The sequence below is a fragment of the Nelumbo nucifera genome, chromosome 2 (genome assembly GCF_055504915.1).
Source record: "Nelumbo nucifera cultivar China Antique chromosome 2, China Antique-T2T, whole genome shotgun sequence".
Classification (NCBI taxonomy): Eukaryota; Viridiplantae; Streptophyta; class Magnoliopsida; order Proteales; family Nelumbonaceae; genus Nelumbo; species Nelumbo nucifera.
Window position 1 is genome coordinate 29,525,751 of NC_142650.1, and position 71,918 is coordinate 29,597,668.

Sequence of the window (71,918 nt, forward strand, 5' to 3'; positions counted from 1 at the left end):
CTGATTTATAAATAATTTATTTACTTTTATTAAATAAATAAATGCTTATATAATAATATTATTATTATTATTATTATTAAATGATTAAATAAAAGTTGAGATGGAGAATAGTAGGAGAGAGAATTAGGTGAGAAAGAAGATGGATGACATTTTATTTTATAGGATTGCATAATCGTAAATAATTATGTGGCACTTCTATAATTTTTGAATGTGAGAGTCAATTACATTTGAATGTTTGTGTTATATGTGGCAGTCCTATAATTTTCGAATAACATAGAAGCAATTACATAATGCAGTAAAGGGAGTAAATTTGTCATATATGTGTCACTCTTATAATTTTCCAATCCCATATAATTACTTGCATTGGAATGTTTGTCTTATATGTGGCAATCCTATAATTTTTGAATATCATAGAGGCAATTACATAGTGAGGTAAATAGAGTAAATTTGTCTTAGATGTGACACTTACCGTAATTTTCAAATACCTTAAAATCTATATAATGAAGTTTGTCTTAATGTGGCATTTTTATAATTTTTTGAGGTCATTTTCACACATTTCATGGTCTTTGTATGTGGGATATGGATTCTTGGAAGGAGAACGCAAGACCATACACCTATTTTATTGTTAGGATATATAAATATCTTTAGAAGTATAGATGCATTTCCCTAATGTATCTAAGTGTAGTACCCATACATTTGCACAGTATCCTTGACTACAAGATAAGTTCAGTTCATCGATGGAATCAGTAAATCATTTATTGACTTGCTTAGATTCACATGTCGCCATGGAATATGCAAAATATGGGTTGGTTTGCCAAACAAGTACAAGAACACAAAATGGGCTAAAATGACCCATGTGAAAGCTACAAAAATATTCCTCAGCCGAGGCATTTGATAACAAGAACATGCAATCAATTCTCGGTTTCTCACAGAATAGTGATAGATACCAAGTTGACCCAGTGGACCGACCTCAGATCTGCTTCGTGTAACCAACCGCCCAACAAAAAAAAAAAAAAAAAAAAGCCTCAAAACTCCTCTCCCCCCTTTTCAGAGGTACTCTTGCATCCTTGCCGTGTACGTGCATGTTTTATTATTAGGCAGTGGCAAGATTTTTGTGCGCCATGATCACAGCAGATGCCATCTCGATCCAATGGGTAAATAATACTCAGAGAACCTCAAACCACCCTGAATTCTAGTTTGGGTTGTCAAATGTATCACATACAAAAATACAGATGGAGCACCTGAGTCAAAAGAGCAAATAGCCGCCCACCTGCTATATTTCATCAAAGAACTTCCATCAGAAACTTTACAAGGGGAATGCAGCACTCTCAAGCGTATTTGTCGAGCATGACTACACACAGGTAGCAGCATTCAGACACTATGTTGGTAAATTCTGTTCATGGAAAGGATTAATGCAGCTTCACTGTATTTCGCACGGATAAAGCCCATGAGAAAGAAGCGTAGCATCATATACAGATGTTACAACTTGCTAATATGTATATACACAACCTGAAAGGCTAAAACCAAATGAAAGAGAACAATATAGCTTACCCAAAAAAGATAGACGGAACTAGAAATTTTCTATGGGAACTTGTCATCATAATATCCTCCTGATCTGACAATGACCTGTTTGGTGTATGCTCGGTGCCGCCTCTCTCTAGCGTAAACCACCCAGAATATCAAAGAGAGCATCACAGCAACTGAGACCATGACCAAGCCAACATAGATCCATTCACTGTATCGTGACAGACCAGGACAGTGATTTGTGGTTATGGATTGGAATGTGTCACGTACAAAGCCACAATCTACCAGATGAACTAAGAATGGACCATAATGGTTCAGCCCAAAGCTCACATTCACTGCTGCTGCCATCTGGTTGTAGTACTCTGGGGTAATACGGCCTACTGTGGTACAAATCCCATCTGATGAAACCTGACACTCATAATTCTTCCACACCTGCAAGAAAAAGAGAAGAATCATATATATATTTTTCAAGTTGGTTCTTGTGCTTAAAACTGTTGGTTCTTTTGATTTACCTGTGTGGCATTGTTGAGATCCACTTCCCCAGTGGCGCATTGCCGATCAGTGAAGTCAGGAAGAAATGGGTTGCAGAGAAGAGGCATCAGTGGACCAGATTGATTGAAATAAAGAGGTCTGAGGTTGGGCGAGAAGTTGACATTAGAGATACTGGTGATGACAGCGTTGATCATGTTCACCAGTTGGATTGTAACTTCCTTGGTTCTAATCAAGGTTTCATTGGCAGTTGCTTCATCCACACAAGGAAGAATATCATCAAGGGCTGTATGGGCAGTTGGGTGTGTCACCCACTCGGCCATTGCAACACATGTGTCTCCAGCCACACTAGAACATAACATTGAGGATAAGTGGATTTTCCAGTTAGAAGCAACCAAAAGGCACAACATAACCAACATAATTTCAAAACTGCACAATCAAGTATTATAAATACCTCAAAGTTTATTATTTAATGACATAGGCCCAAAGCCTAGCCTGGGCTGGGCTATATACTCCATATCTTAGGTTCTAAGCCCAAACTACTTTTGTTGTGTGTGGGTGTCTATTTAGACGAGGGGGGTGCTCCAAAGGTTAAGTCTGTGTGCAATCCACCCCTCCCTATCCTATACCCCAAAGAGCTGCAACCATTAACTCATATTCATAACTTCAATCCTGGTAAAAGAAGTTAATCTGATGAATGCTAAGGACTTTGTCAAATTGCCACATTAGTAAGGTGCTTTGGCTACTACAAATAGTAATCTTGATTTTTACAACGAATAGCAAATTTCTAGAACATTAAAATTTAACCCTACAAGTCTACAACTACTTAATGGCTTTTCTTCAATGTAGCTCCTACTTCACCACCACCCTTTTTGCACATCAGCCCTTATTTTCCACAAGTTATCAGTCTTAATGTTAAACCTTAAAAGACTATAAGTATTCTGATTGACAAAGCTTCCCACAAGGTTTAAAATCCCGATACACCTATTTAAATGTTTTTTAAGTATTGCTTTTAATAATTAGAACATATAATAATATTTCCAATACTCAATTTTTAAAGAATTAAGAAAGTACAAGGGTCAAAGTACTGACACACCCCTTCTGCTATATCGGAGTGTAGACATATTTTGAACCTTGGTTTCCCATGAAATGTACCAAATTCCTTCCAAACGCCCACTAACTAATGAAATACAAGTTCACCTTATCTTGTTGCAAAATGTTATTTTTATTGGCCATTCTAACATCGTAGCTTTTTCCTCTTCCCTAATATCACCTTATCTTGTGAATGTTCATTCACAAGAAAACCATCTTTTTTCCTACTACTTAGTTAAAAAATCTGCCTGCTCCAAATAACTTAATCATATCCAATGTTTATCTTTAGACGAAGAAGGTAACACTGAACTAGGAGCCTTTTCCTTTTTTTTTTTTCCTTTTTTTATAGTCCATGAATGGAGCACTTAAACCAATCCTTCATCCATCCAAAACATTGCTACCCTTAGAGACATATGAATAGAAATCCTTGTAGTGTTCTTGTAAATCTAAAAGCTTGTTATCAAATCAGCTGAATTATTAAGAGAGAGAAAGTTTACTTGTAAAGCCTCTTTCCTATCTCCTTGAAAAATGTTTCATAGACCTTTGTTCCTTTTCTAAATAAACTTGATCCACCACACTAGCATATCCTCCAAACATTGTTAGTTGTAGACAGACCTTCTTTTTCTCTAACATTGGTTTTAAGTGGACATGTCCTTGAAACTAAATAGTAACAACCAATAAGTTCTATACATTGCAAGGAACAGAGGAACTCCCATCCTGATCCTTAAGTAAGGCTGCAACTTGGGCCAGGTTGGTCCTAACCTAACCCGAAAAAGTTGGGTTGGGTTGGGTCGGGTTGATGTTCAGGTTAGGGTTAGGATTGAAATTCATGAACTCGACTTTATAGTACATGTCATATATAAATATATGTTATATGTAATATTACATTCACTGATTTGTTTAGATGCATGATATTTGCATAGCCCCCACCACATAGTATCATGTATTTCTTTTAAGATAATCACTTCACTTAATCCTAATCAGAAAGACTAAAACCTTAATAACATTATTTTGTGTTTTTATGAAAATTTTATTCTTCATCTCCTCTATGTTGTTTTCCGTCCAAAAAAGATTTATCGTAAGCCATAACCCATAAATAATAATAAACTATAGTCATTTCTAACACTTGTTTTTTCTGAATTTTGTACCAAAAGAACAAAAAAAAAAAAAAAACATCAACAAACAAATACTAATGAAACATAGGATTAATATATGTAGTGGAAGTTGAGTTAAGATCTAAAATCGAGAAATTCTATAAGGTTTTAAGGGATGGGAAGAAGGTTGGGTTGGGTTGGGTTAGGGTTGAAGGAATTTAGTTAGGGTTAGGGTTAGGATTGGGTTGATTGGGTTGCAGATCGGGTTGGGTTAGGGTTAGGGTTGGGGTTTAGAACTTAGGGTTGGGCTAGGGTTGGCCTCAACCCAACCTAACCCAGCCCAACTTGCAGCCCTATCCTTAAGCATCCCACAGAGTGGGAAAGTCCAGCACTGGATAAGTGCTTTCATATTCTAAAAAGATACAAAAGTAGGTAGAATTTTATTCATACATTTCAATGACTAACCTTTACTTAATCAAAAGAACATGAGGCTAGTGTCTAAGTTTTAAAATGAACTTTATTTGATTTTTTTTTCTTTTTTGAATTTGATACATCCGTTCCACCCTTCTTGTACTTCGGTGAAAGATATTCTTAGAGAAACAGATAAATCATGACGAGCAATCTTGATACTCAGGCAGCAACAAAATTGTCAATGGAAAACTCAAGTAGAGTATGGATATTAAATGTTTATAGGCTGGATATAGATGATAATTGACAAAGCTACAGCCTGTGGGATGGTATTTCAGAGTATGAGATCAGAAGCTGGTTTTTCAATTGTGAAAGATCAAAGGTTGTCACATTTTAGGGTCCATTTGGTCGCAGTTGGAATCGGAATCAAAACCACAATCCATTGGAATCAGAATCGGAATGGTCTATTCCTCCCACCTGTTTGGTTGAGATGAGAATTGGAACCCGAATCAGAATCAGATGGAATGGATTCTCATTGCCAAGGGAGGGGGAGGGAATGGCCTTTCCCTCAAATGGGGGAATGCCATTCCTCCAGCAATGGGAATGGATTCCAATTCCACCCAACCAAACAGTTGGAATTGGAATGGTTCCAGTTCCAATTGCAGACCCCTATTCCCGTGAACCAAATGGACCCTTAGATATCACTCTCTATGAAACAGATCCTATGCCAATGAAAACTAAAAAGCAAAGCAGCAAATGACAATACTAAATGTGATGATTTTTTCTTCCTCTTCTCTATTTAAACGTCACTCCCTTGAAACTTTCAAATTGATCTTCTGCACACAATAAAGGCAATGAAAGTTGCACTATATATATTATGTGCCATCAAAAACTGATTCTGCAAGTCTGTTGTACTTGCTGGTAAAGATTAATTTTTTTTTTTTTTTAACAGCATTGCTGGTAAAGGTTCTTATAGAACTCCTTGAAAAAAAAAACAAAAATATCAGTATTCAACCACAGCTGTTTTTACTTTTTGTTAAGAAGATAAAAACTAAAGGACCACATAAAGGAGATTGCTGCACAAGATGCAGAACACTTTTGATTAAAAAAAGCCTTGTCTGAAGATTAGTATATGGGGCCAGATACATGAATCCTGTTTCATGAAACCACTTTTTTTTATGAATTTCACCCAACCCACTCTATCAAGGGCAATATCCGCTATTAAACATTAAAACACCTAAACCCACTCTGTCAAGGGCAATATTTTTCTCAACACTAAAAGAAAAATAAGAACTTATTGAAAATATAACAAGAATTCACCCAGATATAAATGGACTAGTTATTGAAAATGTAATATGACAGAACTTACTTGTGAAGAAGAAGAAATGTTCCAGACAAAATAAATGTGGCTGTAACAAGAATCCACCCAATGACCACCAAGCTGCACAAATTAAACATACAATATCTAGTAAGATACTTGATGCTCATATGCTTTCAAGTTCAAAGAAAAGGAAAATCAAGTCTATGAAGTTCTCTCTTACACGGATACAAGACATTGCATGCCGAGAATAGAAAACACTGCAACCAATAATCAAAATCATGAGACCACAAGTGAAAATATATCATATAATTGGAAAGATGTAGCATAATTCAGAATAATGGACAAGACCATCATACTTACAGAAACCAAGAAATGCCAAGAGAAGCATTACAGCAGAGAGTATGATAAGAACCAGTCTCCTGCAAGAGATAATAAGACATCAACTCAGCCAAAAGAACAAGTCGCATGGTCATTAATTGCATTTGGGAAAGAAAGAAGATACAAAGCCGCTTGATTACACGGTATCCAAGACATTCTGTATCCTATAAGAATTATCCAGCGTCTTCTCTTCAAGAGTGGCAGAAGCAAAATTGACCTTTGTTCCAACATCATCAATCTTGGTCTGAATATCAGAAGGTAGGAAAGCCTGATTCACTCCAATCTTCTTTGCATCAGAAAGATAATCTGATACATTTCTAAGATCATTTGCAATGGTATTTGCCAGATTCACAACATAATCCAGTGTATTTGTTGTACTGCTGTGAAATTTACTCTGCCCTGTGTACAGAATAATGCATCCAAGGCTGAAACCATGAAAAACATCATTGATGAATCACACAGGATCAACTAAAACATATATAATATTAAAAAAAGGAAACAACCAACAGTTAAGGAGACTTACATTGCAGCTATGGTGAAGAGAATAAGAAAAATAAGAGAGCAAGCATAGGCTGCTTGAGAATAACCATAAGGCCTTCGATGACAACAGCAAAAATATAAAAACATGAGCAATAAGCAGAGCCCGAAGACCACGAACCAGATTGCAGCAATGGCAAACAGGGGAGCTGCAGTAAAACCTACAGACTAAATTGGAAAAGAATTTTAGGAAGAGAAACAAAAAAGGCCGAAACCCAACTTCAAAACCAATAAATCGCTGCTGAGATAATTCATCCAGGATTAAAGAAACCCATGATTAGTCAGATGCAAACACAATCCCAAAATTCACAACCCGTTAAAGTAACCAGAAAACATAATAGAGAATTGTTTCAAATTTCCACAAACTGATGAGCCAACACAAGCAAGCCAAAGCCAGAGGAAGAAAAATTATTTGGGATTCTTAAAAGCCACAGCCCACAACAAACAAGCAAAACCCAGATGAGGTAAACGTTTGAGAATTCGAGAAACTCACAGCCCAATAATGTTCTTCACTGATATTCCATCCACCGGTATAATGCCTGTAACCATCAAGAGGGTCTGTCCTGTAAGTTCTCTCTTTAGCTAATACAAGAGACGAAATGTTGGCATTTGTCTCCTCGACAACGGGCCTCGTCCACCATGAAACCAACCCACCATATTCCTCATTCATCACCCCTACACGAGAAGAAAGAAAGAAAAACTTTTAATCCAAAACAAACAAGCTTCGTTCTAAGAAAGAAAAATGTACTCCAAAAATCAACCACCTTGCAGAGAAAGAGAATGGGAAAAGAGAAAATGTACCTGTTATGGGTGTCGTTTGGAGATGGTGAAGCTGAGAAACCCCATGAGAAAACGAGAAGAAGGTAGAAAATATGACGAGAAAGGCAGGAAGGAGAAGGAAAGCCTGTGATCTGAAGCGTAACATTTTGGTTGTCGTTCCTCCTTGTTCCTTCTTCCGTCTCTGGTTTTGTTCAGACAAACAGCTCGGAGACTCTCCTCGGAAAGCTCGGTTGTAACAGAGGAAAAAGATCGATAAATACTTGGGAGACAGGGGGGTGGTAGGAATCTCTTTGCATTCAAATTGGGCTGCCTGCCGAGTTTTCATTAACGGTTAAAAATAAAAGAGGAAAAGAGAAAGGACATTGATCTTTCACTTTCTTTGGTATTAGCAATTGTCTTTTACGAAAATACCCCTTGAATTTGAAACGACAAAAACCGTAGAATTCCACATAATGACATGAATACCCTTACCAAGTACTAATGATGACACACTCACGATGGGAATCTATACCTGTCATTATTATTGTTGTTCGATTTTCCGGCATTTCCGTCAGGCTGGTACGGTGTCCAACAATCGGTAGAGATCACATCTCCGCCACATAGCACATCCCCGCCGTGTATTGAGAATATTTCTCGATGATGACATCATCGAAATTAGTGTTATCATCGGGAAATGCTCACAATACACGGCGGAGATGTGCTGTGGCCTGTGGAGGTGTTGTGAGCGGCTCCTGGTGGGGCGGAGATGTGACCTCCAATCGGAAACTCGCAAAAAGTTTTGGCCTTGCTTTTGAAAACATTCTTGCGAATGTCACTTTATCAGGAAAGTTTCATGGGGTAAAATAGTAATTGCCCCTATTTACTTTGACTAAAAAAAGATAGATATGGGCGTAAATGGGTGAACTTACGTTGCTCCCAACAGCCAAAGTTTTCCGGTAACTTGAGAATTATGGTTCCAGATTTTGTTGACGTGGCAGCTGTTTTAGATGTTGTTTGGCACCCATGGCTTTTTCCTCAGCTAAATGCCAGTTGAGGGACATAAAAGCGTTTATTACAAAATCGTAGAAAATGATGTTTAGTTGGGTCGTTTAATTGATAAATGTGTCTCTCCATTTATATGAGTCATTTATCAGAAAAATGGCAAAAATGATGCATTTTCGTTTTCAATGGAGTTTTCTTTAACTATTTAACTTATATGGTGCCTATTGGTGTTGAGGTGTTAAAAATTATTTAAAACAGATTTTATCTTAATTTTCGACACAAAATCGTACAAAAATTTGTTAAACAAACACCATTGATACCAAACATATTCTATTTTTAAAAATAAAATCATATAGACTGTTTTTTTTTTTTTTTTGGTTTTAAATATCAAGCTTTTCTAGACAAGTACCTCCCAAATTACAGGTTAAACCAATAAATTAAAGATGACCCAGTTTAGTTTTCTCATTTTATATCGGATCCAGGTCTTGAAAAATGGCAACAGTACTAATTTACAATGGCATCTCCTTAGACCTCAAATAAATAGCTAAAAAAGTTTTTTTCCATATCATATTTTTCCTTTATCAAATGTGAACCCAATAAATAAAACATGGATAAGCATAAAACGCATTTCTTATTCTTTTGATAAAATAATAGAATTCTTTTCATAAATATTTTTATGTTAGCTTTTGCTTCTTCTTTTTTTCAATCAAAAGTAAGCTTTAGTTGAAATGTGAAAGTCATCCAAACGACTCCTTGCAGGTAGAGTTAGAATATATATTGAAATTGGATTTGAAATGGAAAGGATTCGAACTCCGGGACCCATCACATTCACAGCACTTTATGTGGACCAGCCAAAATGATTTGGCTATCCACTCAAAGGGGTACGAGTGTACGACAGACCTCGTAATTATAAAACGTGGACTTATTTTTTGGGGCACTGCGTAAGGGTAGTTTCGTCACAAAAATAATGCTCGAATCCATTTTGCCGGGTGATTGGTTGGCTGACGAAAGCAGTGATGGGCAGTTTGGTCAACTAAAAGATAAGAGGGATATATCTAATATCTAATATTAAATATTTTATAGGGAGAGAGCGGGAGACGCCGAGACGGCCGACGGGAGAGGGAGAGAATCAGAGAAGAAGAGGAAGCGAGCGAGATTCGTGTGGACCGAGGTAAAATTTAGCCTTCCATAAAACCCGAAATCACGGCCTTTCACCTTGGCTAGGTTTGTGGGTCCATCTTAAAAAGTCAATTCATCAAATTTAAGGTGGAGTCACACATCAATACCTCGAGGACTCTGATTAACGGCCTACGCTAACGGGTGTACTGTGAATTTCCATTACGTGTCAGACAAATGAAGCTCGTCCCCATAATAATAATAGTTACAGTACTTTCCTTATTTATTATGTAGGGCCCATCTCTTTTCAAATTTGGAGAAACAATCACTGCCCAGTTGGCCTCTTCAATAACAAGCAAACGTGTATAGTTAGTGATTATAACTTGTAAATGAGCATGCTTGGACGGGCCCTAACTAATAACTATGCATTCATTTCTTTACAAAATTTTACAGATAATCCACACTTGCCTTGAGCACTCAAATAAACTAAATTCAGTTCAATCATACATATATAGGAGAGGGATCCGTGCGATTTCTGGCATTTGTTAAACGAAAGTTAAACAATCTATATCTATATTATTTTAAAAAGCATAAATAGCCTTAAAAATATTTTTGGAATTTTTTAAGGATAAAATTTATTTTTTAATATTTAAATTTATTGATAAAAATTTGAGCGCAAGTAGGGCAATTGGTTCTTGATATTAAATGAGTTTAAAAGAGGTAATTTAAAGATATTTAATGCATTCGATCTCTCTCATTAAATCTAACATTTAAGTTATTAACTTACATTTATGTTCATTGAATGATATATTTAACTCATTTTTGTTTCTTTTCATCATCAAGTTCTATTAATTAAACTCATACTTAATAAATTAATAATTCCAATAACATAAAAGCTTATACTTTTAAAATCTACCTAGCAAAAATAGAGTTTTCATCTAGGTGGTGAGAAATTAAATCATTTTGGGTCAAATGGGTTAAAATCCATGTTGCCACGATTAACTAATTAAATTAAAAAATAGATAAAATGAAAAAAAAATAGAAACTGGAAAAAAATTGGAAACATTTTTTAACATACATATTAAACAATAATAAGTATGATAAATAAGAAATACTTTTATTAAACTCTTGTAATTTAAGATATATTTTTCTCATCATTAAACTCTTGTAATTTAATCCATAATATTAATTTTAATAGTATAAAAATAAATATTTTGGAAAGTAATTTAAAAATAAAACCATTTTCTTCCCTCCTAGTGGTGGGTAAGCAATTCAACCAGTATTCTATTGTATGCCCTTACAAATTAACCTACATTTAAAATATGGAGTGGTGTCATTTCAAGTGGGTACCCCAACTGTCAGTACAGTTGGGTCCCACAAACAGTATTCTAAAGATATATGGTTTATGATTGGTTTGAAAGGATTACAAGCAAAATGAAAATCTTTATGCTTAGGAGTTTGGTTGGGATAGTGCTTTTGAATATGCTTTTGGGTACAAATACAATGTTGCTAATTGATCCTTGCATGTTTATTTGGTTCGATTGTTGAGTTGGAGAGGACTCCATTCACGTTCAGTATTTACCAGTCAAATGATGGAAATGAGTAGAAAATATTTCTTTCTCCATGTGCTCTACTTGGATCTCCAGCATGTAAGGAAGTCCCTTTAATGAGAGTGTTAAGGTGTTCAGCCCAGCCCGCTCCAAAGGTTTAATGGGTCAGGGATTTGCGTTGCCCCAGCCCAACATGGCCCATTTACAAAAAATACATACACAAACAGAAAAATGCTTCACCAAGGGCAAGCATGCCCTGGTTCATTATTCTCATTGAGGAAACATAATTACAAAGATGAAAGAGGAAAGAGATAAGGGAAAATGGGACTTTCTATTTAGAAAGAAAGTTTTTTTTTTTCTAATTGGCCTTATCAGGCTTCAAAAATATATATATATATATATATAGTCGATAGGGTGCAAAATGAATCCGATTTGAAGAATTTATACTGCATTTTCGGGATTTTAGGCTTTTAGACCAAGCTATTAAAATTTTAACAATTTTCCAATCCGAAGTCGATGAAATTCGCCAAAATTATACCCTAATAACTGGGAGCTTTGGAGATAATACATATAGTGCTTAACCATCTTCTTTGTTTTGGGGGTTTTGGAAGAGTCTGCTACATATGAATGGTCCTTGTACTCGTTGAACCAGGAGATCTAAGCACATATATTCTCTGCATGAAGCAAATGCTGCCAATGGGAGGAAGGTGTTCTCCAGGACAAAGAAAAAGATGGAAATTTATAATTCCTCTTTAATATTATTATAATTTACTAATAGTATTCGTTAAATCATTGATAAAGGTAGTAGGCTTAGGACCACAACATTATTTTTTTTGACTAATATTAGAAAATAATGGACTTTTTTTAACTATTATTTATCTCCATTGCAAAAGCTGCTGACCCAATTTTACTCAATTATAATATCTAATTTTTGGTACTAAATAATTATTATACAAATTAAATATCTAAACAATTTCTGTGTTGAGAAAAAAATAGTAGTAAATAATGAGGAAAAAACAAGAACTGTATACATGGCCGTTATGACTGTAATAATGGAAAATAGTGTATAAGCTTCCTACCTTTATAACTGTCTTTATTTATTTATTTTGCTGAGGTCTTTGTCTTTATTTAAAACCTACCATTTTTTTCTTACAAAACATGTGAAATATCAAATATGTGGTTGCAAAATCAGGTTATCGTTTTAAAGCCAAAAGATTAAACTTTAAAGTACTGTCTTTTATTAAGGTTGTGTTTGATAAGCTTCAGGGTTTGTATTTTTTAAAGCCCAAAAGAAAAAGCCCGGATTTTAGGCTTTCTGTTTTGGGGCTTAAAAGTGATTTTCCTTTTATATTGATGTGTTTTTAAAAGCATCTTTTAGAGAATACTGAAAACACTTTTTTAACTTATTATTGTTTCTCACAGCCCAAAGCTCAAAAGTGGGAGATTATCCAAACAGGGCCTAAATTATTGCAAAGGGTATAGAAAGAGACAACCATAAACCATTATCATAATGGACCATGCCTGGCAATCTTATAATAAGATATACAATCTAGGATTCAAAAATTTATAACTCGTTAGTATTGTTAATTATTTCTTGCTTTTCTACTCTATATCTGTTATTTATATATAATATTTATTTATTTATTTTTATTTCTACTCTACCTATTATTTGTATTATTTTCTATATTTCCATTTTCATGATAACTCACTACAGTAGTTGTTTCTACCGTGTCAATGACATACACATTTTCATCAAATCTTTTATGACTTAAGCAGTACTTAATTTGTTTGCAGTTACAAAAATATGCTTATCATTTTCAAGATATTTGGCAATAACATCATTCATGGTGGCTTGCTCCGTTTAACTTGTCTCTACAAACTACTCTTCTTTGTCCATGTCATCAAATACCTACTCCAAATTCCTTTGCCTTAAATTCGTTAATCACTAGATCCCTTTGACAGGGATTCGAGGGCGTGAGGACTCTCTCTTCCCTCGAAATGTAGTGCTGTAATTCTGGACTCATGAACCAGGGGATTGGATGCAAAATTCAGATATTAAGGTTGGGTTTGGTTTGAAGGAAAAAGTAGGGAAAGGAAGGGAAGCCTTTACAAACCATGTATAGGTTTTCCTACCTTTTCTTTCAATCCAAACATAATTTAAAGACCTAAATTTTGTTTTAAGAGACTAACTTCAGGAGGGTTTTCCCCTCTGTAGAGTGATTAAAAAAATTCAGAACTCTTTGTGGAATGAGTCAGAATATTAATGATTATAGGAAGGATGAGAATTGTGGAATTAATTTAAGTTGGTTCCTTGGCCTTATTCTCTCTCTTAGGATTCATGTCATATGACCATATGAGAACTTGGTAAGAAAGAAATTTTATATGAAGGGGAGCATGGGGATTGACTTGTGATATAAGGGATGATTTATTTAGGAATGTAGACACTACTTTATAGCTATACTATTATATGTTAATAATAGCAAACTACTTCCTACCTTTTAGGTGAAGTCCAACAGACTTTCTCTCATATAGAATTCAAAATTTGGATATAAAAGTGTAGTTCAAATAAATTAGCTAAAACAATCCAGGTCAGCAAAAATAAATTGGTGAAAACAATTCATTTTGCTGATGTGGCAATTGTTTTTGTTTTATGAAAAAAAATCAAAATCATACATATTGGCCAACACCCCAGAAGTTGTTTATAAAACAGAAAACCTCTTAACCATACATCCAGTCTCCTCTTCACTCCTTAGTCTGCAAGTGTCTCCCTCTACCTCTAGTCTAAGCTTCTATGGCCTCTATATGCTCTCTCTCAAAAACCTAATATTAGCTTTGTGCAACACTCATTCCCTTGACTGCTTTCTGAATCTTGTGTACCGCGAATTCTAAATTTGGTATTGCTCAGTTTAGATTATTTGGTTTGCCTTGAAGCATATGTATGTCCACTAACAATAAAAAAGAAAAGAAAAAAAAAAAAGTCTTGCAAGTTGCAATATGTACAGTGTCCTATCTACTCGAGCATTTCATGAGTATAACTTGTCATATATATTTCTTTGGCTAACAAGAAAGGAACTATACTAGAAAAAGCTTAAAAATAAAGAAGCTTTATACAACTAAAGAGAAGGAATAGTAAGCATCACAGAAACATGTATCGCTGCACACCCTCTCCAAACCATACTCTCCCCACCCACACAATGATGATATCTGAACTCTAAAGCAATCTGAACGCCCCTACCCCAAAATTAAAAAAAAAATCCGGGTGGGATCTTATCTATACTTACAACCCGAACCGAGTATCTGAGTTCCCAACATGGTCATCACTATAAGACTACTTGTGCCCAGTAAAATGGATCAATTTTGGATAGTGAACCCGTTAGAACAACTAGCTCTACATCTACTACAAACATATTGGGTGTGGAAGTAAAATGTGCAAAGAGGCTTGACTGGTCAAAACTGAAGGTTTAAATCCCCCCCCCCCCCCAAGCTCTCTGACGAAATTGTCTGTGACGGTCAAAGTCAAAGGAAGTCCCTTCCCTTTCAGGAAATTACTTTTTAGGACGTCCATCTCCATGAGTAAGGTGATAAAAATTGGAGGGTACCTCTTTAACTAATTAAGAACATTAGCCCTTTAATTTAATTCAAAGCTAGCTTTAAACTAGTATATTAAAATATAGAGACACGAGTGCACTCCTCGAGCATCCAGCTGACTTTAACTGTTAAACTGCACACATGAGAAATTGGAGATTTCTCGTGTAAATTGTAGTTGATCATTGAAATAGTGAGAAAATAATCATTGTATCATTCAATGCCTAGCTAGATATATACAGAGATAACCTGGTTATTGAGTTCTAATATTTCCCAAATTACAATTGGCTTCCAACTAATTGGATTAGTATCTTCTGAAAGAGGACTTATACAGGGAATTGATGACACTTGGTCTCTCTCTCTCTCTCTCTCTCTCTCTCTCCCTCCACTGGTAAATTAATGCACCCAAGTAACAAAGGCTAGAAAACCTTCTTGAACCATTCAACCAATGGAGGTTTGGTTCTTTGAAAAGTGAAAATAAGCGAGGAAAGGAAAGTTGTGGAAAATTTTATTATACATTTCTTGAGAAACCACAACTTCCCTCTTTTCCATTTTTTTTACTAGCCAAAAGCACCTGAAGTTGTCATTACGAATGAGCCAACAACGGAAATTGCATAGTCTCAACTCCCAAGTGGAATTGCTTTTTAGCATTTGGAATCGGTGCAATAACAAAAGTACTTAAAACAAAGTTTTTGAATATTAGATTGCTGGGGACTGCAATCCAGTATCCAGACCACTCCTCCAAGAACCCAAATAGCCGGAGAGAGAGAGAGAGAGGAACCATACATACTTCAATTCTTGATTCAACCCACGACCCACCCACCCATTACTTGACAAAGTAACAGAGAAAATGCTAAAACTAAGTCTGAAATACCCAGTTAACGTGAGAAAATGAGTTCAGGCATCAGGACGTACTTCCAAATTCCAACTTGAACTGATATATTAAATATTTAAGAAAGCCTCCGAGAAATGTACAAGCGTTAAAACTCGGAATTGGGAATCACGTGATGCCATTAAGACAAACCCCCCGACCGACTAATTAATTTATGATTAATAAAAACTATCTAAAGAAAGAGAGAAAGAGAGATGAAGAAGAAGATTAGAAGAAGAAAGTGATGAGGCAATTGATGAAGTCAGTTAAGAAAATAAGGAGAAGAACTGAAGAGGTCTTGGCAATTAAATTACTCTCTCTAACACAGAGGGGACCTATGAGGAATGCCTTTTCTTCTACTAATGCTTGTGGCCATGTCCTCGTCTGAAACCCTACCAGCTGACCGTGCACACACGTATAACCCACTACTTCTCTTCTTTCGAACAAAGTCTGTGCATGCGACGCTCATGTTCTCGGACGCTGATGACCCTGAAGACGAACTCATGGGCTCGTCGCAGTCCACAATTGTCGAACGCGGCGTCTCATTGGTCATTTCCTCCTCTCCGGCATACTGAGAGACTAACAAGTCTGGACATAATTGTAACGAGTTACATGTCCTCAAATAAGGAGAGAGATCCTTCTTATGCTTTAATACAAAGTCCACCTGATGATAAACAGCAAAATTAACATTAGAACACTACCCTTTTACCACAATTCAGTACTCTAATATCCAGTAGTGAAATTCATGGTCCAATTGCAATAATTCTTCTGAAAATGAAATTGTATAAAGAAGAGAAGAGAGAATGTAGTTTATTTTTTACAAAAATTTCAAGATAATGAAATAAATAAACAAAAACCCTTTATAATTCTAAGGGTCGCTAGCTATTACCTTGCACCCCAGAGAGCAATGGATGTAAGGTTCTTGCAGGCTCCGGTCGCAGGAAGTGCAGTAGTTGCCTGAGCCCTTGAACTGCCTATTCTGGGGTCTCTTCTTGATGAATATCACTTTGGCGCTATTGATGGTATAAGCCTAGAAGAACACAACAATTAACAAAGAAAAGAGAGAGATAATTTAACCAATATGACCCAACAACTACTAGTAGTTGTTGATAGTCCTTGAACTAATTTACCTGCACATTAGAGCAGTCTATGAGCTTCTCCAGGTCTTCCAGTCGAACCACGTCGTGATACACATAGCGGCGAACTTGAACGAGTCTGTGGTATCTGTGAGAGGGCAAACAGTGGGGGCAAATACTGGTGCAACAATCCAGACACAGTATATTCTTCTCATTCTTCTTTGCAGTGTCATGCGTCGAACACCCCACAAAGAATTTCTGTGTGTAGAGGGCTTCTAACCACGCAGGCTTCTGAATTCCCTGCAAAACATCAGCATGAATTCGATCAGAGGAAAGAAACAATAAGACAATAGCAATTCAGTCAGAACCAGTGGAACATGAGTCCCTACCATGATCACATCGATCGACGCGACGATGACAGTGCTAATGGCAAAGAGAGTTCTTCTTGCACTTGGTTATTAACTGAGGTCACTTATAAAGAAGAGAGAGAGAGAGTGAGAGAGAGAGAGGGATTTGGGTATGGAGATGGAGAGTATTTATGGAGGGTCACAAGAGAAGGGGCATATATTTATTCCTTGGTGAGATACACTACACACTTTGTCAAGACTCAAGAGGGCTTGGTTGTAGGGGAGAGTGAGCAATAAAGAAAGAGAGTAGGAACGTGGGCGCTGTTTCCTGTCTTCCACTCTCTACCCTTTAAACTATTTCTCATCTCCTTGGCTCAAGAGCTCTAATCTAAACTAATCTTCATAATGCAGTTGCCCAAGAAAGAAAAAAAAAAGGCTGTTTGATTCTTCTAGCTTAGTGAATTTGTGGTGGAGCTAGCCATCTTTGCTTGAAGCCTTGAACTTGAACTCTTTTCCCTTTTCATGTAGAAAGTCTATCTAAGTATACTCATTATCCTTCCAATTGGCACAACAATGACCGTCTGATCTTGTCAGTAGGGTAAGCCAAGGCAATTTGATCAACTTGATCTTATACAATTATCGAACCATGCATATATAATTCATCCATTACCATTATCTCTGGAGTCTTATATATATAAAAAGATGGTGAGAGGTCAAGGTAAGAACTGAGTCCACAGGCTTGACGGGCGTGATCTTTAATTAAAAGGAAATAGCAAGGTCCGGGGACCCACAGGAAGGAAGGTGGGTCCCGGACCATACCGGAAGCATGGCACAAATGAATTAGTGATTTGCATGCTGAGGAAAAGCTAAGCCAAATCATGCACGAGAAACCTGGTTTCGGGGCGTCAACCATGGCAACATTCAACCACTCCACTACCTGCTGCAACCATGCTTAGTAATTCAGCTTTGTTGCTTAACAATCTTGTTTTGTTTTCCATTATCTTCCTTGTAAAAAGATGAAAAAGAAATAATGAAACGGGTTTCTGTTGAAAAATATTACAGACAAACACCACCTTGAAACTACTGACTTTATTAATTAAGCTCGTAATGCTAATTTTGTGGAGACTTTAAGGCGCCTCTAGGTTCTAACCAGAGCTAATTATCTCGAGTTTATTTCAAAAATGCCCCTCTTCTGAGGGCAGTGATTGGAGCACATCACTCATGTTGAGAAGACAGAAGATACCACTTAGGTATTAATTAATAAATAAGGCACTTCCGTGTTTTTCTGAGAGTGCCCTTTTTTAGGGTGTGACACTGTGCCCAAATTGACACTCCCCTACAAACTTCAAAATCAATGTTTCTTTGGTAATTGGTATTCCTCCTGATCAACCCCAGTCATCCAATTTCATGTTCAGAACTCATAAGTCAGAGTACCTTTCTGCTTGGACTTCGTCATCAGTTTCTGAATCCTTGGGGACGCATGTCAACTAACTCAAACACATCGATTTCTAATGGCTTCTCACCTTCCTGTGCTTATAGTCTTTTACATCCGTGAACACTTCTTAAAGGCTGGAAGCCTGGAAATAACATTAATATTTTTGTGAAATTCTTTTTCTTTTTTTAGAATTCTAGATTCTATTTAGGATTAGCCAACAGAGGCATTTTGTTCGAGTTCTACATGTCTCCCACCTATATGGGATTGACTATATGAATCATGTTTAGTTATTCCCTTTTGTTCAGTGTCATTTTCATTGTTACAGTATGGTGTTCAAATCATTTCTTACCATTCCAACCCAAGTCCTTTTCTGTATGTCCTAATTCTTCTAACCCCTTAAACTTGTAAGTTGTAATGGATCTTTTCTTTGTGTGGGTGCTGTAGATAGTCTTTTATACATGTGACCAGTCAATAATTAAATCTCTTTAATTATTGGATATCCTACCTGATGGGTATCCGTCCAGATGGGGCGATTTTTTTTTGCTTGAAATATGGGTTTTAGGACGGGGGACAGGTATTGGGATTCTACAACCCATATAGGTATAGATAGGATACAGTATTAGGCTAAGCCCAACTCTCTCCAATCGGTATATTGTTGGAATTGGAAAGCATATAAATTTAATAATATTTTGAATTGTATGTGAATGACCATTGATAGTTTATGTGTTTTTTACATGTCTTAATCAAATAATTAGAAATTTTATTATTTGTTTGTATTATTTTACTTATTTATTGCTTATATATAACAAGAAATAATAGGAAATTCTACGGGTTCTAGACCCAACCTGCCCCTACCCTTGAATGCAAGGAGGCTAGGATTGGAAAGGGTTTTACATTTTTATGTGCGGAGGGGGTTTGGATTCTCAAAATCCAACCCGCTATGAGTTTTAAGTCGGATATGGGTTGGGAGGTTTAAGCATATGAATAGAGTCTAGAATTTACAAAACCCTCTCCAAGCCCACCTCGTTGCCATCCCTACATTTTATCACTTATTAGAGATACTCCAAATTAAGTTACTTAATATGATTACATTTCTAACATATTCTTGAAGTAAATTCCATAATCCTACCTGATTATGGAGTCCACCTAACTTGATTGTAGAATTTTGGGAAGTAAAATTTCCGTAGAATTCTATCAAACGGCCCTTAAGCTAGAAGAACAAGATCATGTTTTGCTACTGAAGCTTCTTCAGCCGCAGCAGATCTATACCCTTATAACTAGTTTTATTTTATATCACCGAAGACTGGTTTTACTTTTCTATGTTACATGTTACATGCGTGTCTCTAGCGCATTTCTTCTTTAGTTGTGGTTTTCTAATAATTATTATTTACAAAGCTTCCTCTGGTTAGTGTTTTAATTAAAACTCGGCGTGGAGCTTGAACTGTATTTCCCTTTTTTTGGTTAAAAAGTAAAAACTGTTTTTCCAGGAGTATAAATGCAAATACATAGAGTGCAAAATCTTATGTTTTGTATTATTTTCTTGTATTTGTATCATACACATTTATATTTTTACTCCTTGGGCTCAGTTTGAAAGAAATACAGATACAAATATGTATAATATAAATACATACAAAATAATAAAAAGCATAAGGTTTTACACTCTACAAATTTGCATTTATACTCCTTCCAAACTGAGCCTGGTTCAATGGATTAGCAGCTTAATCATTCAGGTGAATGTGGGTCAACCAATATAAAAAAATTAAGGCTCAGTACCGAAAGAGTACTGATACAAATATATATATAGTGCAAATACAGATTATAAAATATTGTCGTCAAAATATGTATAAAATATAAAGCTTTGCACTGTATATATATTTATATTTGTATTTTTTCCAAATTAAGCCAAAAAAATAAGAAAAAAAAACGAAATTAAGGGTACAATTAGGGTCAATTTGAGTCGGGATTTTGTTAAAATTGAATTGACAAACCCAAAACCTAAACCTGATGCAGTGTATGTTCTTCATCGGATTCCCGACTTGGACACCTAAAAGAAACGGCCAGATGGGTCAATGGTTTTGAATCATCAAGTCAATGCTGGTGTTTCGTAAAAATAGTGGGTTGGAGGTTGACCCATTTGGCTTTTTTTTACCCTGTGACCAGGTCTCCGATCCGACTGATGGATTGAAAACAGTCTGCAACCATACAATTCCCACGATTAATCTTTCAATTTAAGAAGTTTATTTTTAGTACATGGTAGAGTCAATTATTTACAAAAAAAAAAGATAATTTTATAAATTGTATAAAAGAAAAGGAATGTGGAGCTTCCAACGGAATCCATCCATTTCTGCCATATAGACAGACGCTGCAGCCAATTCAGAAGGATTCTTGGACCTTGTATTAGAGTTTCTCCCAATTGAGAATAGCTTTTTTATTTTTAATTTTTTAATTAATATCTTTTTATCAAAGAAGGCTTATTTTGTACAGTGTATCCACACGTTGAGAATATTGGTAATATAAAGTACAACTGATGTTCCAGATATACAGCTGGGAATAAACGTGCCATTTGAATTAGGTTGGAATAAAACTTTGATGAATTTTCAGTGGGCCCAAAACCTAATTCGAGTCAGATATGGTTGAAATTCTTTAAATCGGTAATCTGACTTGTAGCCCTATGTATAAAGGAGAGCACATCTACGGCGATAGTGGTCGCATGCAACTCCAATGAAACGTCAATACACCACTCTTTGAAATAAATAAATAAAGAAAGAAAATCGGTTTACATCATGCCCTGAATTAATTGTATTGGCACATTATGTTTTTTTGAACGGTTGCAAGAGAATGCTGTGACCTTGATTTGATTGCAGGAGATGTGAACTCATGTGTCTATTTAAAATTTTAGATTAAGTCTTTTTTTTATTCCTTTAGGCTGTGTTTGGAAACTAAGTGTAAAAGGGTTTATATAAATTGTAAAGTTGGATTAGTTTTGCATGATAAATTTATCTTCTTACCAAATAGACTTTTATCTGTAATGGATGTAAACACAAATTCCAATAAAGTATATGTCTTTTTTATCAAAAGACCAATTGAATACAAAATTATTTCTTTTTTATTGATGCACTTTTACATCTTATTATCAATGTAAATATGCATTAGAAAAAGTGTTTTCTCTCATTTGTCAATGCATAAATATAATGTTTCCAAATATAGGCAAGTGAACTAGAGTGCAAATTTACCCTGAACCGGGATTTACACTCCATTTGCATCGTTTCCATACACAGCCTACAAAGATAAATATATAGTGTAAAACATTGCATTTTATACTATTTTGTATGTATTTACACTGTACATATTTGTATTTACATTCTTTAGGCTTAGTTTAGAAGGAATACAAATGCAAATATGTAGAGTGCAAAACCTTGTATTTTTATTATTTTTCTTGTATTTATACTGTACATATTTTGTACTCCTTCCAAACTGACCATCAGTACAGGATGATGAGAATTAATAAAAGGTTTCAATTATGATATGGAAAAGATATAATATCCGAAAAACAACTGACCAAAAAACTAGAATCATAAACACCATAAGGTACATAGTGTTATTTATCAAAATTCATGAGTGAGTTTTGATTGATCAAAATTGTTTCCATACCATATCTTTTCTGCATCATAGATTTTTCCCTTAATAAGGCTTTTTTTTTTGAATTCCCAAGTTATTATATTTAAATTTTTGGGGTCAATTAATATGGCAATTCATTTGTTAGTGCTTGTTTGTCTCTTGTTTTGCCTCGGCCGGTTGGATGTGTTGGGTATTGAATTCTGTTTCCTACAAAAAAAATGTTAGCGTTCTATGCTGGGTTTTATTTCCATGATCGAATGTAGCTCAGCCTCTTATAGCTGTATTGTTCATCTTATAGTTGTATTGTTCATATTTTTAATTAAATAAATGTTCCTGTTAGCCATAAAATTAAGAAAATTTCTTTGGGTCATTTGGGGAAGCTAAACAAATGACCTGGGAGCATATTCCCTTGTATAAATATTTAAACTTGAATGTTTATATAACACCACAGAAAAATGGTTGTGTATGTGTTTTTTTTTTTAAACCAAAATCAATAATGCTTCTTGAATTTATGATTTAAAGAATATGTTTTCATATGATTATTTGGTATCATGTTTCATTAAGTTATATAATATATATACTTCAAAATTATATTTTATTTTTAAAACCATTTTCATGATAATCTCATAAACATGAAACATGAATTGTTTTTTGAAACATAAGGTTCAGTTTTGGAAAATGGACAAATATAAATATGTAGAGTGCAAAACCTTGTATTTTATATTATTTTGTACATGGTTTTAAAAAATGATCTGCAAATGGAACCATTTTGATCACCGGTTTTTGGGTCGATGGTTCAACCGTTCGGTTCAAATGGACGGTCCGTTCCAACAAAAATAATTAAAAATAAAAAACAGCCAAAAATCATTGAATAGGTCTACGGGTCAACGGATCGTTGACTGATTCAACGGTTTTTGGCTAGGGATTGGGCTTGGGGTAAAACAGAACCGGTTGCCTAGATGGTTCTCGTGCTGAACAGTCCGACCATACGAGTCAACGGTGGTTCAAAAACCATGATTTTGTATGCATTTACACTCTATATATTTGTATTTATACTCTTTCCAAACTAAGCCTAATGGACTTGTTTTTGTTTCAGAAAAACAGTGCTACAATATTTGTTATTTTTTTCTGCCATAAAAATTTTAAAAACAACAAATGGAAATGAAAACATTGACCATGTACACACCCCCTACAAGCATAACTAGGTAAAATTGAATAGTTGCAAGAAAAGCACATTCAATTCAATACCTAAAAAATATATGACAATAAAAATGTTGTATTTTTTCGAATTTTTGAACCACAACCAAACTTATCCGATATTTAACCAAACAAAATTCAAACTGAAATAGAGTTCAAATCAAACGTAAGCTCATAGTCAAGCCAAAATAAGACTATGTCGAGGTTTGACTCTGTTCAGTTCGATTACACTCGGAGAGAATGATTAACTGTAAACTAATAAAATGGCGAGAGAACAACAGATTTCAAGAGAACCATTGATTGAACTAAACTGTTCCTCTCTCTCACACACACTAGTAACACAACCCCAGTTGGCTAGTCCAATGTGCTAGGGTTCTAAATTGCAATTATCTTGGGTTAAATCTCCTTCCTTTGACCATGGTCTGGCCTTGGTAACTGGACCTGTGGATTAGAAAGAGGCCGACTTCAGGCCTAGTTGAGACTGAGCCAAATAGGCCGTTAATAGGGATGGACTCCCCATGCATCTGTCTATATGAGAATGAGAAAACTATTTCAGAATTCAGATGCATGATGAGTTTTAGAAAACAATACAATCATGGTCAAATTTCAAACAAAACCTTTTATCCTAGCCCAAGACCAACAGTTCCCTTCCCTTCCCAATAGAACCATCACCACCTGAGCTCTAGCGACTACGTGCTCCTGCTCCTTGCATCACCTCCAGCACATGTCTGAGTCAGATCACTCTTCAGAATCCCATGGATGAAGCCTTCATCTCATGTTTCTTTGGAGCTCGAGCCTTTTAGCAAAAATGGGTTTGCTTGGGCTTGGGCTTTGTGGGGGACCATGATGTCATTCACCTTTTCCATGATAGTGTGGTCCCCTTCTAACCAGCTCGAATTCCCTTGCAGCCTCTAGGTCTAGCCAATGAACGTACATGGATTCTGTCCAATGAAAATATCTGGCCCTTTTAGCCCATTAAATCGAGGGTGTTCAACTGTTCATCATAACCATTGAGTAAATTGACAGTCCTTGCCATCAAACCAACTCTGGTTGTTGGCCGTTAGATGATCAGAACTCCTTATCATGGGCTCATGGCTAGTGTTCGTCTCACGTGTAAAAAAACAATAAGAAATTGATATATTGCTGCCCGATTAGATACTAGGAGGGAGGTTAGCACGTGACATGTGATGGGGAATGTACTTGTTGATGCAATATTATATAGTGAAGCTCACGTGCAGGGGATGGAAGGGCTGAGCCCCAATTAAAATCCAAAGTTGAAGCATCTCGAACTGATCAAATATTCTCTCAACCAACCCAAACCGGCGCAAAGCCCAAAACCACTTTCAGCGTACAATGTTTAGTTTTTTGTAATTTTCTTTTCCACTTTGTTGTTTAGGTGTTTCTAGTCAAAGGTCAAAGGGTGAGCAGTGCACGAAGGAGGCCCAGCAAAGGCAAAACTTAAGAGGACTCAGCGTGCAAGGCGCACGAGGGGATCCACAGAGATGGACTTTGGGTTAGCCTCACTCACATGGCTCATTTCTTTCTATATGTTTGGCCTTTTCAAGGACTGAAATCACATGGCAGATGGCACCCCTTTTGGGGAGGCTTTGCTACTTTGTGCTGCCTCTGTTCCCACTTGAAGCACCGAAAGGAATGAAGGTGGACGTACTTTCACCGACTTTATCTTTGCTAGTGTTTCACCCATCAACTCTCTAAGAGTGCCACCCTGACTCACTCCATGAGTGGTTTTGATCCACTAATTGTATGATGTTATATGTTTGGATCCATTTAGATCAAATTCCAATGCTTCCTCTCTCTATCTCAGAGCTCTAAACCAAGTTCAAATTTGATCAGATTGAATACAAAAATGCTCAGTTGTGTCCCATTCTTCAAACTGATGAGTAACTTGATGCAAGTTTGAGAAAGCATCAAATGATCTAAATTCTTTTTGCATGGAATTCAGAGATACTCAAGCCAAGTTGGTTTTTATGTTGGATTGGATATTAATCAATTTTGGTTGATGAAGTTGACAAAGGACTAGTCCAATCAAAAGTGGATCTATTCGTGATCCATATCCAGGTTAATTTGATTGGATTAGGGGGAGAAAGAGAGAGAAACTGTTATGCCAAGAGGTTGGGCTCAATACAAGTAGGGTTGCAACTGGGTACCCAACTTTCACGGTTCCACCCCCAGATCCTAGTTTGACTCAACCCAAAACCCAATTTGGGTCAGGCTAACACGACCCAAACCTGACACCCAACTAAGTTTTTGATATACCTAACACAGTAGGGTTGGATCAAGGTATGACTACCATTTAACACGACCCAGGACCCAGATCCATTGACAGACCTATAACCCAAGTACCCAACGCTGATTATTCATACAGAAGAGATAGACTGGTCCATAAATTAGGTAGAACAGATAATCAGAACTACGTCTTAGTATACCATACCCACTGCAACAGATGAATAGTGTAACCCTGGTCTCGACCTGCTGCGTAAAAACAACTCAATGTCAAGCAATCACCATGTGGACTGTGGAGAGTTAAGGAGCTACCAAGCCATTTACCATGCAAGAATAGTTAAGGTCAGAGATGCTGCTATATCACAATGGGGCTCAATAAAAGTGGAATGGCATAATAACATTCATATTGCTAAATGGATGAAGCTTCATTTGGATTTTGGCAGTTGACTGCAGACTCTAATGGATGGAATGTTAACAGGGAGTCAGTGATACCTGAAACAGATCGAGGCATCCTTGAACCAAAATGAAAAGAAAGCTACTGGCAAGATTTACTTGTGCAATCAACAGAACACTGGTCACCCTGATGCCAAAAATGGCCATTGGAGGAGAGTTTTGTTCTCTGTAGATGTGCCAGAGAAGGAGGAGAGGAGCGGGGGATGTCTCAAATGAAAAACTAGGCTAATCACAACATTGATCAAAATGATGGAACTAACTGTTTTTATCTGATTTCATCCAAGATACCACAGCATCAATTAAGATAAAGGAACCAACTACTCTAATCTGATTTCCTTGGGCAATTGCAATGGTAAGGCCACTATATTCTCACAAAATGCAACAATACACATGGGACCATTGCCCTCAAGAATTTATGAACCTTGAACTCCTCTCATAGCACCGATGGCCCAGTAATCGAGATGGTTGCATGGCCTTTCCCTCCATTTAGGAATTAGATGGTGCAGGATCAAACCCAGGAACACACAAGCTCTCCATGACCTTTCACCATTGCAGACACCCTGGTCCAAACCAATTTTGAATCAACAATCTACATGTTCATGTTCACAGTCCTCTGCAAGAACACCCTTTTTTTTTGCATCCATCTTTATCCTTTTCTTTTTTAGGAAATTCTATCATTAGGTGGAGAGAAGTCATACATTACCTAAATGGTCTGAAAAGACATACACAACTAAACAAAAGTAGCAGAAAAGAATCAAAGAAAGATGACCACAGATATGGCATTCAACAGAGAGGAATGGGGGAACAGGATTCATGCAAGCCAACACCATATAGCTGGGACAAGGCTTAATTACTTGAGATGAGTAATTATATTAATGACTAATGTCGAACAAGAAGTTTTAACACTGCTTTTTCGGTTAAACCACTCAGTTCAATGGTCCTTTTCCACAATTTTGATTCAGTTCATGGAATGAGCTGTTAAAGGTTCCAGTTACAGTTTGAGTTCAACGCAGCCCAACCCTACATACTGAATTCTAAAAGGTTCAATTAGAAGATTAAATTCTTAACAAAAACCAACCTTGCTTCAAGCATTGTGTGCAAAGAACATGATGGACTATTGCCCTTTTGCTAGCATAATTGAATGGTTTTGATTTGTAATAAAAGCCTTTTTTTATAGGTAATTTGGCCTCATCAGAAATCAGGTGAGCCACCCACAAGTAAGACATTTTTGGTTTCAACTTTCAAGCATCCAAAACCCTATAAGGGCATTTATTTATTTATTTTGGTATTTCCTGCGTTCCTTTGAAGTTAACAGCAGAATTGGGATGTTTTAAGGATCAGGACAAACTGAGTGGAGTTTTAAGGATTTTTCCCAAAATTTTATTTCATATTTTTAACAGACAACTATTAATTGAGAGAGAGAGAGAGAGAGAGAGAGAGAGGGCCTTTTAGTCAAAAGAGCGAAACGGATAGGAGAATTTGAACGCTCGGCCACAAAGCCCCTCCCGACCATAACAGTCGAACGTGGGATAAAGAGAGAAAAAGTAAACGGATGATCTGCTGAATACCTCTCATATGGCTGCCACCAATACCTTCTTTCCTCTCATCCCCTCACTAAAACAAAGTGTTCCCTCCCTTAATCCATGGAATTCCTGCAAACACATTTCGAGTTCTGTCACTTTTCACTCCATCTCAAATTTGAACCAAAGGCACGATGTTGCAGTCTCAGTCGCCTTTAATCCATCTGGGAATTACGACCTTTCATTGTACGATGACGAAGATGGTAAAAGCTTTCTCTCTTTTTCTCAACAACTTTTTTCCAAGTTTCTGGTTTAATATTTGCCTTCTGAAATATAAATGCGCAATTCAGTTCAGTCTATTCATTATTTTGTTTTATTTCATAACATCCTGAACTTTATGTAATCGGGCCAGTGAACAACTAGGTTGATTCAATTTTATAAAATGATTTAAACAGTGTTCCCCAGTTTGAGTTTGATATAGCTCTGTGCAAGCCGAATATAAATCAAGCAAGTAACTATAAATTTAGAATTTCATAGGTCTGAAGCTGGGTCGGGTTACTAGGCTTACACAGAATTGTAATAGATCCAATAACAATGTCAGATGACACATAAGATAAAGGGTCACTGAGACTCATATTAGAACCCGTGAATTTTACTAGATTTAACTATATTGAACTTTGGTTGTCAGATACTCCGAAGGTGGAACCCCCAATGCCTCCCACAGAAGGGCGTTTTGATGTAGTTATAGACAATGATATTATTCAGCGTCTCGATATATCACCAGTAATTAGCTCACTTTCATCAGGTAAGTAAGCATCCGTTTGTGACTTTTGACTCTGTGAGGCTTCAGACCAAGAATCTGAACTCTTTATGATCACTGAAAACTGTTTTTACAACTTTACATATTTTAAGCTCTTATAATGGAATTTCAAAGAATTCCACCTGGAAAATCCCTGCAGATGGTGTCTTTGCAGAGCCAAAAGAGCTTCTTGAACGGAAAGTTGGTTTTACCATAAATTATACAAGAGAGGATCCATATGATCCTCGTGAACTATCTGAATTCCCAGATCTAAGACTATGGTTTGTGAGGCTTGATGCTTCTTATCCATGGTTGCCTGTTGTATTGGACTGGCGAGCCGGAGAGCTTGCTCGCTATGCAGCCATGTTGGTTCCTCACCAGGTACTGAATTACTGATTAAGTCAATTAACTTATTTGTTTGTTAGACAATTCATTAGATTTCTAAGGTCCCAAGTTTCTTTTGGCAGATGAGCATGAGAATGGGTGTTGTATTCAACCCAGAGGCATTGGAATTGTTTGCAATGAAGAAAGCTTTTATTGTGTACTCTTGGTTGAAGCAACATAAAATTCCCAAGTCCAAGTTGAAGACAAGGGACATGGCTAGAATGCTTGGATTTGGTATAGGGGATGAATTGTTTGATCTGATTGATGCACACCCCATTTCTCCATCATAAGCTGAGAATTTCTGTAGTTCCAATATGTGGGACCTTGCATGGATATCCAATTCCCAGCAAATTTGTGAAGCTCGTAAGTACTGGCATTGAGGACATTGAATTTGAGAAACATCCATAAGATGCAACAAGAAAGTTAGAGTGGAAGGACAACAGAGAAGTGAATGCAATCCTTTTCAATAACAAGTAGAATGTTTTGATGACTGAAGTATTGTATTGCTCTTCACACCAAAAAAAAAAGGCAAAACAAAAGAAGAATAGGTATCATTTTGTTTGACAGAGTATAATATACTTTGCTATTCTTTCTTGAATTCTTAACTACAAAAGAATTCATGTATGTTTTACAATAAATATATCTCGTTTAAATGAAAGATAGGATTATAGGAAGATGAGGATTTCTCTTTGTTCGTCTCTTTTCCTTATAATTAAAGGGCTTCAGCAACATTAAGACACCATTGGGAATATAGGAATTCAATAACCTATAACTCATCTGCATTATAACAGTACCATAATATTACAGTTGATGGATCAAACTGAACCAAACATTCAACTACTATAGACATATAACCAAATATCTGTAATGGATATAAGATTGAATCTGTACATATCAACCATATCAACCTTTTGTTTTTGAACTTATATGAATGTATGATAGGCCTTTCATAGATCCAAAGTTGTTATCTCACAACAACCCAGAAAGGCTATTGCATAAATGCTATTTTAATTGCTGTTTCTGTACTTACAACTTTATCTTTTCAATGTTAAGTAACTAAAGATGCTTCATAATCATGAGGACTAGAACTTAAGGTGGGTGTTCTGTTGCTATGCATATCCATCTTACCCAGAATACTTCAATCTTCAACAGGCAATCTGCAAATGCACATAACCATGATTATTTACCACTAGAAGATAAGGAAACAATGAAATATAAGATTAGGTCTAAACAATAAATTCTTATGAGATGAAAACCTTTCTGTTAAAAGGGAAGAGGTTGTGATGTAGAAGATGGAAAAGCTTGTGGACTATGAGCTTCTGAATATGTCAGATTCGGAGGTAATTAAACCAGTGGATTTGCATACAGGACATAGATTTTTGCATCTCAACCACTGTGTGATACAAGTAGTATGGAAATCATGGCCACATTCCAGGTTTCCCAACTCATCCTCCCCCGTGTATTCCTCCTGTTTTTAAAGCAAAACATTTTCACATTTCATTTCCAAAGTAATGGAGATTAACACTTCCATGAAAAGTACTCAGAAGGACTAACTACCTGGCAAATACTGCAAGCTTCTTTTGGACCATCAATTTCTGAGAATTTAATGTATCTACTTTTTTTAAGATGATTCATGATTGCTTCTTCAGAAAGTCCTGTATTTACATTCCCTATGTGCTCCTCCAAAGCCAATAATTCCTATGAAGATCAGTGATGGCAGAATGTAAGAAATAAAAACAGAGCATAGTCAACTATGTAGGAAAGGTTCATAGGATCACCTCATACGACATGTTATCCACATCTAGCCTCATATCTCCATAGTGGTCATGCAAATTTTCTATATCAAACAAGGGTGACTGGCTAAGAAGCAAAGTGTCCTGCTCATGTTATCAATGTATAATTGTAAGAAAATTGGAACAGATAGAATTATTAAATGTTATGACTCTTGAAATATTAAGAGTATATTGAATTACACATGGGAGGGAGTAAGCGCCAGCATGCACCAACAAAACATCAGCATCAGAAAAAGAAATAAAATATCTGTGCAATTTGGCCAGGTTGGACCAGGTTGAAGTAAACCATAGGCAAGGGTATCTCAACCAAATCTGGCCAAACCTGAGCCCCAACCCGATGACCAGTTCTTAGAATGTATTACTCTAAGCCAACCTGGTTAACTTGGCTTTCATAATCAGATATAGTCGCTTTAGCCCAATAAATGCATGACAAAATCCTGAATTAATTACCTTTTTTTGTTCAGAAACACAGAATTTCATTATAAAAGTTGACTGGTATTATATTAATGACCTTTTTTTTGTTCAGAATTTCAATGTATAATTGTAAGCAAAGTGTCCTATTATAAAAGTTGACTGATATTACCCAAACTTTAATGGTACTTAAGGATTAGGTATATAATAGTGCATACATGTATAGAGTCAGGTTCAGGTTTGGTCAAGTTTCTTTAGGCCTCGACCCTAACCCAGCCATCCAAAATGAGGTTCGGTTCATCCCTATTTTTGCCAATCTGATTTTTGAAGATTTCAACTTAACTGGCCAAAAACCGGGTTGGGTCAGTAGGGTTCAAGGTTCACCGGTGCCATGTCGCACCCCTGACATACAATAAACATTTGACAATTGCTATGTTGTTTAGTGTTTGATTCTTCTTCCCAAAATGTAGGTTAAATTGGTTTTACATTCTCATATTATAGCACCAAATTATTCTTTGCATGCAAGGAATACAAAAAGCTCAGAGTAGAGCAATAAAAGGCCCAGTCTCTTTCCCATTTACAACATATTGCCAAGACAAAGGATGGATGATAATCTTCAGGGGAAATGGTTATTTCAGTTGCCAATATTGTTAATTTTAATTAATGACACTCTAAGACCATCTCTAATTTACTCATTTTAAATGTGAAACTTTTACTTTAGTTACTCCTTTAAGGTAAGAAAATATCTGAATAAAAAAATCCAAATCATATGATTTGTCAGGGAGGATGTCACTTATATATGTTTCTTAAATTGAAATTAGGGTAAATTACAAATACGTACCCTGTACTTTGGGGGTAGTGACAGATAGGTACCCTGAACTTTCAATTTTAACACCGAGTATCCTGAACTCTCAAAAATAGGCACTTACATCTATCCTCAAAAAATACGCTTTTCATGTATTTCTGAGATCATTTTGGATGTATTCCGTCAATTCCCCATTTTGAGTTTCTACCACTACTGAATTAATTTCGTCAACTTCTTGGTTCTGAGTTTGAATCACTTTGGATGCAGTTTCTATTTCACAATGCTGAAATCATTCACTTCACTTGTAAGGCAATACTTACCCAAAGTGAGACTGATAAATCTTTGTAGGTCTTCACTAACCTTCCTACATTCCTCTACATTCAAATTTTCCACCTCCATTTGTTGGTCATTTTCCACTTCCCATATAGTAGCCATATCATCCCACCAAGCTAACTAATCAATCCATCATGATCTAAAGATTCTTGATCCTTAACAGAAGCCCCATTCTGCACTAGTATATCAACCTCATTTGCCCCCACACTTGCTTCCTTACCAGTATTTTCTTGATCATTGTTTCTCAACTACGTCTTCCTTGACATCTTCGCTATTTTGAATCTCCTTCCAATCAACAAACTCCATTATAGTCAAAACGTTATAGCCATCTTAGACCATTATATTTGTTTCCATTGTGTAGTTTGCAATCATATCATCTCCGAATTTTCTTGAGATGATATGACGAATTATCAACCAAAGGTGAATTCGCCTCTATAACAATACCTACATCATCGCGAGTGTCCACATGAATTATTGATCTTCCCTCGATGTTATGCACTTTAGATTCAACGACACATGTAGGCTAGAAGACTTAAGAGGCCTCTTTTGCCTTCATCTTCTGAAACGTTCCACATAACCACATCCCTAGTCCAATCTTTCTTCTTCTTCTTCTTCATAAACAATAATAATCGTCTCTGCCATGGAGGATCCCTAGTTCTAGTTTGCAGCATTGAAAAAGCAACAACACCATAGTGACCGACCAAGGCTGATAGCTACCACAACTAAACTTGGCTAGTGGTGCATCCTGACCATAAAACACTATGGCTAAATTGGCTATACAATTATTACCCTACAGACATGTATGATTAGTACATCACACTAGCAGTGGTAGTAAATGCATCCTAGCAACCCCATGAAGCACAAAGTAATATAACTACATCTGTTGTAGTAGTTGTATACCCTTTCTGAATAGAATATAGGGTGGGTGTATGTATGTGTGGCATGTGGGAGCTCCATGCTACATACAATTTGGCAAAGTACAGAGCCAAATGAGTTTAGTAAGCATAATAGAACATTATGTGTACAAATTAGTGCCTTGAAGACCTAAATGGATTTAGTAGAGATAATGAAAACACCATTCTCATTGATGTGTCATTTTCTAGGCTCCTTGATTAGAATTTAGCTACTACCAGTCCTAGATGATCCAAATTTGATGAGATGGAGATTTATGTGGGTACATTTCCTTTCCTGCAGCATGCATGGTTATCCCACAGGGCCACAATATTCTAAAGTATATTTCCTGTATCACATGCCTCTAGAATTTATTAGTTAATAAAAATACAAAAGAGAATGAATGTACTTAGTGGAGAATATTTGATGACATAAGAGGCATTAACTCCAAACCTCAGATGAAAGCATGAATTGTCTATGACCACTAGCTGTTATCCTCCTTAACAAAGCTGAAGCTTCTAACAAGTCATTAGCCAATCTATGCATAAAGACCACTGACTGCACATATCGTTGTGTCAAAAGATCAACATCATTCTGTAGCCCAACTTCTTCATCTGTGGAAGAAGCAGCTTGCCCATATTGAAGAGGAGGAGTATTTCTACTCTGGGAGTCATATCCAGTATCAGCAAGCAAGGGAGTCTGGACCACAACAGATGGCCCACGAGGGATTCGAGAAAGACTAACATGGTGGCAAATAATATAGTTGAAAGATGATGGTGGTAGTCGAATTCCTGAGTTTGATACAAAATGAGAACCAGAAAAGATGCTTCCAATATGCTTAATTATATTTGATAATGTAAGATGTGAGACTTCTAGGGTGCCTTCAGTCAATCTCCTTGAATGGGCCTTTGATAATGAAATCCGTTCCCTTCTGTAAATGGATACAGCATTTGATGAAATAATGACCATTGAACTATTTTCCGAGCATGATCTGACAGACAACATATTTTGTTCATAATTTAATATATTGCCTGAATTTTCTTGCTGTGAACTTGTGTTGGGTATGTCTGATGTTTGGTCAACTATGAGTGACCTTCCAATTAGGGATGACCATGTCTGCATACCACAAATATAAAGTAGCAAGCCAAAAGTCAGTGGAAAGACTTAATGAAGTAAAAATAATTAATTAATTAATTTTATTATAAATATCTTGGTGTCTGGTGATGGTGAAGGGATATATATACTATAATTTTGTAGTAATTATAGTATAATTTTGTAGAAAACAAAAAAGGAAATTGATCAAAGCTATTTAGGGAATTAAAGGATAAAAAGTGGAGAATTCGGCTTCGATCAGTGCATGTCAGTGCTCATACCGTTCAAACAGCTATGATTAATAGCTCACAGATACATCCCACCATGCATTAGGAGCATTTAATGTACTTATACATGTTATTATTGATAAAAGATGTTCTCAATGCATGATGAGATGTGCATGTGAGATGCCCTATCAGTAGGGGAGACCTATGATTAATAGTTGGAATGGTCCATTTCTATGGTTTGAGGAGGTTGAAATCGAGGAGGTAGTGTTTGACATGGATAAGGATAGAGTTCCTGGCTTAATGGATTTCTCATGTTACTATACCAAATCTATTGGAGGTATTTGATGATTTTTACCAGGCAGGGCTTAAGGCAAGGATGCCCACTTGTCCCTATTACTATTCACTTCAGTTGCTGATATTCTTAACTAGTAATTTCATTGAGAAAGCTAAGGATAGGAACATAGTAAAACGGTTTGGCATTGGAAAGAATGAAGTCCTGGTTTTTAACCCCCCAACTTGTAGGTAGGGATGTCAATGGGTTGGATTAAACGGTACACCTGATTAGGTTCAGACATATTCGGGTTCAGGATTGGGTTAGAGTTTTGATTCTTCAACCCATGGGGTTCAGATTTTAGTTGACCCAGACCCACCAGGCCAAGTTATGGTACTCCTGCATATATACAGGACATTTTTATAACTTTTTAACTCCTAATTCTATAGCCTTAATATTTAATTTTTTTTTTCATGTTGATTTTGGTTTTATTCTTTTTTTAATGGAAAAAGTGACACCTTAAAACCAATAAAACAAATTCCAGTTCCAACTTAAATTAATGAATTTTAAATTTTCGGAATGTGTTATAAAAAATACAATTGAACAGTTGTGGGTTGGGTCGGGTCGGTATCAGGTCACCTGAGACTTATACAGTCGGGCCAGCTTAGGGTTGAAACAAATCCGTATTGAACCCGATAACACTAGTGCATTTTTCGACACCATGAAGGAGAATCTTGGACCTCTTTTCTAATTAATGTTAAGTGGATTTTAAGAAACAAGTGGACAAAAATTTGTGAAAATAATAAATAATGACTCACATATATGGTGAAAGCCTTGTCAGGTTCAACATAAAGCAACGTTAGCCCATCATTCCCTCGAAATGAACTCAATATTCCACCCAGTGGCTGATCAGGAACAACTTCAAATTTCTTTTGCTCACTAGACTCACAATTGTTGCCATGAGAGCAGCTTGGAATGTTGCTACTTTCTTCAATTCTTCCACGTCTACATGTAAAACAATTACACAATTTATGCAATTGAATCCAATTCCTCATTCAATGCAAAAAACAATAATAATATCGAAAAAATAAAATGAGAAAAAAATGGACTTGGACCTGTTCGTGTGCAAGGTAGCCCAAGGAGCACCACACCTAACCTGGCCCATTCTTTATCAGGTTTGGATGAAACTTTAGGTCTATAGACTCGAGCTCGGGTTTTCTTAAATAAGTTTGGCCCAAGCCCCACAATATTACATATAATAAAAATATATATTGATAATATATAATATGTTAGTTTATTAAATTATAATCAAATTAATATAATGTTAGTTTACTAAATTACACATAAGTAGGACTTTTTATGTTCAGGCCGGGCTTTGGGTTTGGGCCTAGGATTCAGGCTTTATATAAGGAAGGGTTGGGCTCAGGCTCAAGATATGGTCAGGTCCAATTTGGGCTCAAGTCTGAATATTTTCTATTAATAATGAGGCAAAGCCCTACCCAACCCGCAATCAACAACAATGTTTTCGTACCACAATTGACCCAGATGGTTAGACCATTCGGCTCGGGAACCATCCAGGCAACCAGTTCCGTTTTACCCTAAATTCAGTCCTTCACCAAAAACCATTGAATTGATCAATGACCCGTTGACCTAAGTAGTCGAACTGTCACGCAATTTGATCAATTCAATGATTTTTTGGTTTTTTTTTATTTTAATTATTTTTAATTTTATAATGTTTTTGTCAGAACGGATCATCCGTTTGAACCCAATAATCAAACCGTCAACCCAAAAACCGATGGTCAGAACGATTCCGATTCCAAGTCGGTTTTTAAAGCATTGATCAACGGATCTAATTGTGCTTGCTTGGAATGTTGCTTTTTAGATAAATTTCTTGTAGATAATCAAATAATCTCACATTTGAGCATAATAATCAAGTTGACTACAATACAAAATTTCTGTCCAACCACTCATAAATTGGTTCCAACTCTGAATTTGGGAAACAGAAAGAACATAAATTGAAAACAAAACAAAACAACAAAAACAAAATTCAGCTGACCTATACTGAGCAATATGTTCTAAGGGAAGCACTGAATTCTGTACTATTTTGACTTGAAAGCGTGGAAAATAAAATACAGAAGCATCACAATTTCTATGTTTGTAATTTTGTTTCTACACAGTTCTTTTCAAAATGCTCCAGAAACTGAAAGTCCAATAATCAGACGTATGTGTTTTTTCAGGGATATCAAACTAATGGGCTTAACAAAAACTAGCATACCTGAATCGCTTCGGAGGATTCTTTCGAGGTGGCATCTGAGGAGAAGGTTGATGCAGGATTCTATTACAGAGATGAATGTGAAAAGAGAAGAACAAAGGAATGAGTTGAAGATAGAAATGGACTTGTTTAAAAAACAGAGCAAGTTTTATCGTGTGTGAATCAAATTCAATATAGGAGGGAATTTAGTTGTAGTTTGTTGGGGTTTAGCGGTTATAGTTGCGACGGCTTTGCTTTGTAACGGAAATTGGGAATTGAGTGATTTATATGCAGTGTTTTAAAATCCAAGCCGGAGGCTAAATCATTTTTGTCTTTTTTTTTTTTTTGCAAAAATAATGAGACGGATGAATATAAAAAAAAATAGAAATTTTATTGTTCAGTCCATCCCAACAAATTTTAACCCTATCGTATAGAATCATGACCATAAATTGATATCAAATTCATGGGCAGAATGTGATTTATAGGAAAGGCTACTAATAGGCTAGGAGGAGTTGTAATTTCAGATTTATGAAGTGGAATCTATTTTTTCTAAAATAAAAATAAAAAAAGAATCTTTAGGCAATCAAGTGCAAAGTTGAGAGCTATGTTTGGTTTAAAGGAAAATGTAGAGAAAATAAAAGAAAGATAGGTAAACCTTCACAAATCTTGTATTTATTTTTTATCATCCCAATCAGACCACCAAGTTCAAAATTATGACCTTCAAAAGATTTGGTATACGTGTAAATCAAAACCCATGATTTAATGGTTCGTACAGTTTGACTATTGGGATCAACCTGTTGAAAACAACGTTTATACATTGTTTGAGATTTTGTGATTCTGTGATTATTGTTGAGCATGTAGCTGAGCTAGAAATAGCCCAAAATCCAAAACTACATAAAATGCATTTTAGAATTTGGACCAAACACATCAAAACATTATCTAGCCATACGCATTTGATGTGATGTAATGGCAGCACTCCCTTGCAAAGTCGTGACACTTTACCCAACTGTACAACTGTAATGAAGCATAGTAGGGTTCTCGTGAACAAGAGATACAAATTAATTATATTAACAGTGGCAGGTGGAAATCCAGTCTGATGCATGGTTAGCGTTGTTTGTGTTTGATTGAGGGGTCACAAAACTCAATTACAACTAAGACACAAAACTCAAAGTCAGAACTTATATAATCGGTTCGATTGGTTCAATTCTATTGGATAGACCCAATCCATTGACAGCTTCAAGGTTAGTGTTGAGACTCAATCGATCAACGTTTAGTCCGGTTGACTCCAATAAAAATAAAATATGAATTCAAATTTATTTTGATTTTTTTCATAATTATTATTTACAAGTAAAACCAATTTAATTGAATCGACATTTTTGTCTTAAAATCTCAGAGCTAGAAAACTTTCACTTTTTGACAAGTTTTTCTTTAATTCTTTCTACTTTCTTCAGTCATTTCCTATGAGATTGAGAAAAGTATAATTATCTTCATGGACGATCAAGAGAGTAAGCTGCTTCCATCCCTCCTGCATCCCTAAGAAAGCAAAGGCATTTTCTATATCTTGAGCGTCGGAGTGCTCCTCTCTAGGGAACCACCTCAGGACCTCTTACCTTCTATGTGTGTAGGTCATTAGATCCAGTTCAACTTGCCCAATTCGACAAAGCACTTAATATGTTGCTTGTGGACCTCAATTCGAATAGTATCAACATCTAAAATCTCCTAAAATGCATACATACATACATACATATATACATACAAAATGCAAAGAAAACTAAATAATAAAATTATTTTAGATTTTTTTTCAGGTGGATTTCAGATGAGTTCAGAAAAGCCACAAAAACCATAGTTTTTAAAACCGAACCGGTCAGGGGTCCGGTTACTGGGTTGAACAATCTGACCATTCGAACCGAACGCTCTGACCATTCTAACACAAAAATAAAAACCAGTCAAAATGGTTTGAACGATTAACCACCCGGTTCAACAGTTTACTAACTAAAATCAACAGTTTTGGAGGAAAATTCGGTTTTGAGAGAAAACAGAACTGATTACCGACTGATTCCCGATTTTTTTGATCTGACCACCCGTTCCGGTCCGATTTTGAAATCCATAACAAAAACATATAGGGTTTACCCTTTACCAGCATGTGATGTCCAAACACTACAATTGAACATGTTGATGAGAAGATATGTAATAGCTCAAACTTCATACCAAGTCATTTTCGAGGCGTGATCCCTTCCACCAAAACAAAAAGAATACATCCACATTTCTCACAGCAAGAGAATTAACCTATTTGCTAACCTATAGTCCATAGATGAAAATGAATGCATATGTCATTTTCCATTAGAGATTAGAAATAACAGACTATGTTTATTTACGGTGTAAATCTGAATTGAATACAAATTTCACACTCAGTTCAGTTTTGTATTCTTCCCTATCTTTCATATTAAGTGGAGATCATTTCATTTTATTTTCTATTTGTTTCTCGCAAACAAATAACACCATCAAATTTCAAACAAAAAGTAAAGAATTTACACTTTACCTGTTTGCACTCCCATGCATGGTTTTTAAAATTGACTCAGAGACCGAACCGGTCAGCGGTCCGGTTATCGGGTCGAACGGTCGGCCTATTCTAACAAAAAATTAAAAAAAAAATAAAAATGGCCAAAACTATTCGAACGATTAACTGCCCGAGTCAACTGTTTGCTGACCAAAATCAACCGTTTTTAAAAAAAATCCAATTTTGGGGAAACTGAAACCGATCACCTGACCGATTCCCAGTTTTTCGGTCCGACCATCCAGTCCAGTATGGTTTTGAAAACCATACTCCCATGCATTTGCATTTGTATAGTGCAAAAACAAATTGAGCCATAATTCAATTTAAGACTTTAAGCAATAAAATAATAATAAATAACTTCTAGCAATCCAAAATCACAACCCTACAGTGGGTATACCAGTAATAGCAGTCACAATAAGCAAAAACCACAGGCCCAAAAGAGATCTGAAAATAATTAATTAATTAATCAATGGAAAAGTAGCAAGGTTTTGTTGATTTCCGAATAATTAATATTCAGCCTAATTAATTACTTGAAAGAGAATTCAAAAATGCAACACATCAACGGAAATGTTGTTTGTTATGCTTTCTTATGTTAATATATCAAATCTTATTTCTACCAAAGAAAAGCCAAATGTTGTGCCATTGAAAAATTAAACATCTGCTGTCGTTCGGGACGTGATTGCCGAGAATGGTCGGAGATCCAAACGGGTGTCTCTGTTCCTCCTTCCATGGCTGTCTGTTGTTGTTAATTAGGAGATAATGGCCACCATGCAGTCCTAAGGCTTAAATGAGCAAGAATTTCCTTTATTTGCCACAACACAGGATTTATTTGTTTTAATCTGTAAGCTCAAACATTGAGCTAGGCCAAGAAAGGTGGTTGGTAAGAGAATGAAAGCTCAACTGGGATGCTTCTGCAAATAGAGCTTGAGGACCCACATGAAGGCTCTCAGGCGCTACATTTCAACAGAGTCACATGTATACATGGTCAGGACCACTTCTAATGAGTTGTCTTGGCCAAAACTGAGCATGAGATGATGATCATTAAATGTTTCATATGTAACTACATCTCCAAGCTTTTTTCTTTTCTTTTGCTTATCTCCAGAAAGTAGTAATAATATTCCATGATTGGACTCATCTGATCACATTTGTTCTCGGCAAATTAATCTTTTAGGTATAAGATTATAGATTAAAACTCATTAAATGTTTATTCCAGCATCCAATGCTACAAACCTTAAAAGGGATCATTACTTGGTATAATGGTAAATTTCAGGCAGGATTCAAGCTGCTGGGTGCAGAAAATGACAAGGGTTAATATATATATATATATCCAGTCTATCCCTCCCGTTAACCCAGAACCCAGATAGTTGGGACCAACATTGGGTAATGGTCTTTAATGTCTGACTACGAACCAACCTCCTGGTGGGTGGGTATCATGCATATATCGGGCACAAACCTGGGTACAGCCAGCAGAAGGCCATCTACCACCTTGTGGCTCTGGTTAGCTTGGGACTGCTGGTTGTCTGTCTTGAATTTGAATTTGATAATGAAGTCTAGACCACACATATTCATTGCACTTCTTTCCACCGGAAGAGTGAAACAAACCGAGCCATGGCCGTTTTTTACATTGACTGAAGAGTAAGAACATAAGACCTGGAGAGTTTTGTCTTTGATATGCAAGCTGGTCGGAAGAGGGTCAAGTCGCGTCGAAATGGTCGGAAGCATGGTCGGGCAATTCATCAACAAGGTTGCCGAACAAGCCACGCCTCTAAAGACTAAGATTGTCGAGAGGATGGGATGGGATTGTACACACAGAGGCTGAGGGCGAGGTGGGGGCACATTTCCATGTGACACTACACCAGAAAACATGTGAGGGTTTCAGCAATGGTAGGGATGAACAGACAGGGCAAAAGAAATGGAGATGGAGATCAACCCCTTTTCAGCTAAATGCGATATGAGATATAAATTTTGTTGTTTGGCTAGGATGCGGGTTGAGACCATTATACGTGACAAAGTTATTGCCTACCATCTGTTTGTGTATGAGTTTGAGGATATTACTGAATGGAGATTTGACAAAGCTTGTACTGATTCTACTGAATATGGGACCCATGCATGCCCCAGAAGCCAGAACTAGGGTTTGTTTCTAATCTAATAAATTAAAAATCCAGGTTAAAAAATTAATTTCTTGGCTGACACATTTCACTGGTTAATGGTTGGTATAGAAAGAAATTTAAATCAGATATGAATGTTTTATTACTGAACCAATAAAAATATTTTTATTGGATTTCTAATAAATAATAAATGACTTTTCAAATTAGAAACGATTAGTATAAATATAAGAATTAATATTTAAAACTTTGTAAGTATTTCTTTAAAAAATTGTAGCTTCTCGCAAGTACAAATAAAAAAACCCAGTAATACTCTGTCCAAAACTCAACAAATTCCAAATCATTTTATATATCCCTGAAGAAATTTAAACCAGAAATGAATGTTTCATTACTTGGCTAATCAACAAAACATAACTTTATTACATTTCTAAAAATAATAAATAATTTTCAAATTAGAAAAAGTTAGTGTGTATATATATATATATATATGTATATTAGGGTTCAACTATGATACCAGAAAAACATCATATCTGAAAAACTTACATCCAATCAACCAGTGTTGTATAAAACTTGACCAATCAGGTGGTATTTATCAAAATTAACAGTGTGATTTGATTGATCAAAGCTCTTTCAATACCATATCTTTCCAATATCATAAATTTTTCCTAGAATTAAAATCGAGAAGTTTGTAAATATTCCTTAAAAAATTGGAGCTTCTCACAAGTATAAATAAAAAAGTAAAAATACCTTGTCCAAAATTCAACAAAATCCAAATCCATCAAAGCTTTGAGGTCAATAGTTATTTCTACATCCCTAAAGAAATTTAAACCAGAAACAAATGTTTTAATACTGAGCCAATCAATAAAAATATAACCTTATTGAATTTCTAAAAAATAATAAATATAAGAGTTAATATTTAAAAATTTGTAAACATTTCCTTAGTACAAATAAAATAAAAACAGCAATACTCTCTCCAAAACTCACCAAAATTCAAATTAATTAATTCAAACCATTTTCTTCACATACAATTTAACAATGGTTATCCAAATGATTCATAGTTGAATTGGTTGAAGGACATCCCTTCAACGCACTATAGGAAAAATGACTTTTAGCGGCAATCAAAACTGCCGCTAGAAGTTTTACCAACAATCAACAAAATGCCACTTGTGGCTGCCAGTAAAAACGAATTACTGCCCTTGAAACTACTTTAGCGGCAGTTGCAACGGCCACTAAAAGATAAACTAACTGGCATTATAAGTCTGATGCATTTTTTAGCACCACTAATTCTATATTTTTTTTCATATAATCTATATTTTTTATAAAATTATTCCTACTTTGCTTCATATAATCTATACTTTTTTAAATTATAATCTAAAGATTATAATTTTTCATATAATCTATATTTTTTAAATTATTCATCTACATTGGAATGAAATGCAAAAATCAAAACATCAATTACAAATGCAATTTAAAAGTCTATTCTCCATTCAAAACATTTGAATCACAAATTAATACTGATGTTATCTGATCTGAGGTGTTCCGAACTGAAGACACAATCAGATAGTCCTACCAATTGGACAAAGCCAAGGTGAAAGGACGAAACTGCACACCAAGATCTGCAACCAGGAGAAAGATCAGAGGCCCAAGTAGTTGTTCCCCGGGTAGGTACTCCAACTCTCAAGCTAGTAGGAAAGAGAAGGATGTGGTCGGAACTAGCAAGTTAAAATAGCATTGATGACGCAGCGTGGAAGCAATAAACCGGGCTGGCTATGCAAGTACCGGGCGAACCAAGCTTCTAGCGAAGCAAGAAAGAAAGAAAACTCTAGAGGAGAGAGAAAAGGTGGCGAAGATTGATGAATAATTCTGAAGTGTCTATTACTGAAAACAATAGCAGTATTTATAATACATCTGGAAGTCATAGAATAATTAGGAAAGAAAAATTGTAGTTGATCTAAACATCTCAAACACATAGCTAGATCGAACTCTTCTTGATCTTGGTCTTGATAGGATCGAACTCCTTGGCTGGATCTTCACCGTTGGATCTTCTTGGATCTAATCCATGAATCTTGGGATTCTTGGATTGTCTTGATCTCTGGGAAGTCTTGATTATCTTGAATTCTTGAATTCTTGATGAATCTTGAATTCTTGATGGATCTTCAATCTTTCTTGAATTATCTCTTTCTTGGATTATCCTTTGAATTATCCTTATCCTAGGAGCTGCCGCCCCCAAGGTGATGTAGGCCTTGGAATGGGCCTCCATCATTCTCCCCCACTTGGAAAGAACTCGACCCCGAGTCGTGGCTGGGATATGCAAGTGTCACCTCTAGCAGATAGCGATGGATGTCAGCAACATTGAAGGTCTTAGAGATACCCATATGCTCTGGTAGGTCCACGACATAGGCATTGTCATTGATTTCCTTCATGATCTTGTATGGACCGTACTTCCAAGGCTATAACTTGTTGTATTTTCCCATGGGAATCCTTTCCTTCCTCAAAAGACCATAACTTCATCACCGACGTCAAATACTTGGGGCCGACGATGCTTGTCTGCTGCTAACTTGTACTTGGCGTTGGTTTGCTCTAGTTTCTGCTTCACGGCTTCTTGGACGGATTGGATCTGGTCCGCCATCTGTTCTGCGGAGGCACTGACACTGGGTACTCTGGGTAGTTTTACTAGGTCTAGTGCATGATTTGGAACCTTCATGTAGACAATGGAGAATGGGGATCTACCTGTAGAACTGTGTACAGCATTGTTATAAGCGAACTCAGCCTGTGCAATGGCGAAATCCCATTGTTTTGTTCTCTCCTGACATATACTGTGAATCAAGTTACCAAGGGTCCAGTTCACCACCTCGGTTTGTCCGTCTGTCTGCGGATGGGCTGTGCTGCTGAAATTTAGTGACGAATCAAATAACCTCCATAGGGTCATCCAAAAGTGACTTAGGAACCTTGTGTCTCGATCTGATGTAATAGTCTTGGGTACCCCATGTAGACGGACAATCTCCCTGAAAAATAATTTGGCTGTTGCAGATGCATCTGTTGTTTTCTTGCATGGGAGGAAGTGAGCCATCTTAGAGAACCTGTCAACTACCACGAAGACAGAGTCCATATTTCTTTGTGTTTTTGGCAGGCCTAGCACAAAATCCAAGGACAAGTCTTCCCAGATCGTAGTAGAAACCGGTAGGGGTATGTAGAGACCAGTATTTTGGGCATGTCCCTTAGTTGTCTGACAAATATAGCATCTACTCACAATAGTGGATACATCCCTTCTTAATTTCGGCCAGTAGTAACGCCCCTTAACCGCTTCAATTGTTTTATCCCTTCCCAGGTGTCCTGCTAATCCACCCCCATGCAAATCCCTGATGATCTTCCCACGGAGGGAGGTGCAAGGGATGCACAGTTGTTCCCCTTTTATAAGGAACCCATCATGAATGTAGAAATCATCTGCTGGCTGTCGATCCATACATTTCTCCCACACCTGTTGGAAGTCTTCATCCTGGGCGTATAGGTCTTTTAGGCACTCAAAACCCACAATCTCAATACTGAGGGTCTTGATGAGGGCTACTCTTCTGCTAAGGGCGTCGGCCACTTTGTTCTATTGTCCAGCCTTGTACACAGTTTTGTATGGGAATTTGTCAAGGAAAGCAGACCATCTAGCATGCAAATCACTCATTAATTGTTTTTGCCCACTGAGATATTTTAGGGCCTGGTGGTCAATGTAAAGAACAAATTCCTTTGCAATTAAATAGTGTTCCCATGTTTTCAAGGCTCTTACCACAGCATAGAACTCTTTGTCATAAGTGGACCACTTTCTCCTGGCTTCACATAATTTTTCACTGAAAAAGGCAATGGGTCTCTTTTCTTGGGACAATACAGCCCCTATGCCAACTCCACTGGCATCACATTCAACTTCAAACATTTTATCAAAATTTGGTAAGGCAAGGACAGAAGCAGTACATAACTTTTCTTTTATGAGAGCAAAACTTTGCTCTTGTGCTTCTCCCCATTGAAATTTTCCCTTTTTCAAACATTCAGTGATGGGAGTTACAATACTGCTAAATGTTTAATAAATCGCCTGTAGAAAGTTGACAACCCATGGAAGCGTCTCACATCTGTGACATTTGATGGGGTCGGCCACTCCCTAATGGCTTTCACTTTTTCTTCATCTACTTTAATTCCTTCCTTGCTCACAATGAATCCCAAGAATAATAAATTATCACTCATAAAAGTGTATTTCTTCAAATTAGCATATTTTTTTTCCCTCAATGCCTTTAGGACCTCCCTAATGTGTCCCACATGCTCAATGATAGATTTGTTGTAAATTAAAATATCATCAAAATATACCACAACAAATTTACCAGTAAAGGGACGCAATACCTGGTTCATCAACCTCATGAATGTGTTGGGTGCGTTGATTAGTCCAAAGAGCATCACTAACCATTTGAACAGGCCATCTCTAGTCTTGAAGGCTGTCTTCCATTCATCCCCGGGGCGGATTCTGATCTGATGGTAGCCACACCTGAGTTCAATTTTTGAGAAAACCACAGTCCCATTAAGATGATCTAGCATGTCGTCCAGCCTAGGAATGGGGATTTTGTATCCAATAGTAATTTTGTTGATAGCTCTACTGTCGATACACATTCTCCAACTGCCATCCTTTTTGGGTGTTAGCAAAGCTGGGTACTACACAATGACTCATACTGACTTGAATGTGTCTCTTTCTCAATAATTCATCTACCTTCTCCCGTAAGATTTCATTCTCCTTGGTACTCATTCTGTAATGTGAGAGGTTAAGTAGACTAGCACCTAGAACAAAGTCAATATGATGTTGTACATCTCTCATGGGAGGAAGTTCATTTGGTAATTCATTTGGAACTACATCATGGAATTCATGCAGCAGTCCCTGCACTTCAACTGGAATGTTATTTTCTTCCAAGGTCTCATTCATATGTTCTCCCTTTACTACTAACAAATGTACATCATGGGTATCCTTACATTCTTTCATAAATTCAGCATGATGATGGGTAATAGTAAGAAAATTTTTCTCATTTGCTTTTGGGGTCTTAGGAATATTCTTTTCAGCCATGGGTAACAAGGTGTAGTGTATACCTTCCTTTTCAAGTTGGTAAGTATTCTTTCTACCCATATGCCTTGCATCTGTATCAAATTGCCAAGGCCTACCCAACAAAATATGGAAAGCATCCATGTCTACAATATCACAATATACTTCATCATTGTACTTACCAATAGAAAAGGGTACCTTGCAGCGTTCCTCCACTCGTACGCCGCCTCCTTCCTTAATCCACCCAATTGTGTATGGGTTTGGATGTTTTTTAGGAAATAATTGTAACATTTGTATGACATCCCTGCAAATAATATTTTCTTGACTGCTACTATCAATAATTAAATCAAATAATTTACCCTTGACAGTACATCTAGTACGGAACAATCTGTGCCTTTGAGAGGTATCTTGATTTTTCTGGGACAGCATTAATTTTCTCACAACACAGGTATACTCTTCGTGTTTGTATGGACCCTCTTCATCTTCCCCATCAGGTCCACAGTATACTTCCTCCTCCCTTTCTACCATATTAATTGCCTTCCTCCTGGGACAATCACTGGACCTATGTCCAACCTCATTACATTTAATAGGAGCAGGCTTTGCATAGGGATTATTGGGTTTAGGAGGGTTGGAAGGGTTACCTCGAGTATGTCCTCCTATAATAACCTTACCGGCGTTAGCTGTACTTGCCGGGTGAGAAGGCTGAACTGTCGGGACTGATTTGTTCCTGTCGGTCTGTTGTCGCTCCCGCTGTACCGGCGATAATTATCACTGTGTGCCTTGTCTTGGAACATCAATTCTGCTTTCAAGGCTAGGTTCCTTGCTTCCTGCACACTAAGAACCATCTGTACACCAATTTTATCTTTGATGGACGGTCTCAAACCGCTCAGATAACGGGCAGCCTACTGGTTATCACTTTCAAATAATTGATTTCTTTCAGCTAATCTCAAAAATTCAGATGTATAGTCATTAACACTACGGGAACCCTAAGCACACCATTTGTAAGATTCAAACATGTATTGTTCATAATCTGGGGTAAAAATCTATCTCTTATAAGTTATTTCATGCGCCTCCAGGTTCGAACAGGACCCCTTCCTTCTCTAATCCAGGCCTCTCTCAGGCGTTCCCACCAAACAGATGCGCCTCCCTTTAACCGGAAAGCTACCAGTTTTACCCTTCGTTCCTTTAGTATCTCCATGTACTCAAAGAATCGATCGACTTCTGTGATCCAATCTAGAAGTCCCTCTATGCCAAGATCTCCACTAAAAGTAGGAATATCTACCTTGAGTTTAAATTCATCATTATTCTTATGGGGATTGAAATTACCTTGATTGTGCCAATTTCTACCGTTTCTGTCGTTGCCGGGAAGAACTGGAGCACCACGAAATTCTAAATCATCATCACTGTCGTCGTCAAGAACTGGACGTCAGAACGTAGCATTGACGGGTGGTCTGTCGTGGTTGTCTCCTTCGATTTGATGTGGATTTTCCTGGTTCCGTGGAACAACCTCCCGTAACAAGGTTCGCAGTTGTTCAGCCATCTCTGCCAACTGTTGTTCGATGTTACATGTGGTCGTGCGCTGCTCTTCGATTGCTCTCCAAACAGCTGGGAACCCCTGATCTCCGTCACGAGGTGGGTTGCGACTGCTACCGTCTGGGTTGGCCATCTGACTGGGCGAATTCCCTGCTCTGATACCACCTGACGCAGCGTGGAAGCAATAAACTGGGCTGGCTATGCAAGCACCGGGCGAACCAAGCTTCTAGCGAAGCAAGAAAGAAAGAAAACTCTAGAGGAGAGAGAAAAGGTGGCGAAGATTGATGAATCATTCTGAAGTGTCTATTACTGAAAACAATAGCAGTATTTATAGTACATCTAGAAGTCATAGAATAATTAGGAAAGAAAAACTGTAGTTGATCTAAACATCTCAAACACATAGCTGGATCGAACTCTTCTTGATCTTGGTCTTGATAGGATCGAACTTCTTGGTTGGATCTTCACCATTGGATCTTCTTGGATCTAATCCATGAATCTTGGGATTCTTGGATTGTCTTGATCTCTAGGAAGTCTTGATTATCTTGAATTCTTGATGGATCTTCATTCTTTCTTGAATTATCTCTTTCTTGGATTATCCTTTGAATTATCCTTATCCTAGGAGTTGCCGCCCCCAAGGTGATGTGGGCCTTGGGATGGGTCTCCATCAGTTGATCTAAGCCGAAGAGATAGTGTTAAGAGGTATTCAAAGAGTGCAGTTCCAAAAGTCCCTTACCTCGAGCAGAGGATACCTATTTATAGTTGGGCGTTCATGTCCCAAATGGATAGGGCTTCCGGGGTTGTCGAGAAGAGGGCATCCACTGAGTTTTCAAGAGGTTTCCTCTTCCCAAGCAGAATTTGCTTGTTTATCCGTATGGGACATTCCTTCTTAGTCGTGCTCTTCCACTACACGTGGCATCGACATAGCCTAAAAGGGGGACAGCCGCAGAGATAGCCATATGACATCCTCGGCCATCTCAACCATCACCCAAACAAATACATATTAGTTTCAAGTTGATAAATTCTTTAATACAAATTACATCATCCATTCTCAAAATTCAAAACACTTGATTTATAAAAACTTCTCCCAAAATACAACAAAGATGAATACCTACACAAAGGATGAAATCAAACTATTAGACCAGGTCCCACATACATATAAAATGTCCAAAATACCATGTTGTTTAAGAATACAAAAATACCAACTTCAGTAATTCCCGAGTTTTAGTATAAATTGTTTTTAAAAAAAAAATACTATAGAAACCTAGTAAAAAACTTTGTCAAATTTGAACTACTGAACATGTGAGAAATATTCAAGGTTGTTAGTTGTACTGTAAGAAGTTAAGACTTAAGAGGACTTCAAATGTTAACCAGAAGGATAACATAGATGTATTGCGTAATGTAGGTTAATGGAGAACATTTCACATTTCACCCTTATCTAAACCAAGTCTTGCACTTCCTAAGCTGTTTTGCTGTGACAACATTGTTCATCTTCTCAATAGTTGCTCCCTACCAATATCAACATAAACGACAAAAGTTTCATCCTAAAAAGGGGGATAACTAGGTCATGGATGCATTCAATCTTACCTTCTAATGATGATGACCGAATAAAGATGAGTGTGGCCTGATTATGAGAAATATGTTTCATCGGGAAATAAATTTGAGCTTTAGATCCAAGGTCTCCCACTTCTTACTGCATTCTAAGAAGTGATCTATCGTTGGTGATGGCATCAGGAAACAAACTCGAGCTTAGGAATGGCAATGGAGCGGGTTCGAGGTGGGGATCATATTTCCCATCCCCGATCCCCGCTGGAGATAAAATTTGTCCTTCATTCCCGATCCATGATAGGGATGGGTTCCCCGTGGGGACCCAAATCCCCGAAATTTTTTTAAATAATAGTACTTTTTTTTTAAATTTACTTAAAATAAATAAAAATAATAATTATAAATAATGTTTTAAATATATTTTGATATATAAGTAATATGCATTTAATATAAATAACATTTAAATATATATAATCAGAATCGAGGATGGGGATTCAAGGATTCCTATTAATCCCCGTCCCCATCCCCATCCTGCCAAAACAATCCCCATCTTGATCCCATTGGATCAGGGAAGTCAGGTTCCCATCAAAGATGGGAAAAACTGCCATCCCTACTCGAGCTTCAGATCCAAGGAAGTTTGACATTGTTGATGTTGTCGCCAATTGGATGTTATTTGATGGTGTGAGAAGACTATGAAAAATTGAGCAAAGATAAAATAATCGACCGATAGAGTGAGAGAGAAAGAAAATACAAATCGCACAAATGATCGATTTCTCTTTGCGAGGTGAAAAGCACATATGTGTGTGAGAAAGAGATATGAAAAAATAGAAGAGCTGAGAGGTAAAAAGCCTTTACTTTGCGAGGTTTAATATTATGGGCTAAAGACTTAAACTTTCTAGCAGCAATCGCCCATGTGCCAACTAAAAAACTGTCGTTAATGTCGATTTCTCTTCATGGTATACTTAGTGGGCCTTGCTTTGTCCCCATCCCGTATAACCCTAATTTAAAATGTCGAGGACATGGTAACCTCCATCTGAAAAGCACGACAGTTTTTAATGTTGAAGCAAAGGCACCGTTGAAGGGATCAATAATGAAATGCTAATACATCCCAAGGTGGATACACACCAATACATTTATTGATCCCTTCAACTGTGATTCGTTTATCCTTTTGCCATCATATTCTTGGTAAATGAACACTAAATTGGGTGGTATTTGAATGCGTGCTTTTCAATTTTTCATATGCAGGTATCTTCACTGATATGGTTAAAACATTAAAACAAAAAGACCCATTTGACCCGGATGTTCGAATCACTACCCACCATCCGATAAATAAACACTTCTACTTTTGAGTCAGTTTAAGACTATCAGACCATTATTAACACTTATTTTAATAATTTTTATCTAATCAAACATTAGAATATCACTTTTTAATATAAAATTATGAAAAAAAAACAACCCCTCAACAGCTGTTACATTACAACTAGACCTGTTCATGGGTCGGGTAGCCCGATGGCCCGACCCGGCTCGGTCTGCACCCCGGCCGGGTTTGGTCATATAATTAGGCCCGCAGGCCTGACTTCGGGCTTAATACATTAAGCCTGATTGTATTTCGGGTCGTGCTCGGGATTTATCAAAAAAGCCTGGCCCGGCCCGACTCAGTATTATATATTTTATAAAATATATAATATGTATTTTATATATTATATAAAATATATAAATAATATAATATTTATTAAAATATATATTTATAATTTAATATATATATATATATATTATTCTTTTCTTTATAATTTCAATCTATCTATCTCTCTATTCAGCTGCTTCAACATTAATAATAATAATAATAGTATAGGCTAAATTTCGGGCCCGGGCCCAGGCTTGGGCTTCGGGCTTTTTATGAGGGCTGGGCTCGGGCCCAAGTTATAGGCCCGATGGTCGGGCCAGGCTCGGACTCGGGCCTTAAAAAAATTTGTTAATACACAGTAAAAGCCCGGCCCGGCCCATGAACAGGTCTAATTACAACTTACAATCACTGCTACGATGAAAACAATAGTCAATTGTCCACTGTTAAAATCGATGATTTCGTTATTTTAAACCATATATTTGACAGGGTGACTCATGCCTGTCAGAGAGAAAACTGTAATTAATGACAATTCAACCTGACAATTACCAAATAATTAAACATAGTCAACCTTAATGCGGTCCTTCACAAAAGCATTTACCATCCAAACAAGATCCAGAAGCTGTCTAGCTAAGTCTAGCAAAGACGACCCAAAATCACACCCACACAAGACAAGACAAGAGAGATTGAAACTTGAGGCTTGAGAAAACAACTAACAAGTGGAGAACAGTAGTTCAACAAAGCATCTTTTTGTTGCTGGTGTGAATGCCAGCAACTTGACCCATTTATATTTCAAGATTCGGAGCTGTACTCAAGCTCCAAACAAACCATCACACACAAAGAGGAGCCCACCCCACTTCGAATCTAACCTTCTAGGCTCCAAGAAGACCCGGCCATGCAACCCAGCCATGCTTTATCGATAAAGCAAATTCAGATATTCTAAATCTGTTAAAGGGTAATCTTTCCATATAAGCTATGTTTGTTTTCGTTGTAAATGTGAATAGATGTAAAAATTTTATCATCAGTTCGTATAAGGTTTACATATGAAGTTATATGGTCCCCATCAGTTCATAATCGATGCAAACCTCCCCATTTACATTGACAATCATATCAAAAAATTATAACGGTCCACTAAAATTTTAAATCCATCCATCGAGTTTTGCATCAATGAATTTTCCACTAAAAACAAATACAACCATAGTGAAAGTTAGAAATTGGGATTTCCTGTCAATAAAATGCATTTCAACCCCTACCGACTTGATTTAACACCGTACATCTCACCATGAAATTAGGACCCATTATTATAAAATGTTGGAATGTATTTTGTTGACAGATGATCCAGACTTAAATGTTAGTGGATCTGTACATTCATCTCTACCACCACTAATCCTGTTAATTTGGCCTAGCATATATCAATAAATTGTTGATAATTAAATAGTTAAGATGACCATTCATTTTATTGGACTTTGTAAATAGTTAAGATGACCATCTTAAATAGTTAAGATGGTCATCTTAACTTTGTAAATAGTTAAGATGACCATTCCAAAACATAAGTACAAAATCTCACTAATAAATATTAGTGGACCCTACATGCATTTTATTGCCCCCACCCCCTTAATTTCTCAATTTTTTCTCACCAAAAAATATAAAAAGGGAAAATTCCTTATCAATACCCTATACTTTGGTTCGAGTTACAATTTGGCCCCCCAAACTTTTTAAAACGCGACAATTCAGTATCCAAACTTTCAAAATATAACAATCCAGTACCCGAATTTACAAAGTGTGACAATTCAATACCTGTCGTTAACCAGTCCATTAATCAGCCATTAAGCGATATTTGAAAAGTCAAAAATTCCCTTTGAATACCATCTAATTCTCTTTATCAACCATCCAAACATTGACAAAAATCTGAACACAGTCCCAAATCCTAGCCTATTCTATTCAAAAAAGTTAGGTGATTGTTTAGAAGAATCTAGAATTTGGGACTGTCCATTTTATTGTCAATGTTTAGATAATTGATAAAGAGAATTAGATGGCATTTGAAGGAAATTTTTGACTTTTCAAATATCACTTAACGGCTTATTAACGGACTGGTTAACGATAGATACTAGACTATCACATTTTGAAAGTTCGAATACTAAATTTTCACATTTTAAAATTTGGGTACTGAATTATTGCATTTTAAAGTTGGGAGAGCAAATTATTACACAAACCAAAATACAGGATATTTCCCATATAAAAATGATTCCCCAAAGTTTAAAGTTTTGTCTTTTTTGCTAAATAATTCCCCCATTTAAAGTTTGAAGTTTGAACCACAGCGTAGATGAACTGAATTCATTGGGACTTGGATTCTAAGTTTGTTGAACTTTGGAGTTAGGACCTCGATAAAAAATAGGCTTCTTCTAAACACCTTCAACCATGTATGTATAGATGCTTTGACTATGAAACATACAAGAAAAATTCTAAAGTGGATTGGACTAGCTCTTGGATCCATTGTCTTCTCTAAAGAATGTGATGTCGCTCTGTCGGCCAATATTTGTAAATTGAGAGCATGTGTGTTCGACTTTTGGGCAAACATTTTGACAATGAGAGCGTTGTGACGCGTACTCCGGTTCAGGGCGCCATATCTCTCGGCCATGTGTTTCATGTACTGAAGTGGTTCTACCATCGGACCAGCTTGATTCGACAATAAATACACAATATCGAATTTAGGGATAATCTATATTCCTGCTGATATTCATAAATAAACCCGTGCTGGACCAGATGAGCGAACCAGGTAATAAAAGGTTCGGTGATCAAAGATCCGGAAATGTATCAAAATTGGATTGACAGGCTTTTGTTTTAAATTCATCAACCGGCTCTGAGAGTAGTGAGAACCTTAAACCAAAAAAAAACCTCATATTTATTTGGTTGACTGGGTTCAACCCTAATTGGCCTATTTTAACTACCTTGGCATTCCAATTCTGCCCCCAAAATCGAATTATAAAGAAAATTGAAATAACCAAAATTAATTTTTTTTATTCTGTTTTTGGTTATTTTGGTTAAAATCAAATTTTAATTATATATACTATATTATATATGTTATAATAGATAATATATATTATATATTATAATATATATTATGGAATCAATTTTTATTATATTATATATTAATATATAAATATATAATATATTATATATTATATTTTACATATTACATATTATATATTAAAGTTTAATTTATTCGATTAACCGAAATTCTAATTCTAAAAATCAAAATCGAAATAAAAATATTTACAAACCAAATTAATTGAATTGGATTAACCAAAACCCAAAAAAATCAAACCGAAAAATCAAAACCGAAATTTTACTCGATTTTTCAATTTTAACCTAATAATTTTCACCCCTAAAAAAAAAAAACACATTACAACACGTTCCAACATAATGTGTCCGCACATCTCAGACATGTGGCCTCAATCTCATGGTGAGATATGGGGATAGAGATCATGTTGAACGGTTTTTCTGTTAGGAGAATAAGCCAATCTCCACGTTGTTGCCATACTTATGAGGACCCCGCCTTATGCAATCAATCTATTCAATCGTGATACGTGGGGCCATGAGGATGATCAAATGGCTAGAGAAAAGCGGACCATAGAAGAGCTGTCGCTGTTAGATTTGAGAGAAGTCTGTACTGTGGCGCGACAGAAGTCGCCAGATGTTTTCTCCCTGCTGAACAAAGCGAAGACAGACCGCGTGAGCCGACGTTGCCGACGTGGAACTTTGTCATGCCACGTCATTTCGTTGTAGAGACGAGATATTGACATCCACGTGGAGTGTTCAAGAAGGCAGCTAAAGACAAAAGTCACAAAACTACCAGCCTCGGTTAACGGCGACAGTTACACGAATAGGCGTCATGAACGACGAGTTTCAACGCCGTCTGTCGCCGTCAAATTTACTCCAGTTGTTCCCTTCTACACGTGGGCAGCGACTTCCCCTGAGCTGTTGTCTGCTGATGTGGCACAACTCATTTATTTCCATTAAATACAGAATGGTTGCCGATTTATCCAATGATATATTTCCATTATTCCATTTTTAATTTCTTTGGATGAAAACATAAATCTAGATTTTTGGCTGAGCAAAGAAAATGTTTTATAATTACCAAAAAGTCCGGATTAATTTATTGCAGTTCCCATAAGTCAGATCCAGCAGTTGACAATTTTAAGATTGTCAATGGGTCGGGTTTATCCAAATTAATTTTTGATTATTGGGTCGGGACTCGTTCTTTCTCTTTCAGACAGAGTGAGACCCAAATCAATTATATGTTATTTTATTACATTTTATGTTTAAAAGGGCCAATTTAAAAGAATATATAAGACAATTTTGGTTAAAATACTTGTTGTATTTGTATATAAACAATTTACTATTTATTGTCATTTTTATTAGAGTTATACTATCAAAATTAAAGATTCAAGTTGTTATAAGATATGATATACTATAAAGGCTTTAATCGATCAAAATTCTTTATGAATTTTAATGAAAATCCACCCCATTAGCTATCATTTTTAAGATGTCCATTGATTGATTATAAGTTTTTTAATATTATGTCTTTTCGGCATCATAGTCAAATTATATATATATATATATAATATATATTAGTTTAGGAAAGTCAAGTTAAATAAGAAATAGTGGGAGGGTTTGAGTATATTATAGATTTTAAAAAATAAATAAACATTTTTTAATTTTTGGAGTTGGAGAAGCATTAGAAGATAGTGATCCTTAACCTTTCAGTTCAAGTTTTGAAAGCGTCAAGAACCCACTTCACTAGTTTTTAACCCTGCCTCCACTTGCTAGTTTTGACGGAAAGTTTGGGGGTCAAGGACCCCACCAATATATTTGGCTCGGCCGCTGGGTTCAGTTCTGGGTCTATATATAAAACTGATTAATAATCGGTTCAGAACTGATCCACCCTGTCCCAAATCAGACCCGACCAATTGACAGCACTAAAACAATTTCACATCAACTTGTGAGAAATTTCCAAGGATTTGGAAATAGAATTGTTGCAATTCTGAATCAACCTGATCATGCCCGTCCAATTGGCGGGGCCTTGTGCTGATTGGGGTGGAGATGAGACAAATTACATGGCTTGGGGGGTGTGAGATGTAGTAATGCAGCATGTCTTTAGGAGACAAGAGGGGTATCCACCCTTAAGGAAATTTAGAAAGGCTTATTGTACTTTTTCTCACTTGTCCTTTTACATCTCTCCTTTTTTATTTTTTTTGTTGAGAACAAATTTGTTTATTAAGTTCATAACTTTTGGAAGAAGGGCCTATATATATGGCATTGAAGTTGTGAAGTCGGCATGTTATCCGCCATTCACCGAGTATTGAACATTTCAAAGCTCTTGGAGTGAAAGAGAAACGAAATAAAGAACCCCCCCCCCCCCAACTTCTGTCTCCCAGATTTGAAACTCCAGTCTCCAGTCTTGTTCTTCCTCTCCCATTCTTATCTTAGCTTTTCTGCAATGAGGCCTGCTTTGTTAGTCTCTCTTCTGTTACTGCTCTTTGTTGGGGCTCAAGGTATGTATGCTTTAGCTCTTGAGAACGGAAGAGTGTGGTTGTTGTTTGAACTTTATATCTGATTTGGTTTTCTTTTTGTTTGAAGGAATTCGGTTGGAACAAGGGTTAAAATCAGTTATTCAGAAGAAAAGCCAGGTGGGTATTGAATTTTCATGTTTTAACGATGAAATGAAGTCAGTTCGGAACTTTTCTGATTTCTTTTTCAGTATTCTAGATTTGATTTTAATGGCGAAATGCTTTGGTATGGTTGCAGGAGGAGATGGAAAGTAGGTTGATTGAAGCAAGTAGCGGTGGTCTTGGGGAGGTCGTTCTATGTAGAGACGGGCACTGTTCAGGTACCACGAAGAGAAGATTTTCTAGAGTAGCCCAGGAAATCCATCACAATCTACCGACCATTCATGAAGATTACCTTGGGCCTAGGAATCACAGCCCTAAGCACCATTAAAATCTCTCTACTGTACTCCATTTCTGATTCCTAGTTCTCGCATTTAGGATTGACTGAATCTGATGATAACTGGGTTTCGCAAGAAACAAAACCATTACAGTAATGTATTCTACATTCTACAAAGCAATTTCTGCTCCCAGATGAGAATGAGAAGTTTCTTTGAAGCTTCTCTCAAAACCCAGAAAATAACACCAACCAATATATAAGAAATTGCATGCAAAACATTTATGTCCTTGTTTGAATCAAATCTTAATTAGCAGTTCTGTATCTGTTGGTGCAGGGAGGAGTAGAAAACTTATGACCCAGACACTCTCTACTTCTACATCTACAACAACTACTTCAAAGGTTTGTGTTGTCACAAAAACAAAACTCAGATTCTTGCAACATAAAGGCATTAAATAAAGACCCATTCTCTTCTTTCTTTGTTCTTAATATGATCGCTTGCTCTACTTACAGAGTGTGAAGAAGAATGGAGGTACTGAAATCGACCCCAAGTCGAAGAACCACAGCAACAAAGGGTTCGGCGGCAATGAAGAGAACTTCTCCGTTAAATCATCGCCGCTGCCTGCCGAGCACGGAGGAGCCACCCCGGAGCACTATCCTGACATCATAGACATAGCGGGGATGGATTATTCTCCTGCAGGGAGGAAACCTCCTATTCATAACTGAAAGTTGGCAACACCCCTAGAAGGCTCTTTAGATAGAAAAGGAGAAGAGAGTTTGGAAAATATCACAGAAAGAAAATGTTGTTGCTTTTTTAGGGTTAGGGTAGATCTTGTATATAGTAATATATTCTATTATTTCATACACTGTTTTGATGATTGAGTACATAATAATCTAGGGCTTCACTAGTCTCTGTACCCATCAAATCTTATATTATTTGAAAGGTGCCAAAATAACATGAGTTCAATGTTTTCTTGTCTCTGGAGAGAGAGAGAAAGAGAGATATCTTTCAACTGCTTTTATAGGCGCAATCTAATGGTTTAAGCTTGTATACTGTAACTATGATCTATAAACACTATGAGATAATAACAAAAATATGCTTGTGCACTGTGCAGTAGTGACTGGTGGCACATAAAGGAAATGATAAGATGGTCCTGAGAGCTATCAATTTTTGCTAGTCCCTAAAATCTGGGTGTTTTGGACGGTTTACATGCTATAAGTCCAGGCCCAAAATTATGGTCCTCATGAGAAACTTGTTTTGCAAAGCCCCATTAAGGATTTTTGGATGGGCTTTCATGTTAGCTCTCAATGGCTGCAAGTAGTCCCTGTTATATGTGGGTTCACATGTTCTCTGCCGGGTGACACGTGCCTTGATTTGCCGACGGGAGATTCCGGTGGACCGTGAAACGATGGGTCATGGATGTAAAAGGTGAGGATGCATGTAGACATTGTATGTTTGTCAGGACTGTATCTCCTACATGGAATGGTTGAACCCGGTCCCCTCACAAGTTGGAGATTATTGGACCACAATTGTTTGTAGCGTCGCCTTCATCCATGGGCCTCCCAGCTTTGTCTTAGTTAGAGGTGGCAATTGGTTAGGTAAGGACGGGTTCAAATGGAGACAAAATCCTGATTGAGACACTGATTGAAATTGAGACATATATAAACCGGGTCAAGACAACCCAGAATCAAGTTGGGTTGGGCCCGGGTTGACCATTTTTTATGGGGATGGGTAATTCAACAACTCAAATGGGTCGGGTCAGGACTTGCCACCTAATCTTTAGATTTTTATTACATTATCGGGCCATACTTTGTTGATGGTGCAAAGGAATGGGATTGGGTAGGAATAGAGTCACCCGGTGGACCTGTCTTTGCATGTGCAACACAAGTACAACATGGGCTAAAGGAGTTGGGACAACACTTAACTTCTGAGTAAAGGTGCATGAATATGTGAATTTTCATAGAGATATTAGTAGGAAATTAGGACTATTCAGGGCTTGACATGCTTCATTATACCATTCTCCAGAAGAACATTCATTTTCATTCTTTATGGCAAAGGCTCTAAAAATCAGCATTACAAAATCCAGACAGATATAGGGTCTATTTGGTTCATGGTGGGAATCAGAACCGAAATTGACTGGAATGAAATTCTCATTCGAGGATTCAAATGGGGAATTGCTATTCCACCAAAAATGAGAATTGGATTCCATTTCTGCTCCAATCAAACGGTTGGAATTAGAATGGACCACTGCAATTCCAATTCTAGATCCCTATTCCCACAACCGCAGACTATGGACCCAACTTTTACATGTTGATGGGCTAACAGCACAACTATCTGACCAGATGGGGTCTGCCGGTCTGAAACTTCCACTGACTTTGAGATAGAGAAAGGCCAAAAGCAATTCTTGGTGAAAAATGCAGAAAGCCAGAGGTGGCTGTCGTTTTTAGCTCCCACCTCAATTGTTAAGTTGCAATTCCTTTCTTGTCACTCGGAGGCATCTATTGTTAAGTAGCTCAACTAAAGCATGAGGCCTCAGTAATGGGCCTTAAACCAATGAAAGTAATTAAGTAAAATGTTTATCATTCTTTTTTCTTTTTCTTTTTCTTTTTTTTTTCTTTTTGAGGGGGGTAAAAAATGATATTAACATTAAAAAAAAAAAAAAAAAGAGATTCACAATCTTCATTGGCTTTCTTCTTCTTCTTTTTCTTTTGTGGGAAAAGCTTATCATTCAAAGGCCCATTTGGAAGGGCTTGGGGTTTTTATATGTAGATGCTTTGACTCAGCCGTTTTCAAGAAGCTAAGGTGGAAGTGGCTTTTTGAAGTGAGCCATATAAATTGCTGCATGATGATTAAATTTTACTCTCCAAAATTTTCACCAAGCATTATTTACAGAGTTCCCCAAGTGGGCCCAACTTGCAAAGCCAAACCCAAAACCCACAATGTAAAAAGCCCTCAGAAACGGGTACCAAGTGTTTCTTGGTTTGATAAATGATGAGCCCAAAGTTGGACCCCCACCTGCTCTATCATGCAGTGCAGCTTAGGCAGGTTATGCAGTTATTTGCCTTCCTGTCCGGGGAAATTGAGTGAACTAATCAAATCCTAAGTGGGGCTCACAAAAATGTGATAAAGATCCTGTTTGGAAGTGACCCATCAACATTGTGGAGAACACATTTAATGCCACATGAGAAGGCATGGATTCAAACCCACAGAAGGGCAGTCTCTCCATGTAGGGAGTGAATGTCAGTGGGCCTGTATATGTACTCTGCCACACTCCACCCCCCTCCCCCCCGTGGGGCCAAACTTTCGTCACTTGTTCCAAGAGTGCAACTTAGAGTTGGCCCAAATTAGCATATTATACTGCATCAGGCTGGATCGAAAGGGCTCGGACCTTCGATCCAGCCCATTCAAATTTTAACAAAAGCCCAATCCAAGTTGTACTCTTACTTGTACACCCAACAAAATAAAAAGGACTTTGATATTTTACAGTGCATACCAACACATGGGTAGCCGATGACCTGGTAGCTCATTGGTCATCCACATCCCTCCCTTGAGAAGGCATGGATTCAAACCCACAAAAGGGCAAGCTTTATAGTAAGGGCTAGAGGGCCCATAGGCCCATACATGTCCGTACCTTGCGACCATTAACCCACTAACCCCGTTAATTGGATCTAGCGTGTAGAACCTTGCCCCTATAGGTGCCAAAGTCACATTACTTTGACTAAAAAGAAAAAGGTTTTTGATCTTCTACACTGAAGGATTGCATGCCAATACCAGTATTTGCGATGTACTTATTTATATTTGCACTCTTATCTAATTTATCCTTGGGTAGAGTGCAAATACAAATATGTACACTGTAAATACAAGGTGTAGAAATACCATATACAATACCCAATAATTTAAATCCAAAATTTATTCCCGATCCAAATCCAAATTATGGAAATCCAATCCAATCCATTTGCAACAAGATGGACCATAAGTACAAAATTTTCTTTATTTCCCTCTTCTGCTGATGGAGTGCATCTATTAACTTTACTACTTTACTACTTTACTACTTTAAAAGCAGGGAGCAATGCTCGGGCAGCAAAGGATTCAAGATAAGCAAAATCCAACTCATTGGTTCAAAGCTAAAACTTGGGTGAGAATATTTATATAATTTCCAACCGTTGACAAATAAGTTGAGAATAACTTGCCCAGTATAGAGATTAGCATTATGAAATTATTTTATTTTGTGGTTTAAGGCTAGAGCTCAATTTCCCACACTTTTCTAATAACTAGTAATTAAGCACATGCGTTGTTGCACATATGGATTTTTTTCCTGTTAACTACTTTAATTTTAAGTATATCATAATTAGGATAGAAATTAAAAATTAATAGTAACAATATGGTTAAAAATAAACTTAATACTTATACTAAATGTGCACCTGCAGAAATTTTAAATTACAATAAAAATTATTATTATTATTTTATTTAAATTATTTTTATTATTATTACTACTACTACTACTTGTATTCCATTTCTTTCTTAAATAAAAAAAAATTATTTTAACAGTTATTTTTATTTAATATGATGATTATAACATTAGAAAAGTTCTGAAATGTCTTTGACAAAACTCTGTACTTTTTTATCTTTTGTGTTCTATCTTTTTTTAAATATTTATTATTCAATTATGGCATCATGAATTTTTTTGAAAAGTTTGATCATTGACCCACCATTTAAATAAGAAAATAGATTTACTTTCATATCAATTTTTAATTATATATTTCATAGTTTTTACTTATCACACTTAATTTTTGTTAGACATAAATAATATATATTTGTTATATATTCTTTTGATTACTTCTACTTTTTTATTATTTTTTGAATATTTATTATTTAACTATTATATCATCGATTAATCCATTTGACCCAAACCACTAACCCACGACCCAAAAAGAAAAATAGTTTGATTTTAGGTTGACATTAAATTTTGTATTACATTTCAATTATTAATAAAATTATATCTTATGTATAATATTTGTTTTGTTATTCGGTGTATTTTCTATTTTTTAAAATTTTATTATTTGACTATGACATCATTTTATTTCTAGGTTGATTTTAATTTTGGAACTCCATTTTCATCATTTACAAAAATATTTCTTACATTTCATACGTATTTTTGTTCAGTATAATGAATATACAATATTAATGACATGCCCATTTATTTTTTTTGTATTATATATTTTATTTATTTAATTATAGCATTATTCATTAACGGATTTGACCCCAAATGGTTGAATTGCTTACCCACCACCAAGAGGGGAGAAAATGGTTTTATTTTCAAATTATTTTTTAAAATTTTTATTTTTATATTATTAAAATTAATGTTGTGGATTTAATTAGTATAATTTAATGATGAGAAAAATATATCTTAAATATATGATTTAATAAGAGAATATACCTTAGATATGAGACTTAATGAGAGATAATAGGAAAATAGTTATACTTTCAATTGGTTTTAAATTTGACATTTCATTTCCATCTTTAATAAAAACATTTCTTATTTATAATCAATGTTTTCAACTTGTTGTTGACTTGCCTAATTGAACCGTTCAAACCGCTACTCAGCCTTGATTCTAGATTTGGTTCTGTTGACCCCCCCCTTTGGTTAAAAACCATCTAACTTGGGCGGTGCAACCATTAACTTGTTCGACCTAGAAACCAAGTCGCAGGTTGCGCACTTAATTATGTCCAAACTTTTGTAAGCTATAACTTTGCACTCCGATGTATGGTTGGGGTTATATTTTTTTTTTTTGAGTAACTTTTCAAGATCTATACGTCCCAGGGGCATTATGCTCCTTGCCTTGCTATTTTTGCAAAAAAAAAAAACCTTTTTTGGCCCCAAATTGCAAGTTTTAATATTTTTTATAAATAAAAAAATTTAAAACAAAATTAAAAAACATAAATAAATGTAACATAATACATATATTATCTGTAACATATGTAAAATATAACTATGATATATGCAAAACATAATTATATTATTTATTGATAAAATATGTATTTTTACGCATAAACACACAGTGTTTACGCAGAGCAGTTTGACCTTGACAATCAAACTAGTGACCTATGACCTGAAGGCAAAAGCTGGTCGGCCTCCCAGTTGGTTTTTAAAGCATTGCTTATCATACTTATTATTGTTTAATATGTCAATTATATGATGTTAAAAACGTTCCCATTATTTCACTTTATTATTTAATTGTGGCAACAGGGATTTGCCCATTTGACCAAAATGGTTTAATTTATTATGTTATTGAAATTGTTAATTTATTATATATGTATTTAATTATAGAATTTAATGATGAGAATAAACAAATAAGCCTTAAATATATGATTCAATGAAGGTGAATGCAAATTAATACCTTAAATGTTGGATTTAATGAGAGATAATTGAATGTATTGAATATCTTAAAATTAACTATTTTCAACTCATTTAATATCAATAACTAATTACCCTATTTGTCCTCATTTTTTATCAATAAGCTTAAATATAGAGGGGTAAGTTTTGTCATTACAAATTTCCAGAAATATTCTTGAGGCTATTCGTACTTTTTAAAGTAGTATAGATTAGCAAAATTGAGGAAAACAAATAAATTGTAAGCTTTTTTTTTCTTTTTTGCTTCAAGGGCTACATAATGGGGGTAGCTCAATCCCCTATACCCATATACCCCCAACCCTGGTGGCAATGGGATTTGATCCCAAGTCTCCTCTACAACTAACAAACAACTTATTAATTGAGCCACCATCAATTGGTATAAAGTGTTTTGCATGTGGATAGTTAGCCAGGCCATCCAAATGGTTTGAATGGTTCTATGGCCCAACAATCTGGCTTGATTGCTTGTTGACGAAATTATTGGTTTTGGAATGGCTTGGGGATAGAATCAAACCAGACGTTCAACATGAATTTTTTTGTAGGTGAATGAACTTCACAAATCCTGGTTAATTTGAGTAACCAAGGGCATAGGTCAAAGAACTTGCTTCATTGTTGGCAAGACAAAGAATGGAATACTTAGAGAAATCGGCTAGACATGGCCCTTGGCTAAGTCCTGAGCGATGAGGTGGGGAACGAGGATGATAGATTCCTAAACGCGAGCAAGCTCTTTGGAAAACAAAGAAGTCTATAGAAAATCAACCCAAAAAAGAAAAACCAAGGCCCCATTCGCTTTTCGGTAAGTTACTTACCTGGGTAAATGCACTTACCCGGGTAAAGACTTACCCGAGTAAGTGCATTTACCCATGTTCTATTATTTCCCACGTAAATAAGGCAATGACCATTTTAGCCATAAAAATCCATTATTAAAGGGTGTTGGTAACTTTCCCCCCAGGTGGGAAAGTTATTTACCCACCTAAGAGATTGGTATCACTTACCCGGGTAAGTAATACCCAGTAAAATAAACTTTCCCTATTCCCACATAAATCTAGAAAAAGAACATGGGACTCTTGTTCAATAGGAATCAAAATCCCATTGACTAACTTCCCCCCTCTCAAAATCTAGAAAAAGAATGCCCCAACCAGGAGAAACTGAATAAAGTTAGGACCGGAGACATCCAAAATTCGGAAGAAGGTGCAACAAAGTTAATTGACTCAAGGCCGACGTTGAGAATCCAGGAGCTGAGAATCGCCAAAACTCTCGTTAAAAGAAATCTCTTTTGTTGAGGAAGAAGAGAGAGAGGAGGCATATTGATGCTAGTGAACTCTGAAAGTATCAACGATAACATCAATGTCATATTATTGTCGATATACTTTTTTCAACGAAGACCATCAACTAGCTTAAAGGAAAGATGGAACTTTTGAGAGACTAGAGACTGTTAGGAAAATCTTACCTTTCCAAGCTATGGAAATATGGAATCAGAGAGGAGAAACCAATGATATTCTCCTACTTACACAGGAAAGGAAAAACCAGCCTTACAATCCACACATTATTGGAAGTAGGTAGCGAGGTGGATGGGTTAATCAACGATGAGGTTCGTCAAGCTTCCAAATCAAGGATTTAGTTTGACAATGAATCTGAAGCATTGTCTGATAAAATATAAGGGGAAGAGCTTTAGGAGGTGGGGTAGGAATTGGGTTCAGATTCGAGCATCCTGACCCAGACTAGTATGGAAAACCCATATCCGAAAATAATCCTCACTTTAGATGCATCAAAAATCACGGGAAAGGAGAATCCTTGTTGATCAAAATGAAAGAGAGCTTTGCTTAATGCATCGAAGGATGAAATGGAGGATCAACACCCTCGGAAAAAAATGATGGAGAGAAATGTGGAGCTGGAAGCTATCGAAGGAGAAGTGCTAAGCTTCTTTAAAGGGGATATTGGCCAATTGCCAATAATGACAAACATATTTCTGATTTGTCTATTTTAAATTATTTGAAATGCAACAAGATGGTCTGACCCATTTACCATGTGTATTCTCTCAAACTTCTCTATCCTTAATAGACCACAAAAAATTTGGTAGCTTTGTACCTATCGTCTGCCTCAATAAAACAAGGGTTAATAGAGCTCAATTTGGGATCCGATTTGATAATAGGAAAATCCAAAAATAGCAGTTTAGGTAATGTAGTTGGGTAAAGAAAAAAAGGAAAAAAATGTGAGTGTGGGTGTTATAAAACTCGATTACAATTCTATACAAGGTTCTCTTGTGTTTTCTTTGAAAAAATTAGAAAAGTTGGTTTATGATCTATAATTGCACTAGGAAAAAGGATTTATAGAGGTCAGGCAAAATTAGTGGAGAAGTTTCTTGTGGGCCTTCCTTAGGTTTCTAAAATTGCCTGAAGGCATCATTTAAAATTTGTCCCGATTTTATGCAGCAGTCTAGGATGAAGGTTACTAGGGAAGAATCCACTCACCATAAGACAATCAAATGTTACAAAATCTTTCCATCTTCCTCTTTGCAAAATCAAAGGGTTTGGACAACTCCCTCTATGGAAATGAGAGCTCTTTGTTGGAACTGTCAAGGGTTAAGTTCCCCCTTGACAGTTTGTGCAGCGAAAGAGAGCCTAAAGAAGTTAAAGGTCGATGTTGTTCTTTTATGAAATAAAGTGTAATCTTCACAGGTGTAGGAAGAAGTTTAGGTGCTTGTGGGATTAGAATTGTTGGGGAGTAGATTCAGTAGGGCCAATGGGTGGGTTGGATTTATTCTAGCAAAAACATTTGAACATTCATATTATTACGGTTGATAAGAACTTGATCCATACAAGAATTGAAGACTCAGAATGATAAAACCCAGTGGTGCACCATTGTTTATGGTGAGTCAGATAAAAGCAAAAGAATAAATTTTGTTGAAAAACTTAACCAAATTACAACTACGTCAAAGGGAGCTTGGTGTTGTATTGGAGATTTTAATTTAATCTTCAATTTGGATGACAAAGAAGGGGGTTAAGAGGTAAGAGTTAATCGAATAAAAAATAATAGAGATTTTATGAGAGAGTGGGGTTTGGAGGAACTACGAGGTTCATGTCCAAAGTTTACTTGGACTAACAAGAGGGATCAATGTGACAACATAAAATCCAAGTTAGATAGAGGTCTAGGTAACTTGGATTGGAATGAATGGTTTCCAGATGCAATAGTCCCACTGATATCTACATATGGCTCGGACCATATTCCCATTTGCTTAGATATAAAATTCTATAAATTTCAAGGTTAGGAAAGCTTTTAGATTTGAGGAGATGTGGATTTCTCACGATAGTACACTTGTTCATGGGCCAAGCTCGGGCTTGGCTTTTGTCAAAATTCTAATAGGCTCAACCCGAAGCCCGAACCCAAGACAGTGTAAAGTTGGGCCTAAAGCTCAACCCATGAACAGGTCTACACGATAGGTGTGTTGAAGTAGTAAAAGATAATTGGTCACACGGGCAAAATGATACATGCCTTACTTTCATCAACAAGAAATTATAAGGCTAAAAAAAGTCCTAAGAAAATGGAATAAAGATGAATCTGGTAAAGTGCAAGGTTGGATAGAAAAAAATTAAGCAAGATCTAGTTGTTGAACAAAGGAGAAAATTATCTTATTATAATTAACAAAGGGTGAAGGAATTGGAAGCCCAATTAGATGATTGTCTCAAAAGATAGGAGCTCAGGTGGGCTCAAAAGTCGAGGGTAAACTAGATCAAGCATGGAGATAGAAATACCAGATTTTTCCATAACTCAACCATCAAAAGGAGGGTGAAAACAGAATATTGAAACTCAAATGAAAATAATGAGTGGATTGGAAGGCAATACCAAATTAAGTTTATTATTGAGAATCAATTTAAAAATATCTTTTCTACCTCCTCCCTATTAATATCCACCTAGTTTTAGAAGGAAAAAATTGTGTTATAAGTGATTGAAATAACGAGAATCTTCAAAAGAAAGTAACAAAGGAGGATATTAAGGAGGCCTTATTCCAAATCGCTCCTAGGAATGCTCCTGGCCCTGATGGCTTCCCAAATTTGTTTTTCCAAAATTTTTAGGATGTGGTTAAGTATCATGTGGTGAAAGAAATGTTGTTTTTCTTTAATGATGGCATCCTAGACAAATCCATAAACTCAACACTTATAGCCTTAATTACCAAAGTTAGAAACTTAGAAAATAGCTCACATTTTAGGCCTATGAGTCTGTTTAATACTGTGTACAAGATAATTGCAAAAATTATGGCTAATTGGTTAAAACCAATTATAGGTAAAATCATCTCTGAAAACCAAAGTGCTTTCATTCCAGGTAGAGCCATCACTGAAAAAACTTTAATTACCAGCGAAGTATTCACTTTTTGACTCACACTAGGGCCAAGAAAGACTTCATGGCTATTAAACTAGACTTGAGCAAAGCCTATGATGGGGTAGAATGGGATTTTCTAAAAGCTACTATGGAAAAATAAGGCTTTGGACCTAAATGGATTTCCTGGGTTATGACTTGTGTGAGTACAGTCTCCTACCAAATCCTGGTAATGGGTCCCCTTTCAAAAAAATATACCCTAAGAGGGGTCTAAAGTAGGGAGATCCGTTCTCCACTCCATCCAAACGCTGACAAAACATAACCGAAGTGGAGTTTTACACCAATCTTGATTTACATTCCTTCCAAATGCCGACAAAACTGAACCGGCGTAAATATTTAAATCAACCTTGAATTACATCGCTTCCAAATGCAGCCTTTGTAACAATGTTATTTCTACATAATTGTTAATATCTCCATGGTTTCGGCCTTTCAGGTGTTAAAGTCTACCTCTTCCTCTTTTGTACATTACAAGTCCAATTTGATCATGTCTTGGCCATTTTGTATGATTAGGACTACTTCCTTTGCCTTTTTCTTTTATACATTTCTTCAATTGTGTATATATATTATTGATCGAAATCATATATTGTGCAATTCTATTTTTACACCTATGCACAATATTCTACAAACTCAGTATTACAAAATATGATATAAATCTGAAATCATCATTTTTAATAAAAAAATGATAAAAAGGTTAATCATATTAAAGATTACACTTCTCCTTCATCATCTTGATGAGGCCTTGAATTTATGGTATTTGGATTCATTTCTCTCCAATTAACATATGTCATTTTGTCATTATACTCATGTATTTTGACCAAAGGCCCTTCCCTTTTTGTTTAAGTTCCCATGTGCACTTTAGTGCTCATACCATGCTCATTTTCTATAGTCTTAATGCTAGGAACTCCATTTCCATCATTAAAGAAACATTATTCAGCAATGTTGATAGGTTCTCCTTCTATCCATCCCCATCATATTCATCACTTTGCCCTTAACATTGTTAACTTTCTCAACAACTTCATCAAAGAGAAAATTAAGACTCACATCACCCTCTAATATGCGCATTATGTGAGATCATATTCAAGTTGTGAAATGCTTCATCAAGCTCGCTTGTATATACATGTAAGTGAAATATAGTTAATTAATTTAAAAATATTAGGTATAATGGATTAATGCAATAAATATACAAGTTAAAGAAACAAATCAACACATCATCTCCTTCAACTCATTATCAATGTAATCTTTGAGTTCATACCAATCAACTGGATCATCAATTCTATTAGGAGGGTGGATTCGGGGACTACAAATAGATGAATGCCATGTAGCATATTTTGATGACATAGATCCTGGGTTGCTTTTAGTCTCACCCTCAACAACAACAAGATTAGCACAAATAACATCTCACACTTTAATCTCTTTCTTAAATTTTGTTGTATAGTCCTTTGTACGTGAAATATGACCATGCCTTTTATATCATGGGATAGGTCCAAGAATATGTTATTTCAAGTCAAACTACTTCATGACCCTATCAAGGTAGTGTATTTCTACAATTTGAAAGTGAAGAATGCATATACGTGCACATCCTAATATGGTGCCAATTGATGCCACAATAGGAGCATATATGTCATTTGAATAAGGTTGTCATATCACCTCATTATATTGATAATGAAAATTATAAAGTAATTAATAACTAATGAAGTAAATAATTATTACTAAAAGTTCATTTTCAAACTACAAAATTTACCAAATGTTCTTTTAATTAGTCAAACTCTTGACGGAATATTATATAAAAATTGTGAAGTTCACTACTTCTTTACGACTTCCATCTCAAAACGCAAGGAAAGCATCTAGGTGAATCCACAACTTTTAGTCAGCAAAATGTAAAACGTTTAAAGGGTCATTTTTATAAATATAAAATAATTATATCAAGATAGTATTGTTGTATAAAAATGTAAAATATAAAAGTGGATATAAGAATAACATACCGTCAATAGAGTCATTAGACCACTCAAATTTTCAATATTCTTCAATACACACTTTGACCTAGCTTAATACAAATATGCCAATGCAATTACACCCATATATATTCACTGCTTTAGGTGAAAATTTCATAATGTGGTAAGTATATGATTGATACAATATTTCCTTTTATGCCTAAAAAAATGGTTAATCCTATGAGACATAGGATATAAACACAGTTATACCGTATTACATCTTCTATTGTATGCTCAATACGAAGGGTTGAAAACTGCTCTCTCAACCAAATAAGCTTAACAACTCCACTATGTATGTAACCTCTAGGATCCTTAGGGTCGAGAGCACAACTTAAGTATTGTATCAACATACCAATTGTATCCACATTATGCTTACCAATTATAGCTTTTCCTAAACATTGTAATTCCAAGATAAATGAAACATCTTCCAAAGTTATTGTCATTTTGATTTTTGGCAAATGAAATATATTTGTCTCGATACGCCACCTATCCTAGGGTATTGTTAAAAGCAATGTTGTCAAATCATCGTTGACCTGGACGGTCGGACCATTCGGACAGGAAACCGTTCAGGCGACCAGTTCTGTTTTACCCCAAACCCAAGATTTGGTAAAAAACCATTGAATTAATCAACGAACCGTTCACCCTGATGGTTTAACCGAAAAACCATTCAACCCGAAGAACGATTTGCTGCTCATATCACAGATCTGAGAAATCTCATATATGAGACTAAGAAATCTCGTATCTAAGAAACCTCTGAGATTGAAAAATCTCATATCAGAGACTGAGAAATCTCTTATCTAAGAAACCTTAGATCTATCTAACTGTCTTTCTCACGCGAGAAGGTGAGATCTAAGACTGAGAACGTTGTCGCCGTCGTCATCGTTGTTGCAAGCCCGCAAGTCCTCTTCTTCTTCTTCTTCTTCTTCTTCTTCTTCTTCTAAACTCTTTTAGTTCAGCCAACAGTTTTCTTTCAAGTTTTAACCCTTATTTTCTCTTATATAGTATGCATCTTACCCTAATATTCCAACCTAATGGATAAGATGCTCAAACCGTTCGAATCGTTTGACCCGAGCATTCGAACCGCTGACTTGAAAACCGGTGGCCATAATGGTTTCATTTCTGGTTCAGTTTTTAAAACCTTGGTCAAAAGAGAATGGTTCCATTTCCGGTTCAGTTTTTAAAACCTTGGTCTAAATACAATGATCCATTTGAAAGTTACTTATCTTCCTTAAATATTTAAACCCAACTATATCCACCATTTTCTTTTGGGTTCTATTCAACCTTCATGTGACAAATCTATTATGAGCATTTGATCTCAACAACTTTCGACTTTACAAATGAATGCACACATAACTCAATTCACATAATACACATCATATCTATATACTGACCTATCCTTTCCAAATTAATGTGACACATGCTTTTATTGCTCATATACTACTATATTAGCTGAACCTAGAGGTGAATGCATGTTGCCTATAAACGTCTTAAATTGATCACAATATGCAATTACATCATATATATATTACCATATTAGAAAACAAGTAAGAAAAAATAATAAATTCAATAAAACAATGTTAATAGTCATCTATGATTTAGTTAGCCCATATGGTAAAAAGAATTGAATAAGCATAAAGCTATACCATCATCTACTTGGTATATTGCTCATAACCCACCAACTTAATTCCTTTAGTCTATTGTTCATTTTTCTTAGAATTATTTTCACATAGAGATTTTTCAATTCAATCGAGGTTTAATAGCTAAACCATTCATACAAGTACAAGTCATTATAAACCAACTTAATCAAACAAAACCTTAAGACATTCTCAAGGGAATTCAAAGGAATAGAGCTATAAGCTTTCAAATTTTTAGGGATAAAGTCATTTAGGTTTTGTATATTTATCTTTCAA

The 71,918-nt window shown here is 36.1% G+C and overlaps 5 protein-coding genes across 7 annotated transcripts; 2 read left to right on the forward strand and 3 right to left on the reverse strand.

The window, feature by feature from the left end:
• Positions 1-734: 734 nt before the first annotated feature.
• On the reverse strand, positions 735-7,930 carry LOC104588579 (uncharacterized). 3 transcript variants are annotated; one of them, XM_010246570.3, is made up of 10 exons: positions 7,645-7,930; positions 7,337-7,518; positions 6,830-7,011; positions 6,447-6,731; positions 6,289-6,347; positions 6,149-6,185; positions 5,977-6,048; positions 2,037-2,361; positions 1,552-1,956; positions 735-1,273 (listed from the first exon to the last, which is right to left on the reverse strand). In XM_010246570.3, exons 1-9 carry the CDS (start codon positions 7,766-7,768, stop codon positions 1,582-1,584), a joined length of 1,641 nt encoding a protein of 546 aa, XP_010244872.3. In that variant the 5' UTR covers positions 7,769-7,930; the 3' UTR covers positions 735-1,273; positions 1,552-1,581. The 3 variants fall into 3 exon arrangements, with proteins under 3 accessions (XP_010244872.3, XP_019051721.2, XP_010244873.3); XM_019196176.2 differs by having other exon boundaries at positions 735-1,270; positions 7,645-7,927; XM_010246571.3 differs by having other exon boundaries at positions 1,247-1,423; positions 7,645-7,927.
• A 7,832-nt stretch (positions 7,931-15,762) lies between these two features.
• LOC104588578 (protein RGF1 INDUCIBLE TRANSCRIPTION FACTOR 1-like) lies at positions 15,763-17,471 on the reverse strand. Its single transcript, XM_010246568.2, has 4 exons — positions 17,192-17,471; positions 16,857-17,102; positions 16,616-16,756; positions 15,763-16,390 (listed from the first exon to the last, which is right to left on the reverse strand). The coding sequence occupies exons 1-4, from the start codon at positions 17,192-17,194 to the stop codon at positions 16,046-16,048; spliced, it is 735 nt and encodes a 244-aa protein (XP_010244870.1). The 5' UTR covers positions 17,195-17,471; the 3' UTR covers positions 15,763-16,045.
• A 10,061-nt stretch (positions 17,472-27,532) lies between these two features.
• Positions 27,533-29,473, forward strand: LOC104588577 (protein CHLORORESPIRATORY REDUCTION 6, chloroplastic-like). The gene is made up of 4 exons (XM_010246567.3): positions 27,533-27,879; positions 28,305-28,421; positions 28,576-28,796; positions 28,883-29,473. Exons 1-4 carry the CDS (start codon positions 27,672-27,674, stop codon positions 29,087-29,089), a joined length of 753 nt encoding a protein of 250 aa, XP_010244869.1. The 5' UTR covers positions 27,533-27,671; the 3' UTR covers positions 29,090-29,473.
• A 123-nt stretch (positions 29,474-29,596) lies between these two features.
• Positions 29,597-37,104, reverse strand: LOC104588612 (E3 ubiquitin-protein ligase MBR2-like). Its single transcript, XM_088897030.1, has 7 exons — positions 36,898-37,104; positions 35,441-35,627; positions 33,486-34,148; positions 30,578-30,676; positions 30,357-30,497; positions 30,056-30,267; positions 29,597-29,956 (listed from the first exon to the last, which is right to left on the reverse strand). Exons 1-6 carry the CDS (start codon positions 36,930-36,932, stop codon positions 30,109-30,111), a joined length of 1,284 nt encoding a protein of 427 aa, XP_088753156.1. The 5' UTR covers positions 36,933-37,104; the 3' UTR covers positions 29,597-29,956; positions 30,056-30,108.
• Positions 37,105-56,651: 19,547 nt separating this feature from the next.
• LOC104588576 (uncharacterized) lies at positions 56,652-58,205 on the forward strand. The gene is made up of 5 exons (XM_010246565.3): positions 56,652-56,845; positions 56,931-56,980; positions 57,099-57,180; positions 57,571-57,635; positions 57,747-58,205. The coding sequence occupies exons 1-5, from the start codon at positions 56,791-56,793 to the stop codon at positions 57,957-57,959; spliced, it is 465 nt and encodes a 154-aa protein (XP_010244867.1). The 5' UTR covers positions 56,652-56,790; the 3' UTR covers positions 57,960-58,205.
• Positions 58,206-71,918: the final 13,713 nt, after the last annotated feature.

What these genes read in the sequence shown, in the direction of transcription:
- LOC104588579 (XM_010246570.3), bottom strand. Translation starts at nt 7,768, where the DNA reads ATGTTACGCTTCAGATCACAGGCTTTCCTTCTCCTTCCTGCCTTTCTC. An exon ending in CAGAATGTCTTGGATACCGT is followed by an intron (nt 6,348 to 6,446) that starts GTAATCAAGCGG and finishes TATCTCTTGCAG; the next exon opens with GAGACTGGTTCTTATCATAC. An exon ending in CTTGGCATTTCTTGGTTTCT is followed by an intron (nt 6,186 to 6,288) that starts GTAAGTATGATG and finishes TATTGGTTGCAG; the next exon opens with TGTTTTCTATTCTCGGCATG.
- LOC104588578 (XM_010246568.2), bottom strand. An exon ending in TAGACTGCTCTAATGTGCAG is followed by an intron (nt 16,757 to 16,856) that starts GTAAATTAGTTC and finishes GTGTTCTTCTAG; the next exon opens with GCTTATACCATCAATAGCGC. An exon ending in ATTGCTCTCTGGGGTGCAAG is followed by an intron (nt 16,391 to 16,615) that starts GTAATAGCTAGC and finishes GTTTATCATCAG; the next exon opens with GTGGACTTTGTATTAAAGCA.
- LOC104588577 (XM_010246567.3), top strand. Translation starts at nt 27,672, where the DNA reads ATGGCTGCCACCAATACCTTCTTTCCTCTCATCCCCTCACTAAAACAA. An exon ending in ATTGTACGATGACGAAGATG is followed by an intron (nt 27,880 to 28,304) that starts GTAAAAGCTTTC and finishes TTTGGTTGTCAG; the next exon opens with ATACTCCGAAGGTGGAACCC. An exon ending in CCATGTTGGTTCCTCACCAG is followed by an intron (nt 28,797 to 28,882) that starts GTACTGAATTAC and finishes TTCTTTTGGCAG; the next exon opens with ATGAGCATGAGAATGGGTGT.
- LOC104588612 (XM_088897030.1), bottom strand. Translation starts at nt 36,932, where the DNA reads ATGCCACCTCGAAAGAATCCTCCGAAGCGATTCAG. An exon ending in AATCCTCCGAAGCGATTCAG is followed by an intron (nt 35,628 to 36,897) that starts GTATGCTAGTTT and finishes TTTTACATGTAG; the next exon opens with ACGTGGAAGAATTGAAGAAA. An exon ending in AAGCTTGCAGTATTTGCCAG is followed by an intron (nt 30,268 to 30,356) that starts GTAGTTAGTCCT and finishes CTTTAAAAACAG; the next exon opens with GAGGAATACACGGGGGAGGA.
- LOC104588576 (XM_010246565.3), top strand. Translation starts at nt 56,791, where the DNA reads ATGAGGCCTGCTTTGTTAGTCTCTCTTCTGTTACTGCTCTTTGTTGGG. An exon ending in GCTCTTTGTTGGGGCTCAAG is followed by an intron (nt 56,846 to 56,930) that starts GTATGTATGCTT and finishes TTTTGTTTGAAG; the next exon opens with GAATTCGGTTGGAACAAGGG. An exon ending in TTATTCAGAAGAAAAGCCAG is followed by an intron (nt 56,981 to 57,098) that starts GTGGGTATTGAA and finishes GTATGGTTGCAG; the next exon opens with GAGGAGATGGAAAGTAGGTT.